We start from the raw sequence: 72,089 nt of genomic DNA, 5'->3' as shown, positions 1-72,089 counted from the left end.
TAAAAAAATGAAACAATACTTATTAAAGTGGCTTCTTTTATATTATTTTTATCAATCCTCTATACAAACACTCCATCATTTTCATACCAACCTTAATCAATCAACAAAAAACAAATAACTGAATCAGCAAAAGTCATAAAAAAAAACTAGGTATTTCTTTATTTACTTTTTTTTTTTTTTTTTTTGTGGGCAGATTCTATATTGACAGTGTCCCGATCCGTGAAGTAGTCCGAACTCCGGCCATGGGAGGTGACTACCCCTCGAAGCCGATGTCTGTATACGCCACCATATGGGATGGCTCGAATTGGGCCACCAACGGTGGCCGGTACAAGGCAAACTACAAATACGCTCCCTTTACTGCTGAGTTTTCGAATTTAGTCCTCAAGGGCCGCCCCTCTGACCCGATTGAGCAGATCTCAGCCAAGTCCTCAGAATCCGGTGACTCCTTTGGTGAAAATACCGAACTAGCCCATGCGCAAAGACTCTCCATGAATGGAGTTAGGCATAGGCATATGACCTACTCTTATTGCTACGACAGGGCCCGATACCCCGAGCCGCCCTCGGAATGTGTCGTAATTCCATCTGAGCAAAAGAGGTTCAAGGACACTGGGAGGGTCAAATTCGGAAATGGACACAGACGTCACGGGAAGAGGCGGACCCGTAATCCGATGCCGGAATCTGACCACAAATCCGCCTCTATTTAAAACCCCTTTTTTTGTTTTTTTCTATCCAATGAAAAACAATTTCTCAAGAATTTGAATAATTAAGGATTTTATTTATTTATTTTAAGGGGAAGTGGTTGCAGCACGTGTGGGCCCATGTTACTCACGTGGGTGGTCGTTGCTTTAAGGTTGAGTGCCCATGGCAACATCTTTTATATATATAGAGAGAGAGAGAGAGGGAGCCTTGTGACATATTATTATTGAATAATACTCCTTTTGTAATTATTGGCAATAATTAAATTCCTCGTGGTTTCTTTTTGTAATTATTGGCGATAATTTCAGTTGAAAAATGGAAGAGTCGTGATGGAGCTGCACCCTCCCCGTTTTGTGCCATATACATGAGCCTTGTGATTGGTCAGGGTTTCCATTTTTTAGGGGTTTTTTTGGCCAATCATTACCATTTATGGTATTTTTTTTGGATGTTCGATGGTGGGAGATCGTTTAGGGTTTCTGTGTTACTGAATTTGGAAAGTTCGAACGCCAGCCTTTTGCCAGCTGCATGGTCGCACGGGACCATGATGACGTACTAGCCAGATTGCTTTTCAAGCTTTGAATCTCTTATTATAAAGCAATACCATGAATTAAACAATATGATTATACACCATTCTTACATATGTTATATTAATAAATTGAATATGCTTGAGGCGGACAAATTATTTTATTATTCTGGAGGAAAATATTTCATGGAATGGAAAGGAACGAAAATGGTATATTGACCCATTGCATGTGCTTTATGTGGAACTCTTTTAAATAATTTATTTAAAAAATATTTTTTATATAAGGTTGAGGCTCTAAACAATCAAATTAAAGCGCACATCAAAAATTCATTATAAAAAGTTGTTTTGATGTCAAAAAACCATCAAATCCAATCATCTAGACCTTGAGATACATGATGTCAAAAAAAAAAAAGACTTCCAAGTTTTGGAAATAGTGCATCTTATAATGCATTTATCTAGACAATCAATTTTCAATATTTTCAAGTGTTCATAGATCCATCTATTTGATCTACACTGTTTTTGAAGCTTTAAATTTTATGACTAGATATAAAAATAAGTTCTAAGGTCATCAAAATATTTTTGTTACTGAAATGACATCTTTCGACATTATTTAAAGGTGCACCTTATTTGGATCGTTTAGGGCATAAGCCTTATACAAACCACACCCTTATTTAACCGGTTTCTATACAGCCAAGCCCGGCCACTTAATAAATCTATTTTTGAGATGGATTTTAATAATTACTTTTTAAGGACATGTAATAGCTAACATGGAGATCATGAATATGAAAAAATAAATAAGTTTTTAAAATAAAACTAATAATTCTAGTAATAAAACATTTGGAATGTTAGTTTCTATTGTTTTTAGATGGAACACCTACTTGCATCCATCTTTAAAATAAATGCATTAAATTTTTTGGACCGCATATGTAGAAATACAGTCCAGTGCACATGAAACAATTTTCCTTTAAATAAACTTCGTAAATGGTTTTTTATTAATTAATAAATAGATGAATATGTTATGCTTGAGTAAGGTGGCATTGACATTCACAAGCAAGGAACGTTTCCAACAAGGGGTAGATTAGAATTTCACTCTTAGGAAAATTGTGGAGTTCAAAAGAATTTAGTGTTTAAAAGCACATGGTCCCCCTCTAATAGAAAGAGAAAAACCCTGAAGTAATAATTGAAATATTTCCTTCCGTGTTCTAAATTTAGTTAGATTATAAGAGAGATCTGTTGTTTGAGGTAACCTTTCCTTATTGTTTGAATGTGAATTGCCATTTAATGCCTGCCCAGCTAAAACCTTTAGAAGTGAACCAACACGAACAAGTAGATGGTATATTTAGAGAGAGGAATCCCTCCTTGAAAGAGTAACTTTATTAGGAATGTTTACTAAAATACATAAGAAAACACTAAAAAATCCCAAGAAAAACAGAGAGAGAGAAAAAAAACAAACATAAAAGTTGAGGTGGTTAGATATTGGACCAGCACTGGTTCCTTCCCAAAATCAGTTTGTTCCAATCAATTCGTGATTCAGATCAGGCAATTCCTGATCCGAACAATGATTTTTGAAACACTATTCAGAAGCATAATTAATCCATTGGCTTTGAGGATTTCTTTTGTTTTAGGTAATTTTATGTAGAATGAAGAAGTTTTATGTGCTTATATCATATGGTTAAAGAGCTTTAAAAAACAGATGGTATCCCTAGCATAGTCATATTCTTAGATATGCCATGTTTGAAATGAGTGAGTCCGAAGTCTAACAGCTGATTAAACATGAATCGTAAGTTTGAAGAAGGAGCTGGAAGGAAGAGAATAAATAACTTTGGAATAAAGTAACATATGAAACAAGGAACCTTTGGTGTGAGTCCTAACGATATTAGTGTAGCCTCAAAATGATAAATGTTTGAAAATTCTTAAATGTCAACTTAAAACGGATTCATGCAAGTTAGAGGAGTCATCCCAAACTATAAAAAATAATAAAAGTTGCGGTTTGTATAAGGTTGCAACCTTAAACAATCTTGTAAAGGAGATTGTTTTGGGGTGGATTTTCTTGCCGACCTTTGAGAGAGGGTATTTTCTCTCAGCCTTCCTTCTTTTTATTGTTAATTTTCTGGTTTTGACATGCTAAGGAAGAAATCACTTATTATGAATTTGAAAAAATGCTCATTTATGACAGATAATGTCATCGTTCTAGGGTATGTTGTTTCATCTGAGGGCATTAAGGTGGATCAAGAGAAGGTTAAGGCCATAGCTGAGTGGTCGGTGTCAAAGTCGCTCACTGAGGTGCATTTTTTTCATGGCCTAACGACCTTTTATCGTCAATTTATCAGAAATTTCAGCACTCTAATAGCACCAGTGACTGATTGTATGAGGGCTAGAAAGTTTTCATGGAGTCCCGCTGCTGAAAAGAGCTTCAATCTAATTAAACAAAATATGATGCAAGCAATAGTACTTGTCTTACCAGATTTTTCTAAGGTGTTTGAGGTTGAAACTGATGCATCAAATGTTGGCATATGGGCAGTTCTAAGTCAAGAGGGGCAACCATTGGCCTTCTTTAGTGAAAAATTGAATGAGGTACGTAAGAAGTATTCGGTTTATGACCTCTAGTTTTAATGCAGTGGTGCAAGCCTTGCGTTACTGGAGGCACTACTTGATTCACCTATATGTGCCTATATCCAACCATAGCCATAGTTTTATCCTTCCCAACGTGCCCACCTAATGCTCCACCATGAAGCTCCTTGATATAGGCACATAAAACTTCTTCATTCCCAAGCACTATTTGAGTTCCCAGAAGAAGTTGAATGTGTGACATGCTAAGTGGATGGCCTTCCTTCAAGAATACACCTTCCTATTAAAGCACAAAGGTGGAACCCAAAATAAGGCAGCTAATGCTTTAAGTAGAAGGGTAATATTGCTTAGAACTTTTGTCTACGGAAGTGTTGCGGTTTCATTCAATTTTTAGCAAGGTCATTGAAAGTTGTGTTGATGGGCGAGACCCTATGGGTATATCTCATGCATGATGGTTGATTATTTAAAGGTCTGTGGTTATGTATACCTGATTGCTCCCTAAGGGAGAAGATAATCAAGGAGCTTCATGGTGGAGCATTAGGTGGGCACGTTGGGAAGGATAAAACTATGGCTATGGTTGGAGAAAAATATTTTTGGCCACGTATGCCGAGAGATATCGATCGATTTGTGACCTGATGTGGAACTTGCCAAGTATCTAAAGGTCACACACAAATTATATGTTTTTATACCCCCTCTTCCTATTTCAAATGCCCCATGAGTTGATATTTCTATGGACTGTGTACTTGGACTTACACGAACCACATGAGGTATGAACTCTATTTTTGTTGTTGTTGATCGATTTTCCAAAATGGTACATTTTATTCCTTGTAGGAGAACTATGGATGCTACACATATTGTCAATCTTATTTCCAAAGATATTGTAAGGCTAAATGGTATTCCTAAGTCTATTACATCTGATCGGGATACAAAATTTTTAAGTCATTTTTGGCGCACTTTGTGGAAGCGCATGGGAACTAAGCTTCAATTTTCTAGCGCTTATCATACTCAAATAGATGGGCAGACCGAAGTAGTGAATAGGAGCATTGGTAACCTCTTGAGAAGTATTGTTTGTGATAACATACTTCAGAGGGACCTCGCTTTGCCCCAGGCGGGGTTTGCTTACAACAGTTCAGCAAATCGATTTATAGGAAAATCACCATTTGATATTGTTAATGGGCGGATGCCTAATCATGTGCTGGACCTAGTGTCATTACCCATGCCAGGCAAGATGCTTTTGCTGAGCATTTTTTAGATTTGCAAGTTCAAATCAAGAAGAAAATTGAGTAAAGCAATGCAAAGTATCGAAAAGCCTCAAATGAGCATAGAAAAGAAAAAGTTTTCAAAGAAGGGGACTTAGTAGTGGTGTATTTGAGAAAGGAGAGGCTTCTTTTGGGAACCTATAATAAACTCAAGTCCAAGAAAGTGGGCCCTTGCCACATTTTGAAGCAATATGGGAACAATGCATACAAGGTGGAATTACCAATGGTATTGGATATTTCCCCGATATTTAATGTTGCTGACTTATTTGAATTTCATGATGTTGCTGACTTATTTGAATTTCATTGAGACCCTCTAGAAGTCAAAGAAAAAGTAGTTGATATGATGAAGCAATTACCGATAAAGAAATAGTAGGAAATTGAGCAAGTTTTGAAGACTGAACGCTTTCAAACTCGAAAAAATTACTATCGCCAATTTCTAGTCAAATGGAAGGGCATGTCATGCTTTGATAGCGAGTGGATTTCTGAACAAGAGTTCAAAAGAGTAGATCCAGATTTATACCCCGTCTATACTGAAGAGAGAAAAAAAAAATGAGTGTGTGGAGGTTTTTTGTTTTCTCTTTTGCTTATCTTGTTTTTTAGTCTATTTAAAGAGATGTTTCCCTTCATTGTAAAGCAATCTATGAATTGAATAAAAATTGATCTCATAAAAGAGATTGTTTTGGGGTAGATTCCCTTGCAGACTTTTTAAGAGATGGTATTTTTTCTTAACCTTCCTTCTTTTTACTGTTAATTTCTGGTTTTATTCTCTCCCTACATCAGGCTCCTTTTTAAGCTCTAATTTTAAAAATTTAGACTAAAAAATGGTTCAAATCAAGTAGCTCTTTAAACGCACATGAAAATAATGAAAATTGATGGTCTAGATCATGTGTTGCAAGATGCAATTTGTGGGACTCAAAAATTTTTTTTTTTTTTTTTTCTTTTTCATAATCGCATGTCTTGAATGTTTTTTGGTATAGTTTGCGCATTTGTTGGAAAGGTAGTTAGATATGTTGCAAAGTTTTGGTGATTAGTTTGTGAAAAAGCAGAAATAGCATCTTCTGCAACAATATTTTTTGGAATTTTATAGAATTTTGGCTATTTCCACTCCAGGGTTGCCTAACTTGCTTGTTCAAGGGCTTATTTTTTAAGATTTTATGATGCTTTTTTGGATTCACAATTGAGTGCCGGGGCAAAAAGTTAATACTTCGCATTTTGGAACTTTATGAAGTTTAAGGCTTTGGACTGGAAAAACTACTTCCCAAGAGTTTGTCCGGGCAGAATGTTTTTAGGAATTGATGGGCTGAAAAAAAAGGAAATTTAAGTTAACATATGTTATGATTTGTAGAATTAAAAAAACATCTCCAATATTTCATGTTTTTAAACTCATAGCTCTTTTTTTTTTACTTTTTTTTTTCAATCTTCCAAGAGTTTGTTTTGAAAGACTGATTCACATATGCAAAGAAAGAATTCAGTGCTTATAAGTAAATACATTAAATTTGTTTTTGAGCTTAATTTGTAACATTGATTTAATTTCATTCGTAATCTGACCTAACTTTTTTTTTTTTTTTTGACAAACTTACTTACTTTATTAATCAGAGAAGAATTAAATCGTTAGAAAAGCAAAACATCAGCAACATAAATTGAGGGTAAATCCACCCCATGCTTGCCCAAACCATCCATCTCAGGCGGTTGATAAGCCGCTTGCACTTGCATAACAGAAAACAATGGCACCTGTAGAATCCTGTAAATTCCCACCGAAGCCCAAAGGCCTAGGATTGCCAACGGAACTTTCATCAAAATTCAGTTTCAAACTCCTTAACAATGGCGGTATCCAACAACCCATAGGCCTCACTCTAACCAATATTTGGAAGAACAAATTGGAGAAATTCACTTACCATGATTGAGTAACTTGTTTAGATCCTTCTCTGTTATCAGAATGAAAGTGTCATCTACGACACTTGTAAAATTTAAAAATTCTTTAGAAAATTGAATGATACATAAATCTTCAAAATTGAAAAACTTTTCAAAATAACTTTATTACGAGCAACTAAGCCTAATTCAAATGTAATTTTCATAACGATAAAAAATTGGAGTTATTATTCAATTAAGAAACAAAAATTACAAATCATATCACTTCTTACAAAACCCAGTCCTAATATCTTATATCTCTCTTCCTAGAATGCCGAAGCCCTGGATCTAATATCTTTTACATTTCTTTTTAGATAACTAAACCCCAAATCTCTTTTGTTATTTTTAGTAAAACATAATAAAACAAGGAAAAGGTTTATACGAGGGTAAGAGGCCCTAAACAATCAAATTAAGGTGGTCCTTAAAAATTCAGGACGCTATTTCAATGCAGAAAAACCCTCAATTTGATCATCTTGACCTCAAGATGTATGGATATGAGAAAAAAAGATTTCAAATCTTAAAAATAGTGCATCTTGTAGTGTATTATCTAGACATTAAATTTTACTGATTTTCAAGCGTTCATAGATCTCCTCGATCTACACGACTTTTTAATATTTAAATTTTATAATTAAGGATGAAATTAAATTTTCCTGTCATCACAAAGATTTTTTATATTGAAACAACATATTTTGCCACTATTTAATGGCATGTCTTATTTTGATTGTTTAGGGCCTCAGCCTTATATAAACCACACCCATAAAACAATTGAATCGGAATATTTTTTCTCTTAAGATTCATGTTTTCTTGCTCTTCAGATTGAGGGTTAATCTTCTTCAACCGAGTTTGGAATTTATTCGTTATGTAATATCACCGATTCTATTCGCCCCTTTTAAATCCAAATCCATGCTTTCGAACATGACATATTTTTCACTCCTTCAAATTTTGAAAAAATTGGTGTAAAAAATATGTAATATCACCGATTCTATTCGCTCCTTTTAAATCCATCCTTTCGAACATGACATATTTTTCACTCCAACTTTTGAAAAAATTGGTGTTAAAAATAATAAACAAAATAGAACATTTTCTTAATACGTGAACAGATTTCTGCTAGTCCGGAGCATACTGTGTATTTGGTCCCTTGGGTAAAACAATTATCGTTTGGACCCCAAATTTTTAAGGATGTAACTTCTAGAACCTAATATTTAAAAATAAATATTTAAGTCATTCTGAAGTTTAAAATAAATAGTATTTCGATTAGTGCTAAAATATATGATATGTGGAAATAGCACCAAGATAATCTAATGCGTGTGGTTTATATAATGTTGCAACTTTAAATAATCAAAGGCGCATCTCCAAATTTTATCAAAAAATAATTTTGGCGTAAAAATTTTTAAGGATGGCTTGAGAATCTATTTTCATCTATAATTATAAAATCTTAAACCTCAAAAATAGTTCAAATTAAGTAGATTTATAAACACTTGAAAATCTTGAAAATGGATGATCCAGATAATGTGTTGCAAGATACACTATTTTTAGAACATGTAATCTTCTTCTTTTTTTTCATATTCATACTTCTCGAGGTCGAGATGATCAATTAGAGAGCTATTCAACATCAAAACGACCTTTTATGATGGATTTTTGAGGTGCACCTTACATTTTAAGGTTGCAACCTTATATAAACCTTTTTCTAATCTAATTATACACCAATTTTACCATTTATCAAGATTGAAGGGTGTCAAGGCAATTTACTAATAAACTGGTTACTTCCAATTAATTTAGAAAATATTTTGATTTATTTCATATATCTTTTCATTATTTTGTTAAAAATGCCATATTAGCTTGTAATGGCAACGATTTCTTAAGGTCATGTGATGTATTGTTTAATACGTTGATGGGAAATGATATTTGTGTTGTTTAATAAATTTTAAAAGGGTGTAGTTTGTATAGAGCCGAGGCTCTAAACAATCAAAGTAAAGTGCATCTTTAAATAGTGTCGAGAAATGTGGTTTCAATACTGAAAATCTTTGTGACGACCTTAAAATATATTTTTATCTTTAATTATAAAATTTAAAGCTTCAAAAATAATGTAGATCGAGCAGATCTATGAAAACTTGAAAATCTTGAAAATCGACCGTTCAAAAATGCATTACAACATGCATTATTTTTAAAACTTGAAATCCATTATTTTCTCACGTTCATGCATCTTGATGTCGAGATGATCGATTTGAGGATATCTGGGCATTAAAACAACTTCTTCTAGAGAAATTTTTGAGGTGGGCTCTAATTTGATTGTTTAGAGTCTCGGCTATATATAAATTTTTTCCATTTTAAAATAACAATCTTTATTGATCCACAATTTGTTTTGAGGTGATCTTTCTTGGATTAATTAAAGGGAATATTTTTTGGTGGTCCGCTCTATATATGTTTTATTGCAGTAATCTCGTAGATGTTAAGAACTCAAAAGGGTTGCATCGCTACCATAATGTTGGTCCCTTTAAAAAAAAAAAAAAAAAAAGATTATCATAAATATATCTTAATTTTAGATTTATTAGAAGAAAAAAAATCTTATACTTTTCATAAACTTTGTCCATACTTTTTTTTTCACTTTTTGTGTTTTTTTTATCAAAATAATTACCGTGAAAGTATCACAGTATAATTAATATCATAATGGGCTTACCGTCCTAAGACATCATAATACTTAAAATAGTGTGATGACTTTGAGAAACATAACAATATTTAAAATATTTAAAATGCTGTGATGACCGTAAAAAATATCAAAACATTTAAATTACCATGATGATTCCTTTAGAATAAAAGGCAAAAGGCTTTAAGGCATGGAAGTATTGCGATATTACTAGTATTGTGATACTACAGTAATATTTCACCCACAATAAAATGCCATTTCCATTTGAAACCTGGTTTTTTACTCTCTGATGCGCACGGCCCCCTTCAACGCTCCTTCTTCCTCTCCGCGCTCTGTCAAGTGCTCCCTCTCTTCCTTACCCTCCCAGCGGCAAGAATGTGTTGTCACAATGTACGATTTGGAGACCTCATTTTTTTCGCAGAGAGTAGTTTCATGTGTTCCACCATTTGGCTCTCGAGGCCCGCATCGAAGTGGGCTTCCGAGAAATGCTCTATAATCTCTCTCTCTCTTTCCATTTTATTGAATCAATATCAGATTTCGGTCGGCATTGTTAACGAAGAAACAAGTTCATATGTTACTTACCCAAAAGAAAAAACAAGTTCATATGTTTGATTGCTGACCAAATCTCTCTGGCACTCTCGATAGAGAAACGAGTTTGAATAGAGAGAAAAATCTCTGAATGAGTATAAAAATAATAATTTAGTGTTTATAGTTCTAAATCTAAGGGCAAAGGAGCCACTTTTACGAGAGAAGAAAGGAGTCTCGTTGAGTGGAATGCTGATCCCCACGGTGGAGAAGTGGAAATATGGAGTGAGAAATATATGGAGATTTCTTGTAGTATTTCTCAAAGGCTATCAAGGTATTTTAGGTATCGTGATTTTTAAAAATAATAAGGTTTATACCGTTATATGACTACCGTAAAAGCTATTTAAAAATAAAAATAAAAATAAAAAGTGAAAAAAATGATGTTAACGAGGTCTATTAACGTATAGAGTTTCTTTTCTAATAAGCCAAAAATTAAAATATACTTCTGATAATTTTTCAAAAGCGAACATAATAAATAAATAATACATTGATGAGATTAGCAATACTTGGATCCATCCCCAATCCACACAACGAACATGAGGTGCTAATCCAAATCCTATAAGCCAAACTTCATGGTGACAGGTATATAATACGAGCAAATCATCTCTCATCATCTTTTTTTTTCCATTAACATGCATTAAAAAACTCTCTATTTTATAGAGCCCCTACCTAATGATAAAAAATACCCTTATAAAAAAAATACTCCATGTACAAAACAAGGGTATATAAATGTCCACAATTTGTTGAGTAAAATTATAAATTGCTCTATAGTGTGAGCACCCTAACATAACCGTTGATTATAATAGTTAATGGCCTATATAAGTTGAAATCTAAATTGTAACTCTTATCTTTATTCATTTTAAAAGGCATGGGGAGCTCTGACAAGTTGTCACCTAACTATTAAAATTCTCATTAGGATTAATTACACCACTAAAGACCAAGTAATATTCATATCTATATATGACTTTTTCCGTCAATACCATAATATTATTAACTAATATGTTTAATAATTGGATATTTTGAATAAAAGAACCTGAAAGGCCACAATATCCAACAATTTATTCTTACGATTCAAATTGCATGTTATTAAAAAGGGAAAGTATATAAACAACTATTCACTTTTGTTACAAGATGATGACAATTACTCTTGTCCATCAGATTTTAAATTGGGTGATAATAAAAATGTCGTTAAAGTTCAAAAAAACCATTTTTCAAATTCCATGACAACACAAAGCCATCATATTCAATATCTAATGGCTAGGTTTAATTGTGACTTTTTACAACAAAGATAATAACCTCATAATAAACAATACCAAACGTCATACCATTCAAATACCTTTCAAAAAAACTTAAGAGTGATCAAGTAAGGTTCTGGTATTAGAAACCTTTATGAATTAAAAATCCATATCCAACTCGAATTATGATATTTAAAATTCTTAAAATAATATATATCCAGTAGATCCATAAGCACGTGAACATTGTAAAAATAGACAGTCCAGGTAACGTGTTATAAGATGTACAATTTTTTTACTCGAAATTCTTTTTTTTTTTATAGTTTGGTTAGGAAACTAGAAGGTTTGATAATTGTAGTAGAAAATTTTGAGGCATTCGAAGAGACTAAACATGTATTTTATTTAAATTAAGCCTTTACTAATCGGATTATGTTGTGTGAATTTTTTTAGAAAAAATTTACCCTAATTCCCTATCTTGTTTCATAGTATACCGTCCTTCCATTTTTCTTTCAAGCGGCATAAAAAAATCCTTAAGGATTTCACCGTAACCCGTCATCTCTTATCTCCTTCATTTATTCACTTTTGACTATAAAAATTAGCCCCAACAAATTGATTTATACCATTTCAACCCAAAAACATTTCAAAAACTTTTTTAACCCACCCCGTTATATCTCCCACCTCATTATATCTTTGAACCCAAAAACATTTCAAAAATATTTTTTTATTATATTTTTTGCCTTTTCATCCCCTCAATGCCACGTTGAGGGCTCCCTATCTCTCTCTCACATTGGTCTCTCTCCTCTTCTCTTATATGTTAATCTCTCTTTAAAATTTACGGCTGGTTCTTTTCTCTCTCTAAACCTCTCTTTTTCTAATGATATAAAAAAGTTTTTTGAAATGTTTTTCGAATGTTTTTGGGTTGAAATGGTATAAAAATATTTGTTGGGGGTAATTTTTATAGTCAAAAGTGAATACATGAAGGAGATAAGATATGAGAGGTATGGTAAAATCCTTTGTGATATTTTTATGCAGCTTGAAAGAAAAAATGGAAGGAGTATCTACCATGAAATAAGATGGGGAATTGAGGTTTTATACGAAATTTTCCTAATTTTTTATTAAGATTTTGTTATGTAATTTATCTAGTTACCAATTGTTATTTTTATTATTTTTATTTTTATAGGAGAGTTGATGAGTGCTACAACCCAAATTGGAGATAGAAGACGGTAGAAATGAATGCGCGTAGGAGTGTAGAAATGTATGTGCTGCAAACACAAATGGAGTTTAGAGAGAAAGTAGAAATAGATGTGAGCTTATAAATGGAGTTTAGAAAGAGAATGTAGAAATAGATATGGAGAATTGCGCAAAAATTGATGGGCACAACATGGAGTTTAGAGAGATAGTAGAAATAGATGTGAGCTTATAAATGGAGTTTAGAATGAGAAAGTAGAAATAGATGTGGAAAGAGAGAATAATGGGAGATAGATGCTTTTTTTGGATAAGAGACATACTAGATTACCTGAATGATGGGAGATAGATGATTTTTTTGAGTAAAAGATGTGCTAGATTATCTATTAAACACATAATTGATTTCACATTTTTTTAGTAGTGTAATTGATTTCACATTTTTTTAGTAGTGTAATTGATTTCACATTTTTTTAATAGTGTAATTGATTTCACATTTTTTTTAGTAGTGTAATTGATTTCACATTTTTTTATTACCCAAATAAGATAAATTTCATTTCATTTTTTTTTTTTTTACTATAATAGAGTTTGAGATACCCAAACGGTCCTTAGGACTTGTTTGTTTAGTTTCTATATAAAAGAATTTCCTCTTGTGGTTGGTTGAGGTTCAAAGCCTTTAGATTGAAATAGCGAATACAGGGAAGTAGATATTTTCGCTCACGTGGTCAACAAGATGGCTACCAATTCAAACCCCAACCCACCCCACCCCACCCCATGTTTGATTAGGCCAACGTTGTAAGTAGGTGAATTTATGGACCTTGAAGAAGCTTCTTTGAATGTACCAACCTTGAAGAAGCTTCCCAAGTCCTCCCCACCCACCATTTAAACAAACCCCAATACCTAATTGCCTATCCAATTTCAAAGGGTGAGTAGGGAAGACCCGTCTAAAAAATAAAATTACCTGAATTATTAAATTACTCTTAAAATTTGTACAAGATATTTTTGGATATTTTAATTGTTTATTTTTTATTTTTTTTTATCAATGTAAAATGCTAAGAAGTATGAATACAAAACATTTGTGCTCAATCACATACATAACAAAACATATAAAATTGGAGGAAATTTGTTTCATGCATGCGGGACTGCATTTCTATATAGGCGGTCCAGAAAATGCAAAGCATCCATTTTAAAGATGGATGCAAGTAGGTGTTTCTTCTAAAAACAATGGAAACTGACAGTCTAAATGTTTTCTTACTAGAATTATTATTTTTACTTTTTAAAATTTATTTATTTTTTCATATTCATGATCTCCATGTTAGAGATTATATGCCCTTACAAACTAAGTCTTAAAATCCATCTCAAAAATAGGTTTATTAAGAGGCCTGCATTTCTACATATGTGGGCTTGGCCGCATAGAAACAGGGTCCAAAATTGAAATGCTATAAGTTCTTTTAAAAGATGGGATATGTACATAAAATATAAATATTTGAGATATTTTTCAAATTTTAAATATCCAGCATAAATTTCCCAAATGGTGATGATGACAGTCATGGAAATTTAAATAAATATCCCTTATGTTTTGCAAAATATTAAAGTTTATCGATGATATTTTATGCTTTTGTCCCACTTTTTTAAAGCATGTCTTCTATTTTAATTTTAATATTTTTTCAGATAATGGAATGAGCTCAAATTTGTGGTGTTCATACTCCTCACTATTATATACCTGTAAAAAATTCAAACATTAATACTTTTAAATAAATAAAATGACCTACATAACCAAAGGAAAAAGCTTATATAAGGTGTCAACCTTATGCTATATGAGTAAGGTGCACTTAAAAACCTCACTAGAAGAGGTTGTTTCTATGCTAGAAAACCAACTCAAATCGATCATCTCAGCCTTGAGATTCAAAGACACGAAAAAAAAGGGATTTATAGTCTTAAAAATAGTTCATCTTCTAACATATTATTTAGACTGGCTATTTTTCAATATTGTCGAGTGTTTATAGATATGCTTCAGTCACCATTTCTGGAACTTTAAATTTTATAATTGGGGGAACCAGTAGATTTTATATCGTCACAAGGCTTTGCGGATTGAGGTGCACCTTAATTCGATAGTATAAAGTTGACACGTATACAAACCTCGCCCATAATCAAAATACCCCTAAAATGTGTTCAAATATTTTGGTCATTTTGTTTTTATCTAATTATTTTCTATAATTTTGACATATGCTTGATGGTGATATGTATGGAAAGATAAAATTTGAGATAAAAAAAATATAACATTGAGATACTAAACATTCTCTAGGAAAGTGGGATACTGATGTAGGAAAAAAATAACATATGAAAAATTACAAAACAAAAACAATGATAGAATATACCATCTCTCAAGGGTCTACAAAAGAGTTCACCATAAAAATCTCTTCACAAGAGCAAAAACAATTTCTTGCTTCTAAAAAAATTAATTCTTAATAGGGTGTAACTTAAATAGGAGACTAGGCTAACTAACTAAATTAAGGGTATTTTAATCAGTTATTTTCTCAAAGTAATTTTTATATTTTTTAATACACAATGTGAATGTCCAAAATTTTAAGTTAGTCCAATTTGTAAAAATTTAATTAAAATTCTGTATAGTAATGGCCCTTCCTATTTTCCTTTCTAATCTAAATGGTTACCAAGGTGGTCGTGTCCTATTTACGCATACATGTGATATAGATGTTGTACTTTTCTTTTATTTTTATTATATTCAATGATACCATTTACTTTTGATACAAGAAGGTCACAATTACTTACAACTATCCGATGTGAAATCTGATAGTTTGGGTTCACAAAGTTCGAGAAAAATGTAAAATCTGATAGCTTGGGTGTGTCACAAAGTTCGAAAAAATTCCTCTTCAAGTTTGAGCTTGGTTAATAAAATAAATAAATCCATCCAAGTTCATATCCAAAAATCACATATTAATTGTTACGACTTTGTACTAAAGATAAATTGTCTCATTGTATACTTTTTCATAACTATTTCTTTGTTAAACTTCTTATTGGAGTGGGTTAGGGCCGAGGATCAAACTTATTTTGTTCTTTTCTTTTTTGGGAGGGGGAGTGTGTTCATAACTATTTCTTTATTAAACTTCTTATTGGAGTGGGTTAGGGCCGAGGATCAAACTTAGTTTTTTCTTTTCTTTTTTGGGAGGGGGAGTGTGTGTAAGGGAGAGAGAGAGAGAGAGAGAGAGAGAGAGAGAGAGGTACTTGTGTTCTCCATTTTTTTCACATGTTTTGTAATAAATTTTTTTGATAGAATTTCTTAAACTTTATTAAAGGAAACTAGAAAGAAATTACATTGTTAGAGACAATTGCCTCTATTAAAATGATATCGCCATAATCAGCCACCACATTTACTTCCCAATAGACATGCACAAAAGAAAAGAAAAAGGGCCTAGCTAAGTCCAAGATCTGTACTTAGCTAAGTCCAAGATCTGCAACAGCACAGATGCTTCCAAGGCGCTTCCACTGCTCCCCTTTGCACCATTTGATCACATTTAAGGAATCACCTTCAAATGACACAGAAAGAATCTAAATTTCTTGCAACAAAAATTTTCAAACCACATTTAGTGAATCACTGTCAATGACGGGACCTAAATTTTTTTGCAACAAAAATTTTCAAACGAAGTAGAGACAAGAATTTAGAATGGTTAGTTGTTTTCTCCCCACGTAGACTAGTGTAAATAAAAACAATTTTACATTCCCAATCCCTTACCACTCCAGCTAATCTAGAGTTTCCTTGCGGCCCACTATCATAATTAAGTTTATAAATATCCCTCATAAGTGGAACCCACGTCCTGCACTTGATAAAACTCATTTGGAATAAGTTGGACAAGTTTCTCCTAAATATTTAGCCCACTTTTGTAACCGATAAGTATAACCAAATAGCGTGCACGATCTTCTTCAAAATCCTCTTAAAGGGCAAGCTTATCCCATCAAAAATTCTTATGTTTCTTTCTTTCCATATTTCTCACAAATCTGCTAGATCACTAAACCAGTTTGCAGCAAAGAAGATAGCGATAAGTTTGAAATGATACCTATCATATCCAGAGGTATAACCAAAGCTACCCAAATTAGTTTTCTAAAGTAAAAAGACAATGAGCACCGGTTTCACTATCACCTTTACATAATAGACAAACATTTGGCAGGATCTCCCCTCTTTTGATGAGGTTATCAATAGTTAAAACATTATCTTGTACATCCAACTGTAAAAAGCTTGCACTTCGGTCAAAGCCACTTTCAAGTTTTAGCAACAACCGGCATTGACCATCTCCATTGGAAAAACAAATGAGACATGGACTTCACTAAAAATTTTTCATCTCTATCAATATCCCAAACTACCTCATCAATAGCATTATGAGGGATATTTGTAATAATTTTTTGCCTTGTGGATTTGTTATTGTGCAGGAATGATTTGAAGTTTTATAAGTTTTCGGATAACCAATTGTCCAGCCTGCCCACCATTGACGCAGAAATTGATCAAGAACAGTTTTATCAGTTATCACCAAACTAGTAATGCACTTAGTGATAGAAGACAAGGCCAAAACCAGATTGGGAAGTTTCACGTTTTTCTTACACAAGATCACGCAATTTGTTTTGAAATTCTTACCCTGTATATTTGCAGGAAAAACAGTTGGTGGACCTGCCAAATCACATTGTGCTTTAGTCCCACCACCAAAGCACCGTGAAAGAGGGATTTGTTTAACTTAGTGATTTAAAAAACAAATCAATGACCTATATTGGGCATCTCAAAAACCAATCTGGATTGGTGAATCAACATTTTTACTATAGCAAAACGACATTTTTACAACATCGTTATATTATAGTAAATCGCTGGTTCTCTTCTAGACCCAGACTATTTCCTATATACTAATAGAATTGGCACGAAGTGACCGATTCTTGGATCAGACAGGACGATTCCATGCCGACGCGACATTTTTTAAATCACGTATTTAACCCGACGCTCACAAATCTGCTTTACTTAAAAATGTGATTTGGAGCTCAAAAAAATGCTCCATATTAGTACCTCTGTAAGTCAAACTTTGGACCGTGCAATTGATGAGCCACCAGTTCAAGGCTTGGAGTCAAAAAGAAAGAAAAAAAGCACAACTAAATGATCATAAGGTGAATCAAATGTGATTTAAGAATTTCAGGAAATAAAAAGCCCCAAAGGTCATATGTGATTTGAAGAATTGCAAGTCAAAAGCCTTAAATATTGGTGTTTTGCTGGTGGGACCCATTGTACAATTCGTTCCAATGGGATCACCTTTTTGGGCTCAATACTTTTTATGGAAACGTGTATACGAAAAAAAGGCATATAGCCCCTCTCATCTCAAATAACCTCCTGCTCCTATGAAAATTAAAAAGCCCATAGAAACAAAATAATAATAATAAATAAATAAATAAAAGAGGTTTAATCCTTTTATTGCCTTTTCTATTATCTAAATTACAAAATTTATGTTTCTTTTTGTTATCTAAATCTTAGAAATGCTCTCCCTCTTTCTCATTCTTCCTCTGTTATATCCACTCAATGTCAAAATAGTAGTGAAAAAAAAAAAAGAGAAAAATATTTGGATAAGACCCCTCCTATTCATGTGTATAGGATTTCAAATTATCGCCATTAAATTTGGTAGAGACATATAAAAAAGTCAATTCCGACGATGTATGTGATAACTTTTTTAGATATTTGTATTAATTTTAATGGTGATCCTTTGAATCTTATACACATCGGTAGAATTCCTCACCTGTGGTCATCTTCTTCCCTCTCTCCAGCAACGTTCTTTGAATACTTATCTCTCTCTCTCATCTCATGAACCTTACAAGTAAGTTAAAAGAGGCTTCGTAAACTCCATTGATATGATGAGGTCATTAGAAAAAAGTGAAATACAACAATTTAGACAATAAAAAAGGCAAAAAGAGCTAAATGCCTTTTTCTTTTGCCTTCGAGGGATTTCATTGGCTTTTTACAGGCCCTCAAGTTATACATCTATTTCCAAATAACAAGATTTCTTTGCATATTTCTAATAAGATTTCCTCAGGTTAACTTCCAAAAAATCAAATCTCGGTTTTAAGCTCGGAAAAGTGTTTAGTACGTCGGCAAACTCAATTCGTCCATCATGGCTTTTTATGGTTTTAGGACCCGAATACATATTAAACCACTACAAATTCAGTTTGTCCTAAAGTCTATAAATTTGGAGCTCCAAAACTATTAATGCTGGTTTGGTTGAAGAATTAAAATGAGCACTCCAAAACAAATAAAAATAACATATAATATTTTAAGACTCGGAAAAAAAAAAAAAAAAAAAGAATTTCCATAATTATAATCTGGTAGTCTAGATGGTAGACTTTCAATATTTTGGATCCGAAACCTATCTTTTAAACATGGATTTTAGGAGGATTTTAGGAGAGTAGATGCACCAAACCCTGTTTGTAGATTTTCTAAGAAAGATTTGTGAGGTTTCTATTCCCATTGACACCACCCCAATAACACCTTTCAAAAACTAACTCCTAAACAATTTTAAAAAACGGGTGAGGCACTGTGTTCCCACTGAGTTAACCCAAAAAAAAAAAAAAAAATTGTGAGGTTAATGATTAATTTAGCGATAGCAGTAGGATAACTTAATAAGCATGTCCAAAGGAGGGGAATGACTATCTTGGATGAGTTTGAAAAGTTCTTAAAGAAAATGGGATTTGGTAAAGAAAAAAAAACACTGAATAGGGAGACTCATGGGTCTACTTTGGTTTTTTAAGAATTTTTGGATATGGAACACATCCCAAACAACTGCAAATCCATTTTTACTTCAAATCCATGAAGTTGGGGCTCCAAAGAAAGTGTAAATCTAATTATTTTTGAAGAATTGAAATCAATATTCAAAAAAATTAAAAGCATAAATCTTTTTTTTCCTAGATTCACCATCTTTTTCTTCTTCTTTTTTTTTTTCTTTTTTTTTGGGTGAGACAGTGAGGTTCTTCTTCTTTCTTTTTTTTCTTTTTTTTTGGGTGAGACAGTGAGGAAAAAGCCATTGAGCTTAGGACTTTAGATTTGGAATGGTTAAGTGCTAACCAATTAAGCCCGAGCCCTTTTTCCTATAAAATTTTACATTTTGAATGGGTGGAGCCCCTGCAAATTAAGCATTTTGGGGTGCACCTAAACACCTATATTGTTGATAAATTCGCTCGATCGATCAATTACCGTAATCTCCCCAAAATTGTCCCCAAAATTATTGGGTAAGTGTGGCCATTAAAGGCCTTATGAGTGCTTGTAATAAAACATCTTGATATAATGGAACATGAACTCAATAGGAGTGTAGTCCCTCGTGGACTATACTAAGCAAATAATATTTGCTGACCTTCAGAGACGGGGATCAAAACCTCATCCATGTACCATCACACGGCATGCATAATAACAGTCGTTTCGATAAAGTGAACCATCTTTCAGGGTGAAGCTTATGTATGTGCGAGAGATACCCTTATGCACCCACCATAGGAGTTGTAGTTACATCAGGTCTAGGTGACCTTGGAACGTCTCTAGGGGAGAACTTGTAATCTACAAACTAGGATTATGACCTTTGGCTCATTGGCCAGACTTTGGTGACCCACTAATAAGCCTATGCATGGACTGTGGGTCATGAGAAACACTGGGTCGGTTTGATAAAACAAGTGTGGTCTATAGTCCACAATTGAACGTGAAGTACCACATGTTTATTGATTCAATTCCTAGACCATATGGATTTTTTTCTCATCTAATTAATTTAATTATATTTATTAAATGACATATATTATTTTAGTATTTTTATTTGAATTTTTATAAATATCTGGATATTTTATTTATCAAATTTGGATTTATAAAAACATAGATATTGATTTTACAGTGATTTAAATACTCAAATAAATTTTGAAAATCCTTTTATTGAATTTTAAAATATTTAAAATTGTATAAGGAGCCATTGTGCACATGGGCTCACCATGGTTTAGTTGGTGGGGCCCATGAGATCTCCACATGGTTGGCATGCCCCACCCTTTTGAAAGCTCACTAAAATTCTATTGTTTTGTGACAAAGCAACTTTTGATATAAAGGGTAAGTTGCTATGTGTTTTGAAAAGAAATTAGCTTGAAGAAGCTTTGAATAGATTTTTAGAAAGCATGAGAAGGCTTGTACATTATTTTGGAATGCACAATTTTATATTTGGAATTATTTAATTTTATTTCTATGGATGGAGAAATGGTTTAGGGAAAAGGGTATTTATAGAATTTTATTGGTGATTTTTTTTTATTTTTTTGGAATTTTTTAGATTTATCTTGAAGCTTTTATCCTTATCTAATTAAAAAATGCCTTTACTGCAACATAAAACACATTAAATACGTCATTAAATGCGTTTACTGTATCATCAGGCCTCGTTTGGGCCAGCCGGACGGCATTACAGCCCGTGGCCTGATACTTGGGTCTCACAGGGATTAAATTGTTATTTGTTATATCTTTTTATTCGTAGGTCTGATTCTTAGACGATTGGAAAGCTCTTGGACTCTACGTATTTGCGATAGGTTTTGATCAATATTTAAGTAATTATATTGGGTCTAGGTTGCCTAAGTTCTACTAGGGTTTGTGTGGTTCTTTGGATTCGTAAGCAAAGTTTTTAAGAGTTCCCTTAGCTAGAATTTCAATAGGGTATCTACAATATATTCCCCAGCAATATCATATTAGTCTTTGTTTCAAAAATAACCTCGCAATTGACCCACTTCATGCCTTCTTTTCGACTTGTAAGTTGTGGACCTTGTGCCCTATCCAGCAGGTAAAGGAGTGAAATTATTAATCTCAATAACCTTCTTAGATGCAAAAACAAGAACTACAAACATTGAGATCCTAACATCATGTACTTACTAGAAATAAAATAGACAACTACAAACCATGATACGAGAAACTAGTCATCAAAGCACATAAACCAAGACGAAAATAAAGAATCCCATACCAAGTAAAAAACTTCTCATAGATGTCAAGTACATCTCGTAACCCAAGAGATATAACCAAGAGTCTTAATTCAATTGAGGTTTCGAGATATAACCAAGAGTCCTAATTCAATTGGACTTTCATTTTTATTTAATATATGGGCTGGTGATTTTGATATAATCGACTCCAACATGATTCCACAGCCAAATTATTTCATTTATAAATGGGACCTAAAACGACATTTTGTTTGATATGGGCCCTGTCTTTCTCAAGTTAAATTCTTACATAAATGAGGTTTGTGACACCATAAAATGATCATGGATACTAAGTTACTCATAGTCAATGGTATGATAGAACATTTTGGTAAGGAAAATGGTTTGATTGGGCTGCAGCCTGTTAAAATAAGTAAAGCCTCGATTCATAACTCATCAAAAATTGCAATTCAAGTGTTGAAAAACTTTTACATCAATCATCTTAGCTTAAACTTTATGGTTGTGGGAAAAAAAAAGGATTGTAAGTTTTTAAAATAGTGTACATTGCAACAAATCATCCAGACTATCCATTTCACCCCTAAAAATAAAGTGTTCACAAATCCGTAAGATATTTATCATTTTTTGAGTTCCAAATTTTATTTTCGGTGTTGGAAATTGATTTTAGAGCCATCATAACAATCTATGGGCCCAAAATGCTTTTCAAATGAAGATTTGAGGTGAGGTTTTATTTTGTTTTCATAAAACCTAGCCCTATCTAAACGTCATTCCTTTTCGTAAAGCTTAAAAGAGTGACTTGGTCGTGCACAATGTTTAAGTACGCTTTAAATACTTTACCCAAAAAAAAAAGTACGCTTTAAATTAGCAATTCTTTCATTGTTTATAACTAATTTGTTGGTGCATCTCACATGCTAAATAATTAATAAATATTTGTAAAAATGTCCACGTGGTCCATTATTCAACCCACATGTTGCTACATATTTATGACCTCTAAAAAATTTCGTGAGAAAGCTATACATGTGATCCAGACGTTTAATCATGCGTCTCGTTTCAAGCTTTGTATAAAGGTCTTTTTATTGAGCTAGTATGAGTTAAATTATTGGAATAAGTTCATATAAGGTTGCAAGTTTGTGGAATTAAGGTGCACTTAAAAAATCCATCAATCATAAACAGTTGTTTTGATGTTTGAAAAACCTTCTAATTGATTGTCTCAACATCTAGATGTATGAATATGAAAACAAAACAAAAAATTCGAGTCCTAAAAACAATGTATCTTGCAACACGTTATTAGGACCATTTATTTTCAAGATTTTTAGGTGTTTATAGATCTACTTGATTTGAATCATTTTTTAAACTTAAGATTTTATAATTAAAGATGAAAATAGATTCTCAAGCCATCTCACAAACTTTTGACACCAAAACTATATTTATAATAAAATTTGGAGATGGGCCTTGTTGCAACCTAATACAAACCACATCCTAAATTGTTACATCTGCGAAATTTGAAGTCTTTTTGAGTTTTGCCCCAATAATAAATGAAGAGCTCCCGCGGGAACATAAAAACTTCTGGGATTTTTTAATATCACTATTAACGCGTCCAAGCGGGACTTCAGGAAACAAATAAGAGATTAAGAAATGCTCGAAAACAGGGGAAATATTTTTTACTTGAGAGAACACTTTTTTTTTTTCTTTTTTTTTCTTTTTTTTTTTTAACCCTCCCCCAGAAAGGGAAAATACTTTTTTATTTGAAATAAAAACTTTTTACATCATTCTTCTTTTTCTTTTTTGTGAAAGACCACAGCCTTTTTTTGTTCTTTTACCCTCCCCCAACCCAAAACAGGGGAATTATACACTTTTTATGATTTTTCAAACACTATCATCCACCGTGCATGCTCCTCGACCTGTAGATAGATGAACGGTGGATTTATTCTTAGTCTGCCATTTGTTTTTCAGGCACAAACTTTTATCTCAGCCATCGGTTAGGGCTGGCAAATGGTGGATTGAGGTGGATGTATTGGTAATTTACAATATTATACACCATGTTTGGTATGCCTGCCCGATGCTTGAATTTGTCAACAAAAAGTTATTTTCGAGATTCATTCTAGAAAAATTACTTTTTCCACGCATTGGTGGACCGTTATTGGTCCACCATTCCCTAATCTGGGTGTCTTAACCAAAATGCCAAAAGATATTCTAATCCAACCTGCGTAGAATGTTCAATTACAATTAATTTCAGAACTTCAAATTTTGGGGATGTAATATCTTCAACACATAGATTAAATTCAATAAAAAAAATTTTATTTGCACCCTTAGTGTACTTGAAAAAATATAATGTCTCGTGATTGAATAAAGACCATCCAATTTTTAGATGGTGAGATCAGTGTTAGAAAACTGAAATTATAATCTTTTTTTTAGAATACTCAGCAATACTCAAATCTTAAATTTTCGGATTGAAAAAATCCTCCTAAGTTGCTGTTCTAACCGAGGGAGTAGGCGAGGGAGCATAGTATACGCGCTCAAAATGCGAGAAATATATTATATTTTAATATTTGTTTCGCCCCCAAAGTTGGAATAAATGACATTTTCAGTCTCAATATCTCATGAAACAAAGCTGAGGCGAGTGCACTACTTTTACTTCTTCAAACCTCTTTTGGATCTAATGGAATTGACAAGTTAACAATCAAAGCACAAAAAATAAGCTCATGAAAAAATAATAATTAAATACTTTAAAATATATATTTTCTGACCTCGATAATTATGAATGATTCATACTGATGTGAATGCAATTATAATTTTTTTGGTCGGCTCATTTTCACCACAATTTCTTCTTCTCATAAAAAATATTTTCTAGGTTTTATGGGGCCAAGGAGATGCATATATTCATAATTTACAATTAAATCCTCTTTTTTTTTTTAGAATATAAAGTTTTTTTTATATATATATTGGATTAAGTTTAGATAAGCTATGTCTATATATCTTGCCATCAAACATCGATAAAAACTATTAAAATATATTTAAAATAAGTAAAATTACCCAACATCCCTATATCGTATAGGTATAGTTTGGTAATTTTATTTATTTTAGATTATTTTTAAATATTATTTATAGGTGTATGTAGTGGCAATTATAGATATAAAAAATTTGAGCTTAATCCAATGTATAGAAAAAGAGATAGAATTGAAATGCACTTTATGTTTTCAAAAAATAAGACTTAATTGTAAAATATCAAATATATGTGACTATTTTTTATATCAAAAATAAAATAGAATTTATTTGTAAACCCCCTCCCTATGTATATATATATATATATAGAAAAGAAAAGGGCGAAGGTAAATACTGATCCACCCGCGAGCACACCAAATGTCTTTGCCTTTATTCTAGAGCCCAACTTTTTATATTTTCAAAATTCTAATGTAAAAATCATATCCAAAATTTTAACTAAATCAAAGCATGGGGATTAAATTTGATATAGTTTCAACCGTTCAATAATTTGGATTGAGAGCATGAGAGTTTACTTTAAAAAAAGGGTTGGAGTCGGGGTTATAGCACCCCACACCCTAATCACCATGTTGGAGTTTTCATTTCCACCATTAACACCACCACAGTAGTACTTTAAAAAACGCTTACTACTAAACAAAATCTACTTTGGTTTGGTGGTGGTGGGTCCGATGGTCTCTTTCCACACATTGCGTCGTGCATTAAGGCTTGAGTTTGAAACCCAATCCCTTTGAATACCCCACCCCCCTCAGAATCTCAATTCTCAAATATTCTCCAAATCAATTCCATTGAATATTATTCACGCAAAATAATTTCTATTGAATATTCGAATGAGTACCCGGTGGGGCCCGAGAGAGAACTTCTATTTATATTTTGAGAGTCGGTAAGACTTTTGAGAAGCTCTTGGTTTGAATTTTTTTGTTTTTTGCTTTTTTTTCTTTTTTGTAATCTAGTGGTAGGAATCGAACTTGAGATGTAGCATTGCTTGACACTGACCACTTATGCCGAAGCACAATTCCTATCTTGATGTTTTATTAGCACATATTGACTAGGGTTCGGAGCTAGACATTGCCTGAACTTGGAACCAAGATAGAGAGAGGAATATCTAAGATCTAGGAGGGGAGTTCATTTGGCAATTTTGTTTCTAGAAAATTATGGAGACAGATCAAACTTTTAAGGCGGTATAACAGTTTAAAATCAAGGAGTTATGTGGTTGACCATGGATCTAACCCAAATTATATAATTCCATACAACATTGCCCATTGATCTCAGCCAATTTTATCAGGAGTAGATTGTCTTATCAAAAATTAATACACTCTACATGATGTTATTACGTGAGTTATTTGGTGCAGCCTTATATTTTATATAATATAATTTAAATGTTTAACTCTTTACCAGTGATTTTTAGCTATTGTTACAATTATTTTTAGCTTAATTATGGATTATACATGCAATTTTCAACAAATTGCTTTGAATAAAGTAACAACTTTTCCACGTATAGTCTGATACATAAAACTACCCATATTTATCTCAAATAAATTTACGAGGGACCTAAATAATAGATAATGGAAAAAGTTTATATAAGGTTGTAATCTTAAAATTTAGAATTAAATATACACCTAAAAAATCCATAATAAAAAGTTGTTTAGATGTTGACAAACCCTCTAATTGATCATCTCCACATTGAGATATATGAATATGAAAAGAAAAAATGATTTCGAAATGCGAAATAGTGTATCTCGCAACACATTATCCTGACAATCCATTTTCAAGATTTTCATGTGTTTATAAATCTACTTGATCTGAACCATTTTTAGAACTTAAAATTTTATAATTAGATATGAAAAAGATTCTCAAGCCATCCTAATAGTTTTTAACATTAAAATTATATTTTTGATAAAATTTAGATGTGCGCCTTAATTGGATTGTTTAAAGTTGCAACTTTATACAAATTATACTCATGTAATTCATTACTATAAGAGTAATGGTTCTATTGGACCATCTCCGATTTATGTGGGTAGGATTTTAAAAAATTATCATTAAAATTGACATGAATTTTTAAAAATATTATCAAATAAAATTTAAGTTTTTTTATAGATCTGTACAGAATTTTAAAAAAATCATTTGACGTCTTACACACACACACGAGTGGAAAAGATCTTATACAATATTTTCTCTCGCTTATAATACTATAAATTATGAGCAATGACGAGTGCATCGAATCACACATTCGTTTCTTTTCCGCTTTCCCCTGCATTCGCGCCGCGTAAATTCAGCAAAAGGCCAAATGAGATGCACCCAAAGTGCGCGTAATCATCTCGTGCCACGTGTCGCTAAAGCAATTCGATAACGATACCCTGTCTGTACATGGCACGCGCATTCCTAAAATGCCTCTTCGCTCGCCCCTCCATGTTACCCAAAGCACCTATCTACCCCCACAGTTTACTCATAAGACACAGGTATCCTTGTTGCCGGATTTTGTTTACCACAACATTGTAACGCCTGTTACGCTTTTGACTTTTTTTTTTTTTTTTTTTTTTGGTGAGAAGGCCTCTATTTTTTATAAAAATTGAACCTCATTGAATTGTCGTAAATTATCAAGCGCTAACCAATTAAACTCGAAAGCTTTTCGCTTTTTTGGGGGAATAAGTAAGGAGAGAGCCCCTACCATTGGTACGAATTAAGCTTCGGACTTGAATGTTAAGCAACAAGCAACAAACAAAGGAGCACAATACCAACTAGTGTGGATGCATTACCCATATAGGTTGGGGGATTGTGTCTCCCTCATTTTCAAGATAGATATAGTGTCCGCAAGTGCGCGGTTTTAATGTACTTATATAAAGGTAAAGTGGTATATGTGTCAAGGAAGCATAACTACATTTGCGTCCCCGCATCGTAGAGTTGCAGTCTCTCCAAAAAAAAATGAAATTAACAGTTGTAAATTTCTTTAAAAATTTTATCATTTTTAAATCTTAAAATTTACTTTTTGAACAAATATTCATGTTCTCTGTATTAAAGATTATATGTACCTGATTAGGTCTAAAATTCATCTAAAAAATGTACTATGAAGAGGGGACCATTATCTACATATGAGTCTTACGACTTCATAAAAATAGTGTCCTTCAATGAAATCTTAAAATATACAATACGGTGTAGAGAGAGAAAAATATCAAAATGAGTTAAAACCTTACAGTGCCATTAAAGGAGTCAATAGATTACAAACACACTTGAGGGTATGTTTTTTAATTTGTATATTAATTATTTAATTTCTCAAAAAAATAAGAAATTCTAATTACCCTTTTTCGGCGTTGGGGACTTAGAATAATTTAAGGTACTTTGGTAATTTTACCTTAAAGAGGTACATTTCGTTAAGGCCTATTTTAGGATAAAAATATTAAAGCATCTCTAATTATTGTGGCTTCTCAACACCGATCTTCGGCATTTAAAACACTTTCAATGCCTTTTATAAAAAAATACCTAATTAATATAAAATTTAAAAGCACCTTAAATATAATTTGTAATTTTTTTATCCTTTTAATGATATTGTAAAGTGTTTCAACCCCTTTTTTTGATATTTTCCTACATTTTGTACTATATTATTAACCCTTGTTTATTCTTGCATCACCCCCTAAGTAAAAATGTTAATTTTTAAATCAAAATACCCACATTTAAACCCACATTCTCTTTTTATTATCATGCTCCATCTTTGTCTCTCTAAGCTAGTCTTACATATTTTATGTAGGACCGGCACAATTTTAATAGCAAAATCTGGACTGGTACATAAAATATGTCAAGCCGGCACATTTTGGGAGATACATGTAGTTAAATTGGGGGTATTTTGGTTTTAAAAAATCAACTTTTTTATTTGAAAAGACAAGTGCAAGAAGAGAGCAATGGACTTAGAGAAATTTACAATGTACAATGATAAGAGAGGAAGGGAAGAGAAGTAAGAGAGTGTTGTGTATTACAAGTTATTTAAAAAACACTAGGTCAGCACGGAATCACTCGATTTGACCCCAAAATCGGTTACCCCATTCCAGTTTTACATATATAAATGAAAATGGCCGAGTCTAGAATGGAACCGGAGTATGCACAATAAAACAATGATTCTCTACATTAAAACAGCGATCAGAACTGTTGTCTAGACCGGTTTTTTGCCAGTTCATTGCTTTTCAGGTGTTTTTTTTGTCAATTCGTTGTTTTTTTTACACAGTAAAATGGTGATCCAGATCATTGATTCACCAATCAAGACTATTTTTTTTGGTCCCCAATCGGAGTCACCCATCTGTCTTTTAAATCATTGTGTATTATTGATCATGTAAACCATACTTCTTTGGTAGCATACCATGCGCTTACTCCTTGAGGAGGAAGGGCTACTTAAGAGCTTCACTTTTTGCATGAAGTTTTGAGACTATGAGCGGAGGTGACAATGGTATGACCTTTGATGGCCTAGGAAGAGGTCTCGGACTCCCTCCCTACATGGTAGGGGTCTTATTACCCACTGAATTACCCAAAAAATACAGCCAATTTCACAAAATTCAAGTTTAAAAAAATTCAAGTAAAGTTCAAAAAAATTTATTTTGAACTTTGAGCTTGGTCAATGAAATTAATACAGCCACTCAATTTCACATCCAATGGTCAAGATTAATTATGACTATATAATCCAGTCTATCGTTCGTTCAAAATTGGCGCGGTGAGGTAGGGAAAGAAAGGAGTCATAATGTTAATAAAAGGAAAAAAAAGTTGTGACATTCTCTACTCGAACTCGAGAGGTTAGATAGTGTCAATTTCATCTTCAAATCCTCGTTGTCTTAACCCAAACATACACACTAGCCATTTGGTGGCTTCTATTTTTTTTTTTTTCTTTTTGAGGAATGATTGATCATCTTCCCCATGCAAATTCATTCTTAATGGCAGGCCCTTCTGTCTTGTACCAAAAGTAAATGGTCTTACTATATATTTTCATAAAAATATAGGATTGTATACAATGCAACCATTTATTTTTTCTACAAGGTGGTTACAATTATGTACATCCATACCATGTGAAAATCTAAAAGCTTGTGTGTCACATAGTTCTAATTTTTTTTTTTGAAGTTTAAATTTAATTAATATAATAAATACAATCATCTAATTTCATATTTAAAATTAATTTTTAAAAATTAAAATTAATTGTGACCACGTTATATCAAAAATAGATTGCCCCATTATATACTTTTTTTTAAAAAAGATTCAATCATGCGGACGGGCTTGGAGGGAGTACAAATACCCTTCCAATGGTTGAGATTGATAGGGCCCAATCTAATGGCCAAACATTAGTCCACGAGGGTACGTCAATGGTTAGTTTTCATCTCCGCTGTACATTAATAAGATGGACGGTGGTTAGCGGATGTGTTGCCCGTCTGTCACTAGCATCTATCCTCGAATAGACCAGCGGTACCCATTTCCATCAGCCATTTGACTGGTGCCACGTATACGCCGTAACCCAATGGGTCCCGACCAGGTTCAACCCTTGCTCTTCTGACGGTTACTTCTTAAAAAGAAAAACTCGAGAAATTTTTGCTTTTTTTTATTATTGTTCAAGACGAAAACAACCCTCATGAAATATGTAATTCCGAATTCCGGAAAGAGCCCAAGAAGGTCCGCACCGAAATTTCAACACTTCATTGCGGTTTTGGGCTGAAGTTTCGAAATGTTTGTACATAGATTTGGCCCAAGGCTAAAGGAAAAAGTTTATATAAAGTTGCAACTTTAAAATGTAGAATTACATACTCACCTCATAAATCTATTGTTGAAAAAACTTCTCATTGATCATCTCAACATCGAGATGTATGAATATGAAGAAAAAAAAGATTTAGAGTCCCCAAAATATTACATCTTGCAATATATTTTCTAGACAATCATTTTTCAATATTTTTATATGTTTATAGATCGACTTGATCTTGACCATTTGTGGAGTTTAGAATGTTATAATTAGATATGAAAATAGATTTTGAGATAATCCTAATAATTTTTTTCACCAAAATTACATGCTATGATAAAATTTGGAGGCTCGTTTTAATTGGATTGTTTAAAGTTGCAACCTTATAGAAACCACACCCCATGCTAAAAGGTGAAAAGATAAAACATTATGCCTTGTTTAAAACAGTATTTGAAAAATCGGTTGAGTCAGCTCGGGCTCGGGTAGTGGGTGAACCTGAGTTGTTTCGAGTTGAGGTTCAACTCGAGGATATTATAAAAAGTACAAAAAAAAAAATTATAAAAAATAAAAAATCTGTGTAATTGTATATATTTCGTATATATAATCCGGGATGAAAATTTGGACAACAGTGATAGTGGAATGGGCAATATCCTTACGAGGGAGGACATAATCTTTTGGCTGAAAATAATGGGCAATATTCTTACGATGGAGGACATAATCTTTTGGCTGAAAATTATGAATAGCAAAAGTATGATGCTGTTAGCACTTGAATCGACCATAAGTTTCTAGATTTCCAATGGCCTCCCAAATCATAGATGTTAGAAATTTTTGGTGAAATTTAAGAAAAATATAGATATTTTTCAAAACTTCAAAAAAACCAAGAATGTTAAATTATATATGTCCATAACCAACATTGTTCTTTTTAAAACCCAAAATACTTTTCACAGCCCTAATATGGTTGTGATGCCGAATAAGTCCATTTGGGGGCTTTTAGGCATCAGGGCCTTATCAACATCACGGTCCTAATATGGTTGTGATGCTCAAGGCTATCTCACGGGTGTACTTTTGGGTGCATCCAAGGCAACAAATGCGATGCCTTGGGCATCACAAGCTCTTAGAGGGTTGTGATGTCCAAGGGCATCACCACACGAGGTCCCCCTAGCAAACGCATTTTAAGTAGACAAAAATAGTATTGGGTATGAATGTAATTTATATAAAAAAATGGTAATCTTTGTATTTTAAAAAAATATAGAGATGTTTTTAATAATTTCCCTTTCTTTGTTTGAAGGCTGCATTTTATAGAAACCCTTATTATTAAGGGTGATCATATTTTTAGACCACTAAATAAATCATAATAACAAAATATCTCGACAATGAGAAATAGTTTATATCCATGATGTTAAAATAAGTACATGTACCCTCCTTTGGAAACTTACTTTTTTTTAAAACACTTGCTAAATCCTTGAGGACTCAATTAGAAGAATTGGACTATAATCCGAAGCTATAAAAAAGCCACAGTGCCACCACAGTTCATTGCAGCTCGAGGTTTTTGAGAACGAGAGTAACCCATCATTAAATAAGGGCAGCAATAGGCTCACTGAATAACTAGGGCCTTGACCATAAAATGCCACAGAAGGGCTAGGTTAAGTGCAGCGAGGTTGGGACCAGGGCCACAGGTACTATATGGCCTTATGTTTTCCTTAAATTTTTGGGTCCTGAATTTTCCCTAATTTTTCTTTGTTTTTTTTCCTATTGAATACGTTAGGCTTGTCCAGCCCGGCTAGAACAGGGCTGGGCTAGGCCTAAGGGGCCTTTGTCTCAGTCTAGGTGGGACGGGGCCTGAGCTAGGCCTACAAGGACCAGAGTGGGGCTCGATCTAGGGCTGGCCCGGCTTGTTGCCAACCCTATAATTAAAGTCTTGCCTCTGGTGAGTCAAACATCCTTATCCATCACCGTTAATCACTCCAATTTGACTGTGATGCATCTATTTGTCCTCGTATGTATTGAATTGTTTAGAAACACTCGCCTTAAGGAAAAGAGACATTTTGTCATTATAACGGCTGCTAATGGGTCCGGGCCAGCCTATGGGCAGGCTTGGTGGATTTGGATAATGGGCCCGGAGTATTTGTTTGGGTAAGGCATGGGCTAGCAGGAGCCCAACCAAGCCTGCATGAAAAAAAAAAAAAAAATTGGTAGGTAAAAACTTGGGTAAGATCTGTAGAGAAAGTTGTTAACGTATAGATATGGATACATGTCATATCAGTAGGGATATCCATCTGTATGGATACATATCTTTTGATAACTTTTGATAAGATTAAGTGGTGTCTATCCATAACTGTTACTATCTATTGGCCGTATATTTATATGGGTCTTATATATTCTTTATCAAATTGATATACAAAGAGTTTTCTACACTATTATGAAATTCTAACACGATCCACCTCAAATGAGGTGGGACGTATGTATTCCGTAACAAGGAAGCCCGAATGCCATTCCCGTTCCTTACTGTTGACATGCCAAAGGTCTCTCCTTCCAACGAACACATGCATGAAATATTTGAAAATGTATAATTACATAGATTAAACAAACTTCTTTCCATATTTACTATGCCAAGTCTGAACTTACCCAAATTTATTTTTTTCATGTTCTTGTTCTTGTTTGTATTCTTTTATTATTATTATTATTATTATTATTATTATTATTATTATTATTATTAGAGTAATGATACTATGAGACCCTCCCACATCCATGTAAGTAGGATCTCAAATGATCGCCAATAAATTTTGACACAGATCTCTAAAAAAGTTATCAATAAACCCATTCACCTAAGTGATAACTTTTTTAGAGATCTGTGTTAAAATTTAATGGTGGTTTATTTTATTATCATTTTGTTTAATTTTTGCCCCGATAGAAGAGGTCACGTTTTTTAACATTCGGTACCCTAAGAATACTCCGAGATTCAATTTTACCATAGGGGGTGAACGAGGGAAGTACTCCCATGGGTATATAGAATCTTTTGACTTTTAATGTTATCATTGTATAAAAATTAAAGGACAAACCTTATGAGAGCATTTTTTTTTTTTTCCGCAAAAGGGAAAGTATATGATGAGACCATTTACCTTCGGTACAAGGTGGTCACAATTAATGTTGACCATTGGATATGAAATTGGATGGTTGCATTTATTTCATTGACCAAGCTCAAAGTTCAAAAGAAATTTTCTTGAACTTTTTGTCACACCTAAGCTATCAGATTTCACATCGGATGATTGCAAGTAATTGTTACCTCCATGTACGAAAAGTAAATGGTCTTATTATATACAATCCTGAAAAAAGTAAATGGTCAATGAAATAAATGCAACCATCCAATTTCACATCCAATGGTCAAGATTAATTGTAACAACCTTATACTAAAGGTAAATGATCTCATCATATATTTTCCCTATTACCAAAAAGGTGTGGTGTCTATAAGGTTGCAACCTTAAACAATCCAATTAAGGTGCACCTCCAAATTTTATCATAATATGTAATTTTGGTATAAACAATTCTTAGGATTATGGGAAAACCTATGAGCTCATATCTAATTATAAAATTTTAAAACTCCAAAAATGGTTACAATCAAGTAGATCTATGAAAATATTGAAAATGGACGGTCTAGATAATGTGTTGCAAGGTGCACTATTTTTGAAACTCAAAATCTTTTACTTTTTCATATTTATACATCTCGATGTCGAGATGATCAATTAAAACAACTTTTTCCAATGGATTTTTGAGGTGCATATGTAATTTTACATTTTAAGGTTGCAACTTTATATAAACTTTTTTCCTTACCAAAATCCCATAATATCATACCTAATTTGTGTTTTTTTATTTCAAAATTCCCTAACTTTGGATTTGAGAATCCGGCGTTTTCAACTTAATTTCTTCTTGCCACATTTTTGCCTCCTATATGCTTCAAAAGATTAAAAATTTTGGAATCTCAATATCAAAAGTTTTTGCTTTGGACAAAAAAAAATCCTAAAAAATAAAATAAAATCTGATTCTCAAAATCCGATCAGAAGAAAAAAAAGAAAATGGGGTGATCCATCAACCTTTGGATTTTGAGAATTTGAAGTGGTCATTGGAATTTCCTCTGTAGGAACAGAAAAACTTAGGATTTTGAAAATCCAAAATTGTCTTTTACATTTTCTTTCAATGGAAAAACTTTACATTTTAAAAATCCAAAGCGTTTACTTGACATAAGAAGCATCAAGATTGGTTAAACTTCGGATTTACAGAAACCAAAGTTTGGCCCACGAACGCACCCAAGGGCTTTGATAACCTTTGGATCTTTGAAATCCGAAGTATAGGTATTTATATCATTTTTTTTAAAAAAAATGAACAAATTGGGTATGAGTGTAATAACTTGAAAAAGGGGGACTTTTAATGTAACAATAATTTCGGAGGATATGTGCATTAATTATTAAAAAATAAGCCCATCAGTTTTAATATTCTTTTTAGCATCTTGTATTAAAGAAGGGTGAGGTTTGAATAAGGCGCCCACATTATACTGTAGAAGTAAGTGGCACACTAAAATTTACTTGGAGATGTAGTAAAATTTGTGATGGCTTGAAAATCTATTTTTATTCCTAGTTATGAAATTTAAATTTTTTAAAAATGATATTGATCAAACAAATATATAAACACTTAAAAATCTTAAAATAGACCGTCCAGATAACTTGTTATAAAATGCTCTATTTTTAAGACTTTGAAACTCTTTTTTTGTTTTCTGAAATCCCCATATCACGATGATTAAGTGGAGGGTTCTCCAGCATCGAATACTCTCTTCTAGAGGATTTTAAAGGTCCACCTTAATTCAATAACATAAGGTTCTAACCTTATATAAACCGTCTCAATCCAATAAGGGAATTGGGACTTCTCTATACCAAAAGGTAAATAGTCCTATTGTATCCAATCCGTCGGTGATATTGATACATTAAAAGGTGTATTTCTATAATTTTTTCTTTATTTTTTTTTATTTCTAAAAAGTGATAGGCGTATTTCGGTAATTTTATCTTTATTTTTTATTATTTCTAAAAGGCAACAGGTGTATTTCCGTAAGTTTCTCTTTATTTTTCTTCTTCTAAATGATGGGTTTTCCATGTCATTTGAAGAAAGGGAGGGGTTTTGTGACTTTCTCCGAGAGATTTCCAAGGATAGCTTGCATTCTTTTTCCTCCGACAAGAATATACGCAAATTCGCCGGAGACATAGGGTACGCGGGTGGCATTTAACGTTTTGTTAGGGATATAAACCTCGTTACCATTTTCCCCTCTACGCAAACCCAAAACCCGCTATTTTTAATTACAAAAATAGCAAACAGCCGAGCAAAGTCTCTCTTTCTCTCACTATCGGTACAGTCTCTTTCTCTCTCTAGTTTGCGGCATTGCTCTGCATCTTCACAAGCCGGCACGCCATTACCACACCACTCCAAGCTTTCTCCCATTTAAAAAGATAAAAAAATCTTTGTTTCTGAGACCAGGTCTCTTTGAAAGCTTCTTTATCTCATACATCGATCGTCAACGTCCATCTCAGCTTGAGACGGTTCAGATCCTCCAGCTTCTGCTCTGTACACGCCATTAAGATCTCGTCCAGTGCTTCTTAAGAAGCCCTAGTCTCCATTTCCCATAGGATTCTTTAGTTGCAGAGAGAAGAAGCAATGTTATGATCAAAACATGGCGTTGAAAATGAAGTATTTTTTAGTGTTGAATACAGTGACTTCTACAAAACGCGTTTTGTAGAGCATTAAGTGAAGGGACCAGGTCCTGTTTGAAGGCTTCTCATCTCCATCGTCACCGTCTGGCTCATCTTCTGAACGGTTCAGATTTCTCTGTTCCCCGCTCTATATGTGCTTTTAAGATCCATTTGAGCATATGAATGAGCCCTAGGGGTCTGTAGTTGCAGAAGAAGATGCGTTTTTTTATACAAAAATGGCTAGCCAATGAAAGATTTTGACTGTTTTGAATCTCCGGAGCTTACCCCTTTATTTCAGGGGTTCTGGAGCCGATCTGTACAAAAAGGTAAAAAACTGCTTTAGAACTCAGGCTAGTGTATAGTTTTCTTTCCAAAAAATGGAAGGAAAGTCTGGAATTTGGTGTGAAGTATCTGGTTTTTAGTGAAAAGTTAGTGTTGAATCTTCAGAAGGAAGGAGATATTGAGTTATGAGATAACTAAATTAACGCCGTTTTTTTTGTCAATTTTGGTATTCTTTATGTACTTTAAGCCTTGAAGTTGAGATTTACTACTCATGCTTGGATTTCACTTTTGATTTCAAGGGATCAGACTAAACTATGCACTTTTGGCCAGAAAATGCCCATTTTCAAGTGTAATTTACTATGACTTTTCACTGGAAAGGATATCCAACTGCATTTCTCAAAATTTCTTTTGATCAGTGTTTCTTTTCACAGATTTTAATCTCTGCAATATGCGTTTATTGTTCAGTAAAAGTGATGTATCTTTTGGTAGCAACAATATGGATTTATTTTTAAAATCTCGTGATGCTTGTGGCATATAAATATAGGAAATTTAAGCAATATCTTTGCCTGAACTACTGATGTTGCTTAACGTGAAACATCTCTTTATAGCGTTAAATAAATCGTTTTTGAACTATAAATTGCTAATTTCACCGAACCTTGTTGAAATCAATGGAGATTGTCTGTTCAGTTTGCCATTAAACCCCAGTTCAGGGTTTAATTTTTTGGGTTTCCTTTTCCTTTTGGTTTTTCTTTCTTAAGAATTGAGGAACTTTGTGATTTGTTTTATTTTATTTTTTTTGGAATTTTAGTGGAATGTTCTACTGCCTTTATCCTAAGGGAAACATCTAATGAAATGTAATACCCCAATCATTCTGATCTGTAGTTGTAGAGTAGAATCAACAATTGATTCTTTGCTTTGATAATTTACAATTAATCAACATTTTGCCTCCCAATATACAAGTCTGCTCTATGTGGCAGAAGCTTAAGGGTTGGTTCCTTGCGAAATAGTAGAAAAGTGTTCTATGTGGTGGTACATGGTTGCTTTCTGTAGGTAAACTCTGGAGTGCTGTTTTTCATTCAACTTGCTATTATTCTTCCCGAATGGGCCTAATTTTGCCTATGCATGGCATAATGCATACTTGATCATGTTTATATTAGAAGTAAACTGATCTCACACACGACTATTTGTGTGAATAAAAAGATCTGATTCATCTATATAACCGTGATTCATTTATAAAACCTGACTGCTCTAGTTTGCATGTTCTGCTTTCTCCTTCAGGCACATGTCTTATAGCATGTTTGTGAATGACTAGATTATGAACTTATACTAAATTGTAAAGCAGAATAGCTTTTCTAGTCTGATGTTTTGTCAGCTTGTGTGGCTTTTGAATCCTGACTGGCCCATCTTTTTTAAAATGAACCCTAATATGTCCATTCAAATGGCTCAAAACATGGTTATAAATATAACAAGAAAGATGTTTTGAAATGCGACCCATTCAAAGTGAAAAGCGGGTAATAGGTATTTGGTAAATCACTCATAGAATCAAAGATTTTTATTATCTTGTGTACTTCATCTTGATCAATCAACTGCTCTCTCTGCTACAGGTTGATCACACAGGATACGTGTTATCTTAAAGTTGGAGAAACCTATCAAATTCTCACTTTGCTTATTGGGTCAAAGCTGCGAAAGCCATGATGAATTCATCGGGTTCTAACTCATTCAAACCCAGTAGATCCATGCGATCGAATGGTGACCCAGAGCTTCGAGCAAAGCCACCTCTTCCCCCGACTGTGGCCTTTGCAAGGAGAACCTCAAGTGGTCGCTATGTGAGTTACTCTCAAGATGAACTCGACATGTCAGGGGACCTGAGCTCAGACTATATGAGTTATACGGTCCACATACCACCGACCCCTGATAATCAGCCCATGGACCCCACCATCTCGGCCAAGGTGGAGGAGCAATATGTATCCAACTCCTTGTTCACTGGTGGTTTCAACAGTGTGACTAGGGCTCACCTCATGGACAAGGTATGTCCAAGTGCTGATACTTTATTGATGTATACGTAATTCGTAAATACTAGAACATTTTTTGTGCTTATGTATCTGTAGTACGTTTTACTGATTTCTTATTTTATATTCTCTTGTAATTTGGGGTATGCTATCTTTTCTAATGCAGCAATGCTACCTGTTTAAAACCAGGTTATCAGACTCGTGGGAATTTCTCTCGAAAGATTTCAGTGTTTTGGCATTCTTAGGAAAACTTGTAGAAAAATTTCAGAGGAAACTGAAAAATGAAATGGATTAAGTAATGTAAAAATTTAAAGAATAATATATCCCTTGTTTATTTTCTCAATTTTAAATTTCTTTCAAATGCATAATTTTTAATCTACTTGCAATAAAGTTTTCTTGTCAACTTGAATTTTCATCTTAGCATAAATAGTCACTATATGTGATATTTGTAAAAATGTGTCAGTTTTGTTTTTGCTGCGACAATGATCCAAGCCATTAAATTTCTACTCACCTCATATTTACTAGGTGATCGATTCAGAATCAAGCCACCCTCAAATGGCTGGAGCCAAGGGCTCCTCATGTGCCATTGAAGGGTGTGATTGCAAGGTCATGAGCGATGAGAGAGGAGAAGACATACTCCCTTGTGAGTGCAACTTCAAGATATGCAGAGATTGCTATCTAGACGCTGTAAAGACAGGCGGGGTTATATGCCCTGGTTGCAAAGAGCCTTATAAGAATGGAGGTGACTTAGAAGAAGTGGGTCTAGATTCAGAGAGGCCTATGCATTTGCCTCTTCCACCAGCTGGGGGAATGTCGAAAATGGAGAGGAGGTTGTCTTTGATGAGATCTACAAAGTCTATTTTGATGAAGAGCCAAACTGGTGATTTTGATCATAATAGGTGGCTTTTTGAGACCAAGGGGACTTACGGTTATGGAAATGCTTTCTGGCCGAATGATAATGATGGGACTGGAGAGTCACCATCAGAGCTGACTAGTAAGCCATGGAGGCCCCTGACTCGCAAGCTTAAGATACCTGCTGCTGTGCTTAGTCCTTACAGGTTGGTACCCATATCCCCGAAATTTCTTTATTTCTTTTTTCTTTTTGTTTTGCGCGAAAAACAAATATCTAGTCTCAGGGAAGAGGAGTGACTGAAGAGAAAGTAAACCCTATGCCAGTGGTTTATGTTATATGGTACACTAATGGGTGTCCATTTCATTTAATGGACTGTAGTTTCTGAGGATGAAAATTCACCTGATCATGGTTCATATGCATTGTCTATTGAAGGGAATGGATGGTGGATACTTTTTCCCAAAAAAAAAAAAAAAAGAAAAGAAAAAGAGAATGGATAGTGGATGTCCCATTGTCTCTACACTCTTGCTTTGGGTACTTCCTCCCCCCCCCCCCCCTCCTCCCTTGAGGGTTAGTTTATTTTCTACTTTTCCATGGATTGGCGCTTTTCTGAGAATGCATGCAAAGACTGGATGGGCTTTTGCAAGGCAGGCTGGTTTTCGGTTTTGGAGACAACAATAGAAAAATCGACTTTTTTTTTATTTTCTTTTCAAATATTGAATTAGAAACTCTGGCTGTTATTTTGAGAGGATAGCTAAAGTCTGATTATTCATAAGCCCTCTGTCTCTCTCCCTGGGCATCCGGTTTAGAGAGAGAGAGAGAATTTTCAAGAGCTAGGATGTTGTCCAAATTTTCAAAAGTTTGGAGTGGTTTAACCCCTTTTGAATAAATTAGTACCACGTTGTCTAAATTTCAACGGTTGGTTTAGAAGGCAACTACTTGGACTAGGCCATGGACAATTTGCCCGTTATTTCCAAAACCAATACAATGCATGTTGGCGCTTTTCCTTTTTTTTTAATCCTAGTGGGTCATAATTTCAGAAAAGTTAAGTGCTTTTAAATTTGGTTGGCTCTAATCACGATGAATAGTAGTATGAATAATCCGAATTTTGATGTTTGCGTTATTTTTGCAATGCGAGCCAAGAGAAAACCATAAACGTTTGTGGAAATGGGAAACTTTCGAATTTTAAACCTACTTCCAGACTCTACTATTTTGCTTAAGAACACTGGTAAACAAGTGCTGGATTCAATATTTCAAAATTTTTGTTTTCTTCGTGGTTCTTCTTCCAAAGCCCTTCCCTGTTTGTTGACACGAACAAAAAAATATCCACCTTTTTCTCTTTTCCCTCGAGAAGACTCCCTTGTTTCATTCGAAGATCCACCTTTTTCCCCGCGCCATGCATCTATCTCTCGTGGGTTGATCTGGGCAGCCCTTCTTGTGGATGTTCAAACTTGAAAGTTCACACGTCAAATGGCATGTTAATAATAATTTAATTTTAAAGCCTATCGAAAAGATAATTTACTTTGTAAAAAAGCTTATGGGCCGTTTGGTCGTTTGGCTTATTGGAGAGCTCAATGGGTATGTGCAAGAAAAGTTCAAGAAAAAGATTATGAATAAAGAAAATCAAATACAAGGGTTTAGTCAGAAATTATCCTCAGGAATATGTTTTTTATTGGGCTTGTTGCCATTTGTACTTTATCTTTTCAAAGAAATGTTGCCATTTGTGCTTTTGAGACATTAATTTGAGAATGCTGGGTAGAATATCGCCAAAACCAATCTTTTGGTCTGAATATGGAGTAAAATTAGCGCACTTTGTTAACCTGATTGTTTCTGGAAATGGCCCAAAAGTCGCTCTTCATTTCCATGCACGAATGTGATGGAAAACCCTTTTTTTTTTCTGAATTGAGGTAAAGATGCGACCTTTTTTGTGCACCTATTGGAAAAGAATAATAGGAAGAAAAGTTTTTGTGCACCTATTGGAAAAGAACGATAAGAAGAAAAGGAAAGGACGCTCTGAAATTTCATTTCTCCCTCTCATTTCAATCTCTGAAATTTCATTTCCCCCTCATCTCAATCATCTTCTCTCGACTGGCAACAAGGAGTAACTAAAAAACAATTTATCTGAAAATCTCTTTCTCTTTCTAACAATCATCTCATGCACGCAGGCTTCTCATCCTTGTTCGCATGGTCGCTCTCTCCTTCTTCCTTGTGTGGCGTATCCGCCACCCAAACCAGGATGCCATTTGGCTATGGGGCATGTCAGTTGTTTGTGAGCTGTGGTTTGCCTTCTCCTGGCTCCTCGACCAACTCCCAAAGCTATGCCCAGTCAATCGAGCAACTGACCTCCAAGTCCTCAAAGAAAAATTCGAAGAACCCGGACCCCATAACCCAACTGGAAAATCTGACCTACCAGGTGTTGATGTCTTTGTATCAACTGCTGACCCTGAAAAAGAACCCCCTCTTGTAACTGCAAATACCATTCTCTCTATCCTTGCAGCTGATTACCCGGTTGAAAAACTTGCTTGTTATGTATCTGATGATGGTGGGGCTCTTTTGACTTTTGAGGCCATGGCAGAGGCTGCGAGCTTTGCTGATTTGTGGGTTCCTTTTTGTCGTAAACATAATATAGAACCGAGAAATCCCGAGAGTTATTTTAATACGAAAGGGGACCCAACGAAGAATAAGGTGAAGCCAGATTTTGTGAAAGATAGGAGGAGGGTTAAGAGGGAATATGATGAGTTTAAGGTGAGGATTAATGGGTTGCCTGACTCGATTAGGAGGAGGTCTGATGCTTATCATGCTAGGGAGGAGATTAAGGCAATGAAGTTGCAGAGGCAGAATGGGGAGGAGCCAAGTGAGGCTGCGAAGGTGCCAAAGGCTACGTGGATGGCTGATGGGACCCACTGGCCTGGGACTTGGATGGTTCCGGGGTCCGAGCATTCAAGAGGGGATCATGCTGGAATTATACAGGTATTTTTCTCAACTTTTACCTGGAGTTTGTTATGCAAAAAGTGTTTCTAGAGCCTCTTCTTCAGAGTTAATTCTTAGAGAAAACTCGCTCTATCTTACTCACTCAACTTTTATCTAGAGTTTGTTCAAAAAGTGTTTCTAGAGCCTCTTCTTCTGAGTTTAGTTCTTAGAAAAAATTCTCTCTTGCCATATTTACTGGGGTTCCTATACAAGACAAGTGTCTATCTCCATACCTGCTATACCTCTTAGAAACCTCTCTTTCTTTTGCTACTTGTGGATGGAGGGAGTGAGGGAGGGATGGCAAGGGAGGTTTATTGAGGGAGGGAGGGAGGGATGGCAAGGGAGGTTTATTGAGGGAGGGAGGGAGTTCGGGATGCTTTGTACCCTTTCAATTGAAAAGCTAACTTCTCTACCAAAAATCTACCCTTTTAGGTTATGCTGAAGCCCCCAAGTGACGACCCATTGCTAGGCACTGCTGACGAGAAGCTCCTCGACTTCACGGGCATCGACACCCGCCTCCCCTTGCTCGTTTATGTCTCCCGTGAGAAGCGCCCCGGCTATGATCACAACAAGAAGGCTGGTGCCATGAACGCTCTTGTGCGTGCCTCCGCCATAATGTCCAACGGCCCCTTCATCCTCAACCTTGACTGTGACCACTACATCTACAACTCCCAAGCCATGTGTGAGGGCATGTGCTTCATGATGGATCGCGGAGGTGATCGCATTTGCTATGTTCAGTTCCCACAAAGATTTGAAGGTATCGACCCATCTGATCGATACGCCAATCACAACACCGTATTCTTTGATGTCAATATGCGTGCGCTTGATGGTCTACAAGGTCCTGTCTATGTGGGCACGGGCTGCCTCTTTAGACGAATGGCTCTTTATGGGTTCGACCCACCGAGAGCGACGGTGCACTCGGGGTGTTGTGGTCGCTCAAGAAAGGTAAAGGTGAATTCATCGACTAAGAAACCTGAAGAGACACAGGCACTGAGGATGGGTGACTCTGATGATGAGGATGCACAGTTGAATCTCTCTTTGTTGCCGAAAAAGTTTGGAAACTCTACATTCCTTTTGGACTCTATCCCAGTCGCCGAGTTCCAGGGCCGGCCTCTAGCCGATCACCCAGCAGTGAAAAATGGTCGACCCCCTGGTGCCCTAACCTTCCCCCGAGACTTGCTCGATGCATCGACTGTGGCTGAGGCCATTAGTGCGATCTCATGTTGGTATGAAGACAAAACAGAGTGGGGGCAAAGGGTGGGTTGGATCTATGGTTCTGTCACTGAGGATGTGGTCACAGGTTACCGTATGCACAATCGTGGGTGGAAGTCAGTCTATTGTGTGACCAAACGTGATGCCTTTCGTGGCACTGCTCCCATCAACCTCACTGACCGTTTGCACCAAGTGCTTCGTTGGGCTACTGGATCTGTCGAGATTTTCTTCTCTCGCAACAATGCGCTTCTCGCAAGCCCAAGAATGAAGTTCCTGCAACGCATTGCCTATTTGAACGTAGGGATATACCCATTTACATCGATCTTTCTCATCGTTTACTGCTTCCTTCCAGCTCTCTCTCTCTTCTCAGGCCAATTTATCGTTCAAACTCTTGATGTCATGTTCCTAGTCTACCTCTTGCTCATCACCCTTACTCTCTGCATGCTCGCTGTGCTAGAGATCAAGTGGTCAGGTATTGAGCTCGAGGAGTGGTGGCGTAACGAACAATTTTGGCTCATTGGGGGCACTAGTGCTCACCTAGCTGCTGTGTTACAAGGCTTGTTGAAGGTCATAGCAGGGATCGAAATCTCTTTTACCCTAACATCGAAATCGGCGGGAGAGGATGTAGATGATGAGTTTGCGGACCTTTACATCGTGAAGTGGACCTCACTTATGATAGCACCCATAACTATCATGATGACCAACCTCATTGCCATAGCAGTAGGAATTAGCCGGACTATATATAGTGTCATACCGCAGTGGAGCCGGCTTTTGGGTGGTGTGTTCTTTAGCTTTTGGGTGTTGGCGCATTTGTACCCATTCGCGAAGGGGTTAATGGGGCGGAGGGGCCGAACACCTACAATTGTTTTTGTGTGGTCTGGGCTCATAGCAATCACAATCTCACTCTTGTGGGTTGCTATAAATCCACCAGCTGGGAGCTCACAGATTGGGGGGAGTTTCCAGTTTCCGTGATGGATTGGGTCGATAAGATTGTGAAGTTCTATGATGGCTTGGCTCGATGAGAACTTGGGTAATGATCTATTAATTCGTTAATTCTTTCACAGCGGTGGGTATCTGCTTTCTAAAAGTACATTCAAGGTTTTGTTTTATTTATCCCTGTCGATCATCTTGGGCGGATTTTGTTCTTTGATCTGCAGCAGTGGACTTAATATGATTGTTCTTTTTTGCTGATTGGAGCAGATCTTTGGGTTGTCATTGTATTTATCATATTTAAGGTTGTTGCCAAAATCCTTGCAATGGATTGGACCTTTCTTCAGTTTTCTCTAAGTTTGCTCAGCATTTTAATAATATCAATGACAACGACAATAATAATTTATCATTTATTGTACTGAGAGCATGCCTAAATTTTTTTTCATATATTATAGACATGGCTCTATGTTTTTAGCTCCCCAAGGATCTTATGTTTGTTTGGAGGAATGTTTGGCTTTTGGAGCCAAACGTTCCTCTTTATTGTACCACTTCCGCACATCAAAAGAGGAAGTATTCTTGCATAGGAGTTCATGCTTCCCTCTTTTACTGCCAAAACAAGTAATGTTTGGCTTCCGTCAAAACCCATGTAAACCAGACATTGATGCTTGCTTAGGGTTTAAAGCATAGAAAAGGAAAAACAATACCTCTTCCCCTATATCTGTTGACCTAGCCCAGCGTTGCACCCACTTGTGCTCCTCACCCGGTCGCCTCTTCATCGTCACCTCCAGGCCCCTTGAAGCTCCAGGTCTCTCTCTTCCCTTTTGAAAATCTCACCCCCTGAAGCTCTCTCCCTCTAAAAGCTCGAAGACTAATGAATCTACATACGCGTTAGGCTTGGATCTGTCTTCACAGTACTGGGTGGGTACTTAGCCTTTCTCCCCTCTCCCCATTTCTGTTCTATAGCAATAACTTTCCTATCCTTTTAGTGCTGGAAGATATGATATACGGTCTTTCGGTATCTTACTGGCTTTTATGAGATGGGTCTTTGGCCTTTGTTTTTCTAACATAATGGTTTAGGTGTAATCGTTAGGTGTTTTTGATGATATGGGACTCGGAGTTGAGTCGGCATGCTTTTTGTAAGGGTTTATTTTTGCCTGGGTTTCATCAATTTTCAAATGTGGGTACTGTGGGATCTGAAATTTGTCATTCTTGTGCATGCTTTTGCAGAAATAGGGCTTCAGACTGTTGATCTAGAACATTAACTTTGTATGCATTTTTGGTTCTCTTGAGTTCTTAAATTTTCCCTTGGCGAGTTCTTCTATGGTTGTTTATCTATTGTTCTTCTGGGGTGAAATTCTTGTTGCTTCTTTTGTTGTCTTGAGAAATGCTCGTTCTTGGTATTTTCATAGATGACTCTCTCTCTCTCTCTCTTCTCTCTTTCTCTCTCTCTCCCCAGAGGTATATTTCTCTCTTCCCTATCATGTCTCTCTGTTCCCTGATTCTAACCTATGTTAGCAGCCTGTTATTTCTCTAGATATTATATAGTATTGATTTGTTGTTACCCTTATATTAAGGGTGGCATTGGGCCGGGTGGCCCAACCATAAAAAATTAGGGCCTGAAGGTAGGGCCGGGCCTCAGCCAGGGACTTGATAGGGCCAGGCCGAACGGAGTGAAAATCTTTTTGTACACAATTCATTTGCTATGAGGGTGTGGAAATGGGTGAGTCAGATTTTGATGTTGGAATAATAGTTCCAATACATGTTCATGACATTTTCTCAATTTGAGGACATGTCAGGACTAGGTAAAATGTTTTTGAAAATCATGAAGGGAGCTGTGGTATATGAAAAATGGAAAGAGCGAAATAGGATAATATTTGACGGTGCGGTATTAGGGTATGAGTGGGTGCAAGATAAGCGTAGAAGTAGCTGAGCGGGCATCACTTCTTAAGGAGCTTCTGGGAGTAAGTAGATTGGATTTGATGTATAAATAGAAGAGGTGGTGTGAATAAAAAGTACAGTCAAAGAAATAGTGGGAGTGAAGGAACCATCAAGCTAAACTTTGATGCAAGTTCACACATGAAGTGCTGGTCTTGCAGGATTAGTGAGGAATCATAAAGGAGTGGTACATAAGAGATACCTTGGACCAGTTGGGACTTCGACAGCCGATGAAATTGAATTGAGATTCTGCTACACGAATATGCGTATAAAGTGAATGTTGGGGGAGATTAGATGAACGCAACAAAATGGTGTAATAAGGAAATGAAGGCACCTCAGAAGACGAAAGGAATTTGGGCAGAAGTAGAAGATACTTGTAGAGGGATGGTAATAAACTGATAAATTTTGTTCATGCATGCAGAGCAACGAATTTGGATGCTGATATGCTGGCAAACAAGGTGTCGATGCCAGTGAGTTGATAATTGTGCAAACAAGGGGAGTAAGAAATGGAAAAGAGATGGACGTTAGTTGTAATTTGATTCAGCAATTTTTTGTTTTTTGTCCCAGTACCTTTTACTAATTTGTAACATGTAGTAGGAATTGATTTTTTTTTAATTTTTGTAATTTTGTTTGGTTTCGGATGGTTACTGTCTTAGTAACTGAATAATGGGTTGTAATATTGAGGAAGGTAAAGAAAAAAAGAAAGTTGTGATTCTTGACAAAAGGAGATTAAAAAGAAAAAGAAAAAAATAAAAAAGGGGCCTACAGGTTTCTAGCTCGTGTGATTGAACTAAAATTAATATTTGTGAGGAATCTATGTTTATTTTAGAGATAGATTTTGGATCTAAAAAACGGGCTTTGAAGATAGAAGTTGGATCCAAAATTCACATGGCGATATTCTTGATGAAGACATAATGTATAAATTGGAGGCAGGCACAGTTACTAAGAAGTTCCAAAAGCCAAGTAATTCTGTAGCTCTGGCAGGTTGGTCAAGTTAAAATCCGATAGCAGAGCATTAGGCAATCTAGACCCAACTGGTCTTGGAGGCCTCATCCGGGATGAGGCAGGTAGAGTTTTTAATTTCGTATTCAAGGTCCTGTGGTGTTTTTACATCCACTCAAGTAAGGGGTGCAAAATGTTTCTAGACCATCATAAAGTTATCTTTGAGGAAGATTTGGCAAATGTAAATCTCCATGCAAATCTCCCTAACACTGGAGATTCTCCATGCGCATCTCCCTAGCACTGGAGAGGAGTGATGATGAATTTGTACATATTTTAATCCAAAGAGAAGCACTCTTCATGCATATTAGCAAGAAGAGAAACCAAGAGGTTGAATCTTTGGCTATATGGGGGACACACCACCATCATCATCATCATCAGTCTTTTTCTAACTATTTGGGGTTGACTATATGAATCCCGATCCGTCATTCTGCTCTATCAAGGGTCATACTTTTAGTGAGGCCATAAATTGTCATATTTTTTCTCACTACTTTCAACTATGTTCTTTTGAGCCTATCCCTTGCTTTTTTTTATATTTCCACTTAAACCAACTCGTATCTCCTAATCAATGTTTTGGTCTTATCCCTTGCTCTTTTCGATGCTTCCACTTGAACCAACTAGTACCTCTTAACAAGTGTTGTCTTAAGTCTGTAGTACACATGGCACACAGTACCAATATCTTCTTATTCTCTGTCATGGGATGGAACCCTAGCTGTGAACTCCTTTTATAAGAGATGTGAACTCCTTTTATAAGAGATTAGAAGGTGACCTTCCAAGGGAATATCAAGAATGGGGGTCTCCCCTTGGCTACCTTCTCTATGTCTCCGAGCCAGTTCCTAAAGACCTTTTAGAAGAGATTAGAAGGTGACACCTCCAAGGGAATATCAAGAATGGGGGTCTCCCCTTTGCTATCTTCTCTATTTCTCCGAGCCAGTTCCTAAAGACTCCTTTCTGGTATTTCTCTTTCTATTTCTTCTTCTCTTTTACAATCCACTTTTGTACACTGCTCATTTCACAAAATTACACAGTAATATAATTTAGCTAACAATCAAAAAATAAAAGACAATCTTGATGTCCCATGATAATGAGTCTGAAAAAAGAAAGGAATTTAAACCTTAAAACTAACTTATTTTAAAGAATTAAACTCATTAGATAAATATGGCCCAAAAGTAAAATGCAAATTCATTTATTTTTACGGTTTACAATTTAATTCTATTAATGATATTTGTGATTGAGAATATCAATCTGCTAAATTTTAGATCTAAAATCCATCCTTTCAGCGAGGAAGCACCAAAACCCTGTCCTTTCTATTGGGGTATGCATCCCTATAACGCTAAACAATAGCTATCAGAATCAGATGCCGGTCCTACGGATCTGACTATTGATGGTCTAAATCAAAAACCAAATTTCGTTGAAAACATGTCAAGACCAATGTTTTTAGCAAGTTCTGGCCCCTTAAACCCTAAACAAAGTTGGGAAACCTCATTTGTAAATTATTTTATATTGTCAAATTATTCTTCATACTTTCTTCCTTTTTCTTAAAGTTTTTGTCCAAATGGCTCACCAGATATCTCAACTGGCTTGGACCATGCCCCTTGTCGCTGCTCTGGTTCTGATAACACCACGCCAAGGCACATTTAAAAAGTGGCACAAATAAGCTTAAGCATAACTCAAAGGGACCTAATCCAACACTAAATGGCATGTATACATTCTCATTTCATTAACAGTAAATAGTTGGAACCCAAAACCCTTGATTAAGCCCAAAAAAGAAAAACCAAAAGCCCAAGGAACTGTAAGGCTCATTATATTCAAGGTCTTTTGACGATGTAAACTAACAGCGCCCATAAGCACATTGAGATGCTCCAAATGAAGCCAAAAATAAATTAAACCGAGAAAAAGTGCTCCAGGACTAAAAGGCCAAAAAAAGGAAAAAAAGAAAAAGAAGGGCAACAAAAAAAAAAAAAAAATATTCTGGAGGGAGATGATAAAGTGCTATAAAAAGGGGCATAAACACCCAAAAATCCAATCATGACCCCAACCTGAAAGATCCAATTAGTAAAGCCTAATCAGTAAGTAAGAAGCCTAATCAGTACAACATTGGGTTGATGAGCTCTTTCATCTGTTTTTGAAGTAAGGGTTAAGCAAAGAAAAAATAAGAATAAAGCCTCATTTTGTACAACTACCAATTTAATTCGACATCCTCTAGGACTCTCCTCAAAAAGATGTCAACAACAGCACCGGCAGTGACAGCAACAAGAGCAAGAGGGCATGAAGCAAGAGGGCATAGAACACGACGGCATGGAGCAAGAGGGCATGGAGCAAGAGGGCATAGAACACGAGGGCATGGAGCAAGAAGGCATAGAACACGAGGGCATAGAACACTTCAGCCATTTTAGCCGAAATTTGCAATTACAACTACAGCAGCACCACCAGTTCTTTTCGGGTTGCTGAAGATTTCCCCGTATTCTTTTCAGGCGAATAGCTGTTGTTATGTTCTCCATTTCTGTGACAAATTTGTGAAGATGTTGAATATAGTCAGGGTAGAGCTCCAAATTACAATGGCCACCACCCTTGATCCAAAGGGGCTCGTATGGTTCTTTCGCAAGTTCCCATAGTCCTTTGCCATGGATCCAGTTAACTACGTCATCCTCAGTACCCTGGAAAAAGCTGCTTCATCAACAAAGAGAACCAAACATTTCCATTGAGAGAGAGGGAGCGGGAGAGGGAGAGGGAGAGGGAGAGAGGGAGCGCGAGAGGGAGAGGGAGAGGGAGAGAGTTTTCACGCATATGAAATGCAACGCCAAAGATGAATACGGCAGATCGTTTCAGGAAAGATGGAACCTCAGGAGTATATTGGTTAAGAAATACATACGCTCAGCAACCTGAAAAGAATACGGGAAAATCTCGAGCAAAAGAAACTATGGAACCATCATTCCAGCTGAAAAATGGAGAAGGTATAATACAAAAAAGACAAGATAAAAGGTTAAGAAAGTTTCTCACATAAAAAAAAGGATGATTTCCATAAGCCGAAGGACAAAAGGTTTCTAAAGTTGGGAATTTAATGTCCTTTCTTACTTAAAAGTGGTTGTTGCAAGCAACAACTGGCTAGCTGGCCCTTTTAGATTTCTATCCACTACTTATCTATGTTCCTTCTTCAAAGGAACAGGAGTGTGCTAAGGTAAGGTAATAGAAAATCGTTGAGCATAGTGGGCAGCCCCCATATTGTAGAAATGGGGGTTTGGCAAGAAATATATATTTTTAAATACAATTTAATCCTAATTTTTAGAGATTATATAATTTTTAACATGGAGATCATGAATATGAAAAAAATAAATAAATTGAAAACTAGAAATAATAATTATATTACAAAAACATTTGGACTGTTAGTTACACTTGTTTTTATACCTTTGGACCACATATTGTAGAAATGCGGTCCGGCCCACATGAAACCATTTTCCTTTTTCTTTTTCTATTATTAACTGCTAAGCATATGTTTTAAAATTAATAGAGGAAAAAATGCTATAGAGCTAACCGAAAGAAATCCTAACTAGAAATGGATACTAATTTGTACGCAATCAGCGTTCATCAATCTGAAAATTGTTATTTTTTTAAGGAAAAAAATAAGCTATCCATAACTCGTGTAAGATGCATCATAAACGAACTTCTGATGGAGGAATATCAAAGGATGAATATCCCAATCCAAAGCAGCATATCAGGATCAAATGGCTGCCAGCATTATCATGCAGAGCACTCAGATAACACTCACGTCTTTAAATACTCAGGTACATTAGTTATTGCTGGTGTTACCCGACACTTCATATCTTCTTTGGTGTCGCATGATCACCGTGTCGACACTCCCCGACACTTGTTTGACATCACTTGTTTTTAGTACCATGTTGACACTTCTTTCATAAGTGTCTTATATTAACTTGCATTTTAAATCACAACAGCTGTAAAGTTCATTTGATACAATAGCCTAGCATTTAGGCCTCTTGACGATGGTTTGCTAGGCCCTTTTTTGGCCCGAAATTTCAAAGAACCTAAATTTTGTAATCCCTGTAGGAGTAAAGTAATTAAAAAAAAAGAAAAAACAAATCGAATTTTTTGAGCCATGTGGGGGTAAAGTAGTCATCGTAACTTATATTCCAGATTCGTCTAAAATTTTGACAAAATTTTACGTTGGCGGCCTACCTAACACAACCCACCTCTTTTACCTAGGCTTGGGACAGGTTAAGGGAAAGTTTAAGTTCCTCACCTTTCTTAGATCCACGTGGGGGTAAAGTAGTATTAAAAGTAATTTGAAAATTTGAAAAGTAGTTTAGCTTATGCTAGGATTTGAACCTTTGACCACTTGAACATGGATGGCCACCAGTAACACCCTACCATGGTGACTTAATGTGAACATAATGGGATAACAAACATAATCATCTTCTTTAAAATAAAACACTGCCAAAACTCAAAAAGCTTTAAACTAACCTACCTCTTCCGCTCCACCACTTGGTGTTATAAATGGGATTGTCTACAAAGAGGTTATTTATTTTTTGTACATGGAGGTCACAATCATTCTCACTCATTAGATGTCAAATTGGATGACTTGGGGTAAGTCACGAAATTTAAGAATTTTTTTTTGGAATTTCATGTTTATTTAATCACAATCTTACAACCACCCATTTTGAAATTTAGGGGACAAGAATGATTGTGATCTCCATGTACAAAAGATAAATGGTCTCTTTGTAAATAATCCCGTTATAAATATAGGAAATTATACCATGTATCGTATTATCTTATTCAGTGGCACTTGTACCGAAGTGTCGGGGAAGCATAGGGTTTTTGGCCCAACGTACTAGACATCTAGACACATACTACTAAATACTGACACCCATGTCGGTGTCCATGATGCAATCAACATCTGTATGTGAACTCTGTGTGAAAAGTTTCCATGCATCACTAGTTTTAGAGCATCAATTTATCAAAATGGCAAACATAAGCATTATGGAAAAATAACAAGCTTTTAGATTGTTAAGAATGTATGACTACATAAACAACATAAGTACTTACATGTATTACGAGTACTGGGCACTTCACCTTTCTAATTTTGTTGATGTTCTGCACCAAAACACGTAATTATCAGCTGACAATTTTAAAGCATCACCAGAAATTTTTACTTGTAAATAAATAGATAAGGGGAGAGTTCCAAAATCAAATTGGCTACAAAAAACTGCAATCCCTTGGATTGTAGTATACAAAAATTCAGAAAATGGATCTCACCTTATAGATATCAAAGCATAAAGTGACCTTCACATGGCAGAGCACACGAAGGCCTGAAAGTATAGCACTGTGAAGGACAACACCTCTTAACCGTGGGAGTCGAGAGGCCAAATGTAGTGTGGGCCCACTTCCAACAGATTGTCCGTACAATATCAAATCTTCCTGACCAACTCCGTACTGAGTCTCAAGACATTGGTACACAGCTTCTATGTCAGCGTAAGTGTTGGATTCACTAGGCTGCTTCAGTACACAGTTACCAAATTCTTTTCAGCCACCATCTTAAGCAAAGTTATATCCAACTAAAGTGGAAGTCTTACTTAGCAACCATCTAAATCTTGCACTGTGAACATCGAAGTGATGCTAGATAGAATGATTCGCTCAATGATATGCACAGACACTATAAATAAGAATCTACCTTGGCAAATAATTAATATGTACTAAACATGAATAGGTGCTAGAGCGCTAGATTTATAAACCATTTAGAGTAAATTTCTTGCGTAAACCACAAATAAATCAATCTCATTGAAGTATAATTGTCAACTATCTCGTGAACGTTATTCACTCAATGAGTGTTGCTCTGTGGTCAACTCTTTTCTACAATTCTTTTCTTAAAGACAGGTAAGAATATAAATGGGAAACTGCAAAGGATTCAGTGCTCCACATGGATTCTTATTGCATTTGAACAAATAATGTTTCCTCTCAAGGAAATAGGTCAATATATCACAGAACTATTTCCTACAGTAACAGACATTGTTATAATTATATAATTTATATTTGAAGAAAATCAATCAGATGTCATAAGATGACCAAAATATCCAGTTTTTAAGAGCATCCACCTTCTAGAAATTTTATACAGGAGGTGTTTTGCATGTCAATATATAAAAATTAAGACACCAAAGTTCTGCAACATGAAAATCAATTTTTCATGACTGGATATATTATTATGATGCAACACAATGAAGTAAAAATAGAACAGCAAACCTCTTGCTGTTAGAACTTAATTTGGACAGATTTGCTTACTCGTTTTGCTCACTCGTTTTGCTCACCAGTATACTAAGCCAATATGGACCATCGAAATTATTGCCTCATAAATTGGAAAAGAGCACAATCATGCTCATGTACTATTTTCATTTATGATGTAAGTGCCCCTGATAATGTTTAAATTTTATCTATAAATTTTCTGAATGACCAAAACATCCTCTTTTATAAAACTCTGGTAAGAATGGCCTAGTATCAGATGGTGCATAACACTCCATTTTAATATTTAATTATTTACTTCTATTTCCAGTTGAGAATCTTATTGCAAATGTATACGATAGTTAGCTCTTCTCTTTCCTTTGTGCAAAAGATGGACCCATCCCAATTGAATGGTACTCTATCCATTGAATTTAGGAATGTCCTTATGTGGCCTCATTTCTATTGCCTAGAATATCCAAGATCTTTCCAGAAATAGAAATCATCAGAAAGAAAAAATACCCCATCTTATCGTAAATGACATCGGTGTCCCATAAAAATGTAAACATAGTTATCACACCCACGGGGGCGCGCACACACACACATATTAAATTTGTTTATGATATGTTTCATTAAACTATGACAAATGATTTGTTGTTTAAAATTGCACATTAATACCCATTACATTCTTTTTTTTGTTCATGCCTCAAACTACATTTTCACATAATCTCCAGATATGGCCTTTTTTGTTTTCATTGCACATCTCAACATCTTCTTAGAAATAGAAGAGTAACCCTAGGAGATCTTAGTCTCACTATTATAGAAAAATAGAAAAACAGCTTTTATTATCCTCCGTTTATTATCAAATAGCCACAATTTGGCAGCATTTCTACAGAAGTGGTTTCCAAAAGCGGAAGACACAAGCAAGCGGCAGTAGTAATCCCACACAAGCAGAGGAAGATATTAGTGCAACTCCTGTTTAGTGGTCCATCCAAACTGGTGCTTAGCCTTGTTCACATAAGAAAAAGATCTCAATAGGAAAGCCTAAAAGCAAGATGTCTAATCCTCCAAACAAGTCAAGACAAGTTATATAAGTTATGTTCAATGAAAGGCTTAGACAGAGAAAAAGGAAACTGCATGCCCCAAGTAGCACAAGAACAAAAACCTCAATAGGATACGAAATCTGAGGCCAAACAAATAGAGAGAAACAACATGAAAAAGAGCAGCTTACCTTACCTGTGGAAGCTCCATATCCTGAATAATCATACCTGCAGATTGAGACCAATAATAAGTTATCCAAACAAGATAAACACAGAGAAAAGAGTAGAGAGAAGTGAAGTCTGTAACGGAATGGAGCAAAAAGTAAACCAAACTATAGAGAACGCACCCCAAAGAGAGAAAATGGGCAACAAGGGATGGAGACAAGATAGTTTACTTCAGAGAATTGGAAACAACACTAATCCTACTAAAAAAGCCTCAATTGAGTAAAACCCATAGCACAAAAAGAACAATACGTTAAAAAAGAGACGATGAAAATGAAATTTTACTGTCAAGTGTAAGCTAATTCCTTAAAATGGATGAAAAGACAGAGAAAAAAAAGGAGCGTAAGATCGCATAACCATCAAAATCTAACATAAAAAACGAACCCACAAGCAAAATGTAACCACCCAAGAAAATCCGTATTATTCACACCCAAGAAAATCTGTACTATTCACAAGATATAAAGAAATATGTGAAAAAAACAAGGGTTCTTCGAAAAGATCCAGGAAAAGAACACTAATCCTTCAAATTTAAAAAACATCACATTTACATCTCATGTAAATCAGAGAAGAGAGTAAATAGCCTAGATGAAAAGAAAAGGAATAGCAATACAAGTAAGGAATAGCACAGGAAGTATAAATCAAACTGAGAAGGGCAGCGCTTTTGTCAAATAATAAGAAAAATGCACAAATAGAAGTAGAGAAAGATGAAAAGTAAAAAGTAATTGGTGCAACTTAACTGGAAAATGGCACTAACCCTATCAAATTAACCCTAAGGTTAACCTTGAGCTGGACAAATAGATCATAGAGCTGCCCCAGATCTGCCGCATTGCCATGCGAATACAAAACCGTTAATCTGGCATAAGGGTTTCTCAGATATAAAGCTACAATCTTGTTTCCATACTTGGTGTCAAGAACAAGAACATCCATCGATGAATCCCTTGGAATCCCCGAAAAAACAACCCTTCCATTCTCCTTCCTCACCTGATATGAAGGTGGATCAGGGGGAAAAAATGCAAATTTGGCTGCCAAATGTGAAACCAAACCTACCATCTTCTCCAAAAAAAATGGGGAAAAAAAATACGAAACTAAAGAAAGAAGCAACCCAAAAACTCAAAATAACAATAAAGAAAGACCCAAAAAATTCACCCAGAAAATCCCAAAGAACCACCCATTCAAGAGAAAAATGCACCTCAAATGTCCAAAGAAAAAAAGAAGATTAAGAAATACAGAACAAGAAAAAACAAGAGAGAAAAAAAACGAAAATCACCCGAAAACTCCCCTGAAAAAGAAAAAAGAAGGAAAACACAGAAATTAATCCCCCAGTGAAACCAGAAGTACCACCTCTTTTGTCACATGCCCCTTTGAACCAGAATACACTTCCCACTTATATTTTATTATCATCACAAGCACCAAAACCCATATTTTAATCCCCTTTTCCAATGGAAGATGAGAACCCCAAAAAGCTCATATTTTAATTCCCATGCTCGAATCTCTTCTCCTCGAAATCCTCAATCCATACACCATAGCTCTACATAGTACACACGCATACATGGTGACATAAATGCGCCTCTCTGCATATCACCACTTTTACTGAAAGCTAAGGTAACAGTATCCGAAACTGTTCATACCAGATAACCATTGGCATTCAAATGGTCAATGGTGGCATACATGCATTATGCCACAAAAGCATGAGTATAGCGAATGTGTGTATATGGCGATATATATATATATATATCAATGAGGGAAAACTTTGAGGTTTCTGCAACTCCTGTTTACAAAAATTTGGGGTTAACAGCATTCCTCAAATGTATACATGAGCAATGGAAAAGGAGTATGCATAAATGGAGTGAGAAGCCAGAGGTTTTGCACCTGCACGAGCAATGTAAGCTTAAAAATTAGGTTTTGCGGAGAACAACAGTTTCAGGATCAGGGAAGAAAGCCGGAGACACATCAAGCATGTATAGATGGCGAAAAACAAATGGGACAGAGATTAACGGAGATAAACAGAGGTCACAGGAGGTGCATGTACAACTGCATTATGCGTTGGGACTAAACGCTAGATCTCTGCAACTCCCAGGGCCATGCATCAATGTTAACTGGCGTTTCAGCAGAAACTTTTCGAGATAAATCCAAAATCAAGGTCTCTATTATCCAAAAATACCTCGCCTTTTTGAAACTCAGGCATTAGAAGGCAGAGAAAACGAAACCTAGGCTTGCTGCAACTTCCTGCAAACCGTATCCTCGGAAATTAAGGTCTCTGCAACCTCATGAATTCGAGGAAACGAAAGATTTCGCAGGTGAAAACCATATGTAGCGAAAAATAAGCACCTAGGGTTTCTACCACTCTCTTCGCCCTGTAACTTCAAGCAGTAGCTCGCAAGCACCGAAAAAGCAAAAAAAGACTAGGGTTTCTGAAAACCTGAGGCTTCTGCAGCTTCCTGAGCCATCATCCTCAGAAAATAGGGTTTTCAGAGGCCACAGGTGGAGACGCGCGTTGCTTCACCATTTCCAGGTGGAATTGCAGAGGACGATATAAAAAAAAAAGCGCTAGCGTTTCTTGTGTGAGAAGAGAGAGCTTTGTCGTGTGATCAGAGAAAATGGCAGACCTCTTCTTTAATTATCTGCAGAGATTTTACTGTCTAGACTCTAGAGAGAGAAACTGGAGAGAGAATGGTGTGGGAGAGAGATTTACCTTAGAGAGAGAGTGAACGATATTCTAGAGAGAGGTTAGAGAGGAAAGGTGTTTTTAGAGAGAAAACGGTGTCTTTTTAGAGAGAGAGAATGGCGTTTTTTAGAGAGAGAATGGCGTTTTTTTTAGAGAGAGAATGGATGTAGTGAAAGTTTAGAGAGATGAGGTTGATTTACGGGCAAATGTGGGTCAGATAGCGGGAAAGGCGGGTCGTGTGACTATCCGCCGCATGCTTCTCAGTTTCTCTTGGGTTTCAAAATTCAGTTGTTTTATCGGTATTTGGTCTTAAACTCCATGATTTCGTGGGACCCTCCATGCTTTTTTTTCTTTTCTCAACTATGGATTTAGTTTCTCTAGGGAATAGACTTTATGAAAACAAAGTAAACCCTATCTCTAATCTTAATCCGAAGTGTATTATGGATATTGAAAAATCTATTTTTATCCGTAAAATTTAAGGCTTTTTATAAAAATATCTAAAAAAAGTATCACAAATATATTTTAATTTTCATTTATTTAAAAAAAAATTAACTTTCATAAATCTCATCCACACTCTTTTTTACTCAATTTTAGTTTTTTTTTTTTTTTTTTTTTTACAAAAATAACATTCAAATTAGTCGTATTACCGTAAAATAAAAAAATACGCCATTTTAAATACCGTAAAAAACTAACCCATATAATATAACATTTTAAGTACGGTAAAAACAAACTCAAGTTATACGGCACTTGAAATGATCTATATTTATCTCTTTCATCCTGTTTGTATTCATGTCTTTGATCTCTTTAATTTTTTTTATGTTGATCTTTTATTTCTCTCTAATTTTTTTTATTTCTTCTTTCTGTCTCTAATTCTTTTTTATCTCTTCTTTTCTTCTCTAAATCTTTTCTCTCTCTAACAACTTGTGCGTACTATCCCCTCAAAAAACTCACTTCAACCCCATCCCCTATCAAAATTAGGCAGAGTTATTGCGTTGGAATCATGTTTGTTGAGTTGATGAAGTACGTAGAGAGAGAAATAAGAGATAAATTCTAAAAAAAATTAGAGAGAGAAAAAAGAGATAAATATAAAAAAAATTAGAAATATGAAAGAGATAAATATGAATAGGAAAAAAAGGTTTGCGACATTTTGAGTGCCATATAACATGAGTTAGTTTTTATGTTACTTTAAATGTCAAATAACACGGGTTAGTTTTTTTGGCTTTAGGGTAATACGAGACTACCGTGAAAGGTATTTTGATAAAAAAAGACGCTCAAAATTGAAGAATGGTTTATGAAAATTGAGGGTTTTTTTTTTTCTAAACAGACAAAAATTAAGGTATATTTGTGATAATTTTCCAAAACAAAATATAAAAAAATCAATTTAGTATCGATTCGTGGACACTTATATTTAGGATAAAATGGACAGCCTAGATAATGTGTTACAATATACACTATTTTTAGGTATTAAATATATTAATTTTTTTCAACAATTGTAATATCAAGGCCGAGGTGATCGATTTGTACATTTTTCGACACCATACTACAATTTTCTGCTAGTTTTCAAGTGAGGCTCTACTACAGGGCTTAAGTGCTATCAAAATATTTCCTTTTTAATATTTATAATAGAAAAAGTTTATATAGTGCTGAGGCTCTAAATAATCAAATTAGAGCTCACCTCAAAAATTTCACTAGAAGAGGTTGTTCGATGCTCAAATATCGTCAAATTGATCATCTCAGCATCAAGATGCATGAACATGAGAAAAAAATGGATTTTTAAGTTTAAGAAATAGTGAGTCTTGTAATGCATTTTTAGACTGTCAACTTTCAAGATTTTTCAAGTTTACATAGATCTACTGGATCTACGCTATTTTTGAAGCTTTAAATTTTATAATTAAAGATAAAAATATATTCTAAGGCTGCCGCAAAGATGTTTCAGTATTGAAACCATATTTCTCGATACTATTTGAAGGTGCGCTTTACTTTGATTGTTTAGAGGCTCTTCTCTATTATAATATGGAATTGCTTATTCTCATAATTTAAAGTCTTCCTTCTATTTTCTTACTCATTTTTTTTTCCAGCTCTTTCCACAGACTACAGTTGTACATTAATCAATTTTTTTCTAGTCTTCCTGTCACTTTTAGTCACTTTCATTCATGTATTTGTTTATATATCAGGCAACATTTGTGTTTCATTATTTTAAGTGGAACATGAAATATAATGACAATTAATAGAGAGTGAGAGTTTTTAAAAGAGTGTCAGTCTCCAAACACATGCAAACGTCGAAGCAAACAATCCATTATTAAATAGGGTTTGGTGCCTCCCGCATGTTAAATAGGGCTTGGTTCAGTGGAGAATTTGCCCTTTTCATGGCTACCTTCAAAGAGATGAAGCAATAATTTTGCATTCTTTTGGGTTCTCAGCCTTTAATGGAGAGCTCTACCATCTTGTAAAATGTGGTTTTTGAATATGGTTCTTTTCTCATATTATAAAAACTAAGGGCTTTGTACGTTGTAACCTTAAACAATCCAGTAATTTTGGTGTAAAATGTTTTTAGAATTATTTGAAAATTTATTTTTATATCTAATTATAAAATTTTAAACTAAAAAAATGTTTAAAATCAAGTAGATATATAAATATATGAAAATATTGAAAATAGACGGTCTAGATAATGTGTTGCAAGATGTACTATTTTTGAAACTCAAGTTCTTTTTTATTTTTCATATTCATGCATCTTGATGAGGAGATGATAGATTAGAGGGCTTTTCAATGTTAAAACATCATTTTCCGATAGATTTATGTAAAGAGATAGATGTGGGTCTCCAAAGAGATTTGTAAAAGGCGACATTTTTAAAGAGAGAAAAAAAAAGAAAAGGATTTGGGAGGAAGAGAAAAAAATTAAACGAGATTGGGAGTTCAGTGAGAAGGAGTGATATATTTTTCAAAACAATTAGCAAAACAAAGTCTTTAGACAGGATCATTTCCCTATAAAGATACGGTTAATGTTTTAGCACGCCTCTTGAGGAAAGGAAAAAATATCACTTCCGCATCATGTGGACTGGTTGAGATTGTGCTGTATTCAATGGCCAAAAATTAGTTTTTTTTATTATTTTTGAGTAAAAACACTATGAGATTTTTTTGTATAAGTAGAATATCAAAAATCGTTATTAAATTTTGACCCAGATCTTTAGAAAAGTTATAGGTATAGGACTTGAGTGAATGGACTTATGGATAATTTTTTTAGAGATATGTGTCAAAATTTAATAGTGATCGTTTGGAGTTCTATTCACATAGGTGTAGGAAGGTCTCATAATATTACTGCTCTGTATTTTTAAATTTTATTTAAATAATATATTTATCTGAAGTTTAGACTATAGGTGTATTTTTATAAATATAACCTAATAAAAATATTTTAAATAAAAATAACAAAAATGCTTTTAAATTTATTTTGGCCAATATATTTTATTCAAAATATATTATATTAATTTTATTCAATCTTGCTTATAAAAATGAACCTAAAACTCAAATTTAATATTTTTATCCATTTTAAATAAAAATTACAAATAGAAAACAACATTCATTATGGGCCTTTGGATAAGCGTGGTTCAATCTGAACCATTAAAAGGTACCCCATGAGTACGCAATACCAACCCGGAAAGAAAACCTAGGGTAAAGTTTCCGTTTCTTTTTTTATCAATTCTAACTCTTTTCAAAAACTACTAACAGTTTCAAAATTTTCTAACAACTGACTGTTAACATTCATAAAAAATAAAAAATAAAAAATAAATAAAACTTGATTTGATCTAACAACCTATTTTGTAAAGAGAAAATAAAGAGGTTCAAAAAATAAAATTTAATTTTTTGTTTCATTTTACGAGTTATGAACCACTCTAGAATAATACCTGATAAAAACAATCCGCACGTATTTTTTTGTCAGAGGAAAGTACAAATAATACATCTTGGAAGTTGAACAACCCTCCCATCGCTAGCTGTTGGATGCGAGAGCGGACGGCTTGGAGTGTGAGATAAACTGCGCTCAAACATTAACTTTTGGAAAATTGTGTCATCAAGCCCGGCACTTCTACATTTTGCAGGCCGGAGGAATAATGGATGCAAATAGGTAGACCATCTAAAACAAGTGTAGCTAACAGTCTAAATGTTTTTTTAATATAAATATTATTTATAGTTTGTAAAAAATATATATTTTTTAAAAGTAATGATCCTATAAGATCCTCCCACACCTATGTGTGTAGAACCCCAAAAAATCATCATTAAATTTAGCACAGATCTCTAAAAAAGTTATCACATGGATGTGGGACTTGACTTTTCTATATATCTGTGTCAAATGTAATGGTGATCATTTGAAGTCCTACACACATGGATTTGGGAGGTGGGTCTCATAGGATCATCACTCTTTTTTATATTCATGATCTCCACGTTAAAGATTATATATTCTATTAAAATTAGGATCAGTTTATATTTAAAAAGGGTGCAGTTTACATACGGACACGTCCGTAGGTGGAGAGGTACGGTACCCTTCAAATTTTATCATGGTATATAATTTTAATGTAAAATGTTATTAGGATTATCTCAAAATCTATTTTTATATCTAATTATAAAATTTTAAATTTAAAAAATTGTTAAAATCAAGTAGATCTATAAACATATGAAAACCTAGAAAATGGACGGTGTAGATAATATGTTGTAAAATACACTATTTTTTAGACTTGAAATCTTTTTATCTTTCATAGTCATAGATCTTGATATCGAGATGATCAATCAAAGGGTTTTTCAACATTAAAACTACTTTTTCCGATGGATTTTTCAAGGGCATCCGTAGTTCTACATTATAAGGCAACGTCCTTATATAAACTTTTTTCTTTAAAAAATATATTTATTGCCAAGCCCGCATTTCTACAATATGTGGGCTGGCCGCATAGAAACCGTGTCCTTAATTGTTTTGAATTGATAGAGAAAAAGTTTATATTACGAAATAAAGTGCACCTCAAAAACCAATTGAAGAAAGTTGTTTCGTCACTAGAAAATTCTTCAATTGAACATCTTGACTTCAATATATATGGATATGAAATAAAAAAGTGAATTTCAAATTCTAAGATTAGTGCATCTTATAACACATTATCTAGATAGTCTATTTTCAAGTGCTCATAGATATGTTAGATTTGCACCATTTTCGGAGCTTTCAATCTCATTGTAGGGGTGAAAAATAGACTGTTAGGCCATGATAAGAGTTTTGGCACCAAAAATACGTCTTTTAATAAGATTTTGAGGTGCACCTTACCGTGATTGTTTAAGGTTGACACCTTATACAAATCTCACCCATTTATTAATGGGGAATGCATACAAAGAGGCCATTTACCATTGGTACATGCTCGTCACAATTAATCTTGACCATTAGATATGAAATTAGGTGGTTACATTTATTTCATAGACTAAGCTCAAAGTTCAAAAGAAATTTTTTCAAACTTTGTGACACACCCAAACTATCAAATTTCATATCGAATCATTGTAAGTAATTGTGACCTCCCTGTAAGGGAAATGGTCACATTACATACAATCCCTATTATTGAGACCGGATCGGTGTTTGAACTAGTGAAGGAGCTGGTTCAATCAAAATCGGTCCAATAAGTAATCTACTAGTTGAACCTTTTTTCTAATACAAAAATAAAAATTTATTATAAATTTAAATACTCAATTAAAATTAGAAAAGCATGAGATAACAAATTAAAAAGAATAAATTATTCTTAAAAGTTTTAAATTATTTTTAAACATTTAAGTCTATTTACATTTTATTTAACTAGTATTAAATAATTAGAGGGCAAGTTGATCTGGCTACACATCTACATGTGTCAAGAAATATGGTTTCAACACTAGAAAGTGTTGGAATAGCCTTAAATTATATTTTCATCTTTGGTTATAAAATTTAAAGCTTCGAAAATAGTGTAGATCGAGCATATCTATGAAAACTTAAACATCTTGAAATTTGACGGTCCAAAAATGAGTTACAAGATGCACTATTTCCTAAACTTGAAATCTATTTTTTTTTCTCATGTCCATGCATATTGATGTCGAGATGATCAATTTGATGATATTTGGGCATCAAAACAACCTATTCAAGTAAAAGCTTTGACGTAAGCACTAATTTGATTGTTTAGAGCTTAGGCACTATATTTTATAAAAAAATTTCCGATGTTGAGTCAATATTTTTGACAATTCTAATTTTTTATTTTTTGTAAAAAGGAAAGATATGGTTTCTTTTTTTATGATGATTTTGGGTACAATGTTTGGCAATAAAAGGTTGGCGACAAATTTGAAAAACACATGGAATTTAAGCTCAACTTTTTAAATTGTACAGTCCAATAGAACCACTTCAACTAGTCAAATGCTGGTTTGATCAGTTTTATGTAATTCTAATTTAGTGTTTACATCGGACTAGATAGAAGTTCCGGTTTGCAGTTCTACCTGTTTGACCATCAGTCTGATCCGGTTTTAATAACTTTGATCATAACCGCCCAATTAGACTAGGACTAATGATTTTGATATTTTCATACTAAAAAGGAATAGTTTTTTTTTTTTTTTAGCCTGCAGCTCCTCTCGTTAGTGTTAAAAGACGAGTCAACTCAAAATCGCCAGACTCAACTTAGACCCAAGCATTTGGTTGGATTTTCGCCTGAAATCAAGGTTGGTTAGTTGTTTTAGTCTTTTTTTTTTTTTCAATTTTATTCAAAAATAGAATTTTTTGACTTTTTTTTTATCCAAATTCTTGTACAGTAATCTTCTCCTAGCCCCTTTCATATCCCAAGAAAAAATTGGAATCAAAACCATATTAGAATTCAAATTTATGATTGAAATACTCACCATTTTGAAGCTTAAACCCCCCAATCCATGATTCCACCGATTTCTCCTTCAATCATCCACCAAAAGTTTTGAAATTTGTTCAAAATGAATCATTTTAGATCCCCAAGACAAATATATTTCATGACTTGTTTTATCGAAGCGCTTGATTGAAGAGATCTAGATTTGAGATTTAATTTCTTTTAAAACTCAAAATTGAAAATCTTTTATTTCTCCCTCATTTTCACCAAAATAAGTTAAATTAAATTTATCCAAACATGCTCTTATAACATTGACCTACAAAATCCCTAACAAATGTTTTTAAATTAAAACTTAAAATCTCAAAAATAGATTTTTGGTTATCTTTGGCTATTTTTCCCATCGTTTCATTCCTACTCGTATTTTGTTTTAATGTTTCCTTACATTGACTTTGATTTACCCCTTAGAATATGGAATCAATGTTCTGATTTAGAATAATTAGATGGCCAATGTTTCAATGAGTCCATGTAAAAATGAGTTACCTCTATTTTTGAGATGGATTGTTTGGCCTAATTTTTAAAGACATGTAATCTCTAACATGGTGATTATGAATATGGAAAATAAATAAAATTTGAAATTTTAAAATCACAATTCGATTAAGAAAACAGCTGGACCGTTAGTTTCAATTATTTTTAGATGGAACAAAGATGGATGCTTTATACTTTAAGGACAGCAAATGTAGAAATGCAGTACCCTCCGCATGAAATAACTTTCCTGATTAGATTATATATAGAAGTTATTATTTTGTGCACATTTTTCTTGTATTTTTTTATTTTGTTTATATTTGGTGCTATCAATTTCTCTCTCTATCCAAATCTATACCTTGTTTCCTTCTCTCACTAAGTTTGCCTCAACCAGTCACCATCCCAAGTTTTTTTTTTTTTTTTTCTGGTCATATAGAAACTTAATTTAATCCATTTATAAAATCCTAGGCCCTACATTTTTTTTAACCCTAGCTTGTAAATTTACTAATGTTAAAAAAAATTGATACTTAAAATTCAAAAATCTAAAATTTAGGTTTTACCTGTTTGTGAATGAAAAATAATAATCTAAAGTTACATATTTTGAATATTTATAATAGCTGATGTTCATCTATTAATCCATGAAATTACTCTATTATAATTTTTACTTTGTAACTTTAAGCTAAGACTCACTTTGTTTTATTAATTTTTTTTTTTGAATTTGATTTTTTAAAATATTTAATATTTGACATCTAATATAAATTGGCATATTTTAAAACATACAAGGGAAATAAAATACAATAGAGAATTTATCTAAGTAGAGTTTTTTATGAAATAGATTTATTTTATTATAAAAATCAAAAATATTTTTTTAAAATTTGTTTTAGAGGAGGGATGGAAGAAGTATGGATGGTGGATAAAATATGATGGATTTATTAAATGATGAATAGCAGGGGGGGGGTGGAGTGATGGATAAATGGCAATATGAAGGAAGTGTGGATTGCTTTACGAATGGATGGCGGATGAATGGTTCCTTGAATCGACAATTAGAAATTGGATAGCTGAATCAGGGTAAGTGCACGTCTTGGGCATAACGTATCGATACAGGAATCAATAGCTCTTGAAAAATGGAAAATATTAGAAAAACTTGCTCTTGAGGAAATTGCCATATAGGAAGTTAACTGGCAAGAGAAAATATTTCAAAATTTGAAAGTTCCACTTGAAATATGGACAGATTAGATTGCTTATACTGTATTATAAAATATTGTCCTACTCTTTTTATTTTGGTCCCTACGAATGTTTAAAGGGCAAGCTCTTTGTTTCCCCTACTGCATAAGGCTTATATACTTCCCATTATCCAACCATCCATTTTGAATGGACTCCCGATGTGGCCCCAATCACAAGACATGTATCTACACTATTTTATTTTTAATTTTTTTTTAAAACTTATTTTGACACCAAATTTTGGGGATCCACTCCTCTCTTAAACTCACACCGATAAAAAAAATATAAAAAGGTATTTTCAATTAAATAAGATGACTAAAATACCCCTAAAATTTTTAAGGGGTATTTTCATCATTATATGTTATCGATCGAAAAGTTATTTTTAATATTTTTTATAGGTGCGCCCCATTGCGAAGATGACACGTACCAAATTTCATATTCATACAATCTGTATAAAAATATTAAAAATAAAAATACTCTAAGCCGTCAGATCTAGATCAAAGGGTAAATGGGTTACTTGATCTAAATTGGATGGCTGGATGGGAGGGGAAGCATATATCTTTTATGTTGTAGGGGAAGTATAGAAACATTTCCCGTGTTTAAAAACATGGGCAAATTTATGAGTGGCACTTGTATTTCTTGTTATATATTTTGCCATTAAAACTTTTAGCTATTGTTGTATTATCCTATTCCTAAACAAAAAAAAAAAAAAAGATATTGTTACAATATTTTACTGAATGAATATTTGTGTCAACGTTCTTATTACATGTATATGTTTAGGGAGTATAATAAGATGAGACCATTTACTTTTGATATAGGGATGCCACGATTACTTATAACCATCTGATGTGAAATTTGATAGCTTGGGTGTGTTACAAAGTTCAAAAAAATTTCTTTTAAACTTTGAGTTCGGTCAATAAAATAAATGCAGCCACCCAATTTCACATGCAATGATCAAGATTAATACTATCATTTTGTACCAAAGGTAAATGGTCTCATTATATACTTTCCTATATGTTTATTATTATGTGTCAAAGTATACCTTGTGCAGAGGTATATATCAATAGCAGATAGCCACCATATCTTCCAACCATAATAAAATTATGGTGTGCTCAATGAAATTTTGGTAGATATCACCGAAATTTTCAGTTTGTTTAGCGCGGTGTTGTAGTTTGTCAATCAAAGTTTTATATATGGGTGTGGTTTGCATAAGGTTGCAACCTTAAACAATCCAATTAAGGCACACCTCTAAATTTTATCATAAATGTAATTTTGATATAAAAAATTATTAGGATGACTTGAGAATCTATTTTCATCTCTAATTATAAAATTTTAAACTCTAAAAATATTCAAATCAAGTAAATCTATAAACACATGCAAATCTTGAAAATAGACAGTCCAGATAATGTGTTGCAAGATACACTATTTAACGGACTCAAAATCTTTTTTTATTTTCATATTGATACGTCCCGATATTAAGATGACCAACTAGAGGGTTTTCCAACATCCGAACAACCTTTTATGACAAATTTTTTAGGTGTATCTTTAATTATACATTTTAAGGTTGCAACAACATTCTGTTCATTAACCGTCGACACCTCGTACGAGGCTCGAGATTTCTAGATATCCTACAGGTATTTTCCATGAATTAAGGCTTGAAAAGACAAAAAAGATCTCACGTGAAGCTCGAGCATTGCACACTATGTCATTACAAGGTGACGGCTGGAGCCTAAAGTAAAGCTATATGTGTCTACCTTCAACTATGAAAAGATGAAGCGAGAGAGATGGAGGATGGTGAGGAGATCCCTATGAAGCTCGAGCATTGCAAAAAGGAACTCACATGAAGCTCGAGCATTATACACTTTGTTACTACAAGGTGACGGCTCAAGCCTAAAGTAAAGATCTATGCGTATACCTTCAACTTTGAAAAGATAGAGCGAGAGAGATGGAGGATGGAGAGGAGGATGGTGAGGAGATCCCTTTTCTTTGTTTCAGTTCTTCAGAGGTGGGTGAGGCTGTGAAATGTGTAGGATGTGTAGTGGTGGGCTCTTTGTCACCGCCTTTGGATGATCATTTTGGGCAGGGAGATTGAGCTAAGCGTGTATGAGGCCTATCTTATGTCTCAGGGGTGAAATGGATTGAAAACAATGGATTTTTCTTCAGCTTAAAATCGGATTTTAAAGTGAAGCAAACACTTTGTATAAAAAATCAGGAGAGTTTGTGGTCGCCTTTTGACTGTTAATCCACGAAATAGCTCTGATCATCATTCACTGGTGACTAAAATTCCTCATGGATTGTTTTTGGGGAGTTCCGATTCAGCTATAGAGCTTGAGGGTGTTTCAATGTTTAGGTAATATGTGTGGAGATTTCTTGTGAGTAGACTAGGAAGCCTTGAGAGTGACAATCTTTCTTTTCTATGGCGAGAATTAAGATCCGTCAACAAGTTAATATAGACTAGCCTCTGATGGATACAATTCATCTGGATTATCAGTGGACGACAGTGCACAATAAGAGGAAATACAATAGTCATCATCCTCATGCTCGTCAGTGCATTATCTGAGGTTCGGTGTTAAGAATCTCACAGGGACCCGTGGTAGAGGATCATTGGCTGATCTGAGATTTAAGCCATCGGTTCCTAATTCAATATTTCAAACTAAAATTTGGATCCCCAAGAATAAGACAGTGGATATTGGAAAAACCGTCATTCTAAATTTGCGGGATCATGGTGGTAGGTCTCATTTTAAGGTTGTGGATGGTAGTTCGGGTATTTTGGATGGTGGGAGTTCAGATAGAATTATTGATTTTGTTAAGGAGAAGGGGAAGGTAGGGAAAAGTTCAAAAAGGTTGGACCTTGATTAGGGGGGATTGTGTTGGAAAAGGGAAGAGCTTTGATGGCATTTAGAACGACATGGTGGCTTAGCAAGTGAAGTTAAAGATAATGAAGGTGGTGCCAACCTGCTTTGTGAGTATGGACAATAGGTCACCCCTGTCGTTACCGGCTGTCATTCTCAACCATAGCTCGGAGGTGGAGTTTGCTGTAGAGGGTGGCTTCTCAGAGAATATTCTTGATAGGCTTGCTCAAAGGTAATCACAAATCTCTTCTCAAGTTATTGGTGGTGATGGCAGGAAGGTTTCTTCTGTTTAGAAAGGCGGCATAAAAGAGATTGCTTCATGAAGGAGATCGTATTCTATCAGAAGATCAAGGTCTGCCGATTGTAGTGCTTGATGATGGTGATGTTAATCAGATTATTTACCCTCAATCCCTATCTATGTCTAGTGGTGCTTTGGAAGAGGTTTTGTCAGAGGAGGAGTTGGATTTCATTCCACCGTTAGCTAGGATATTGAATAACGAGAATGTCAGTGAAGAGGTGCTCAATATCGGGGATGGTTTAGTGGCAGCTGTTGCGGCTAAGAATTTGAAGGGAAAGAAAGCTAATCCAAATTTGCGGGTGTTGGGTGGTGGAGATTTGGTGAGGCCCGATATTGTTAATAGGGTGTTGTTGGAGGGGTTTCGAGAGGTTTTGGTAGTTGGTGAGGTGGGAGTAAATTTTGAGAATCCAGTGGAGTTGTCGATGATTAACTTTACTCAAGTTAGTATGGATGGAGGGGACAATTGGTCTCAGTTAGTTGTTCCTACTAATATTGGGGAGAAGGGGACGAGTGCTGAAGCGGTTTGTCATGAGGAAGTTGTGGATATACTTGATGTTATGGGAGCCGAGTTCAATGTTCCATTAGCGGCAGTGCTTGATGCTATCAAGAAGAATATTACAGATGTTCGAGCCACGGTTGTGGTTGCTACTCTAGATGTGGTTTCAAAGGTAGAGAAGGCGAAACTTAGAAAGGGACTTATGTCAGGGTCCAAACCAACTCGTATGTCTGCTAGAGTGGCTGTTAGAGAAGTTCTATGTAAAGTTGATGCAGGTGAAGTTCAGATTCTTGAAAATAATGATAAAGATCATGATGGTCGGGATGACCAGCCTTTTGCTGATACAGTGGTTGTCGCCAAGGTTGGTTCTTCATCTTTCAAACCACGATTGGTATTTCTTGGAACGTTAAGGGGTTGGGTAGTGCTAAAAGGAAACAGGAACTAAAGTTTTTAGTTCAAAAGTTTAAATCAGATGTTTTGTTAATTGAAGAAATGAAATTATCTTATCTTTCGGTTAGTGATATTAGGATGCTTTGGGGGATGAAGCTTGTTATATTTTGTGGGGTTGATGCATTGGGATTTTCAGGGGGTATGTGGGTTGTATGGGACCCTACTATTTGGTTTGTGTTTGATATTATTATTAAAGATCATTTTGTAAGTGTTTTTTTTTAAGGTCATTTTTCAAACTTTAGATGGTTATTGCTGAATGTGTATAGCCCCAACGTGCATACTTTAAAACCTGCTTTTCTTCATGATCTATCTGATTGTATTTCAGATTTGCCTTTACCTATATGTTTGGGGGGGTAGGGGGAGACGGGACTTCAACTTTGTTCGTTGTCCTGAGGAAACTCCAGCTTCTATTCCTTTTAATGGTGGGATGAGGATGTTTAACGATTTTATTATGTCTAATGGGTTTTTGGAACTATTGGTAAATGGGGTGGATTTTACTTGGTCGAATAATAGTTTTGTGAATTTGGTAATGAGTAAGCTTGATTGCTTCTTGGTTTCTGATAGTTGAGAAACTCATTTTCCTTTAATTGTAGTTGCTGCTACGGCTAAGCTATCATCTGACCATGTTCCCCTATGTTTGCAAATATGTATAGAATTTGTAGGCCCAAGACCTTTTAGGATGGAAGCTGGGTGGCTGGTTGAAGCTAATGTTTCTGATCTGATAAAGTCCACTTGGTCGAATACAATTGTGTATGGGTATCATGGCTTTAGAGTTCACATGAAGAGTTCACAAGAAGTTGCAAAATGTCAAACACAAACTGATAACATGGAAGAAGGATAATCAGTTTAGTTTGAAATCCAAGATTGATACTGTGGTGAACAACATTAAAGTTTTGGAGATGGAGATTCAAAATAGTAGTGTATTGTTAGAGTCTTCACTAGTAAAAAAAATTCGGTTAAATGGAGGGCTCCATGAGTTATTAAGACATGAAGAAATTTTTTGAAGATAGAGATCTAGAATTAAATGGTCTAGAAAATGTCAGAATGATATTTCTAGTATCTATTTTGGGAGGATAGGTGAGGAAGATAGTGAGAGGTGGGATAATGAGTTTGTAAAGCATTTTGAGAAGTTGTTTAGTAGTGAGCGTGGGCTGGGTGTGTCTTTTCCAAATGTTCTTTTCAAAGTATTATCTAGTGAAAGAGTACAGGAACTGGAAGGCCCGATTACTATAGAGGAGGTCAAGAGAACTGTGTTTTCTTTACAAAGTGATAAGGTGTCTGGCCCGGATGGTTTTCCTTTGCAATTCTTTCATAAATTTTAAGACTTAGTTAAAGATGATTTGTTTTTTGTGGTGAAGGAATTCTTAATCTCGAGTATCATTGATAAAAGTATTAATTTTACTTTTATCGCATTGATACCTGAAAAGGATGTCATTTCGGGTATTTCTGACTTGAGACTTATTAGTCTATTAACAAGAGTGTATAAAATCATTGCGGAGCTGCTCTCTCTTAGACTAAAGGTGGTTCTTCCTGAGGTAGTGACGAGTCCACAGTCTGCTTTTATTAAAGGTTGTATTATTACTGATAGCATTATTGTGGCTCAAGAACGCTTGCATTCTCGAGTTTTGAGTACAAAACCGGGTGTTTTGTTAAAGCTTGACATGGAGAAAGCTTATGATTGGGTTGGATGCTAAAATTTTGGATAAGATTATGAAGGGTGTGGGTTTTAGGTGTTGATGGAGAACTTGGATTTGGGGTTGCCTCTCTTCAGCTCACTTTTCAGTCATGGTTAATGGTAGTCCCAAGGGGTTTTTTAAAGCATCTCGTGGTCTTAAGCAAGGAGATAATTTATCTCCCTTTTTATTTACTTTGGTGGCAGAGACTTTTATGATAAGGGTGGAGCAAAGGGGTAGGTTTCAGGGATTTAAGATTATGAATAGTAGTTCTTTTGTGTCACGTCTCTAATATATAAATGACACTCTTATTTTTTGTGATGCAAATTTACAGCAGGTGCAATTTGTTGCTCTTTTTTTGAGATGTTGTGAAGTAACTCTGGGTCTTAAAGTTAACTTTTCTAAAACCTCTTTGGTGGG

At 34.6% G+C, this 72,089-nt stretch overlaps 3 protein-coding genes and 1 pseudogene across 31 annotated transcripts in view; 2 read left to right on the top strand and 2 right to left on the bottom strand.

Annotated features, from left to right (window-relative positions):
• Positions 1–985, top strand: part of XTH30 (xyloglucan endotransglucosylase/hydrolase 30) — a 5,078-nt gene extending 4,093 nt beyond the window's left edge. The window contains exon 4 of the mRNA XM_011628617.3: positions 194–985. Within this exon, the coding sequence (XP_011626919.1) occupies positions 194–704 (511 nt within the window). The 3' untranslated portion in view covers positions 705–985. The remainder of the gene's footprint in view (positions 1–193) is intronic.
• Positions 986–32,681: 31,696 nt separating this feature from the next.
• On the bottom strand, positions 32,682–32,805 carry LOC148782919 (U6atac minor spliceosomal RNA; annotated as a pseudogene).
• Positions 32,806–35,914: 3,109 nt separating this feature from the next.
• LOC18443830 (cellulose synthase-like protein D3) lies at positions 35,915–44,653 on the top strand. The gene is made up of 5 exons (XM_006854011.4): positions 35,915–36,317; positions 37,878–38,300; positions 38,808–39,340; positions 41,298–42,102; positions 42,535–44,653. Exons 2-5 carry the CDS (start codon positions 37,965–37,967, stop codon positions 44,284–44,286), a joined length of 3,426 nt encoding a protein of 1,141 aa, XP_006854073.1. The 5' UTR covers positions 35,915–36,317; positions 37,878–37,964; the 3' UTR covers positions 44,287–44,653.
• A 4,497-nt stretch (positions 44,654–49,150) lies between these two features.
• LOC105421388 (uncharacterized) lies at positions 49,151–57,248 on the bottom strand. Of its 29 annotated transcripts, none has more exons than XR_016051390.1 (6): positions 56,532–57,248; positions 55,400–56,430; positions 54,632–54,668; positions 52,447–52,683; positions 52,237–52,284; positions 49,151–49,835 (listed from the first exon to the last, which is right to left on the bottom strand). XR_016051390.1 is itself a non-coding variant. In XM_020673338.2 (6 exons), exons 2-6 carry the CDS (start codon positions 55,710–55,712, stop codon positions 49,404–49,406), a joined length of 1,065 nt encoding a protein of 354 aa, XP_020528997.1. In that variant the 5' UTR covers positions 55,713–56,430; positions 56,532–57,248; the 3' UTR covers positions 49,151–49,403. The 29 variants fall into 29 exon arrangements, 26 of the variants coding, with proteins under 26 accessions (XP_020528997.1, XP_088717152.1, XP_088717138.1 ...); XM_020673338.2 differs by having other exon boundaries at positions 52,447–52,686; positions 54,637–54,668; XM_088861026.1 differs by having other exon boundaries at positions 49,151–49,845; positions 54,637–54,668.
• Between the last annotated feature and the right edge of the window lie 14,841 nt (positions 57,249–72,089).

Source organism: Amborella trichopoda, chromosome 3, assembly GCF_054954075.1.
Source record: "Amborella trichopoda isolate Santa Cruz 75 chromosome 3, AtrichopodaSantaCruz75HAP2 v2.0, whole genome shotgun sequence".
Classification (NCBI taxonomy): Eukaryota; Viridiplantae; Streptophyta; class Magnoliopsida; order Amborellales; family Amborellaceae; genus Amborella; species Amborella trichopoda.
Note: the sequence above shows the minus strand (reverse complement) of the source record. Positions and strands in the feature narration are given on the sequence as shown.

Excerpts from the sequence above, each read along its gene's own strand:
- LOC18443830 (XM_006854011.4), top strand. The coding sequence starts at position 37,965 with ATGATGAATTCATCGGGTTCTAACTCATTCAAACCCAGTAGATCCATG. Across the intron at positions 39,341-41,297 it reads GCTGTGCTTAGTCCTTACAG|GCTTCTCATCCTTGTTCGCA; the intron begins GTTGGTACCCAT and ends TCATGCACGCAG. Across the intron at positions 42,103-42,534 it reads ATCATGCTGGAATTATACAG|GTTATGCTGAAGCCCCCAAG; the intron begins GTATTTTTCTCA and ends CTACCCTTTTAG.
- LOC105421388 (XM_020673338.2), bottom strand. The coding sequence starts at position 55,712 with ATGGTAGGTTTGGTTTCACATTTGGCAGCCAAATTTGCATTTTTTCCC. Across the intron at positions 54,669-55,399 it reads AGGGTTAGTGCCATTTTCCA|GTATGATTATTCAGGATATG; the intron begins GTTAAGTTGCAC and ends CTCAATCTGCAG. Across the intron at positions 52,285-52,446 it reads TATGCTTTGATATCTATAAG|AACATCAACAAAATTAGAAA; the intron begins GTGAGATCCATT and ends GTTTTGGTGCAG.